The sequence below is a fragment of the Rhododendron vialii genome, chromosome 1a (assembly GCF_030253575.1).
Source record: "Rhododendron vialii isolate Sample 1 chromosome 1a, ASM3025357v1".
NCBI lineage: Eukaryota > Viridiplantae > Streptophyta > Magnoliopsida > Ericales > Ericaceae > Rhododendron > Rhododendron vialii.
Window position 1 is genome coordinate 14412908 of NC_080557.1, and position 72089 is coordinate 14484996.

The window sequence follows — 72089 nt, forward strand, 5'->3', positions numbered from 1 at the left end:
GAGCAAGTCTTGTTCCCTTTAGCCACCACAAGAGAACCCTTCGTGAGCTTCCATTTTCCATTACCAAAATGGTTGTTGTAGCCTTCATTGTCTAGCTTTTCGGTGGAGATCAAATTGAGACGAATGTTTAGTACATGTCTCACATCTTTAAGCACCAACTTGCATCCAACACCTGTTTCCAAGCAAATATTACCCATGCCAACAATTTTCGACAAACCTTCATTTCTCATACGAACACACACAAAATCTCCTTCATTGTTGGAAGTGAAGAAATCGGCTCTTGAAATGACATGGAATGAAGCATCGGAATCAATCACCCAATTAGTATCTTGGCTAACCAAATTGACACAACTCTCATCACATACAACCACAAGTTCACCATCGGAAGAGACCGCAGCTGTGTTTTCTTGCTTCTTATCACCATGCTTCGCACGATTTTCCTCCTTGAATTTGAGCTTTAGGCATTCCCGCTTCATGTGGCCTTTCTTTTTACAACAATGGCACTATATATCTTGCTTTGACGGTGATCTTCCCCTCGAACTCCCACGGCTTTGATCATGATTGTGAGGAGTGGTACTTCTACCTCTAGATCTCCCTCTTGATTTAACAACAAGTGCCCCCAAATGAGAAGAACTGGTGGACTTTCTTCTCGTCTCTTCATTCAACAAACTACTAGTAATTTGGCTCATAGAAACAACTCCATCCGGCGCCTAGTTACTAACCATCACAACCAAAGTTTCCCAATTCTCGGGTAGAGAACTAAGAAGCGTCAAAGCCTGCAACTCATCATCAAACACAAACTTCATAGAAGCAAGTTAATTAACAATGCTATTCATTTCATTCAAATGTTCCGCAATAGACTTGCCCTCTTTAAATTTAAAATTCACCAATTTTTTGAACAAGAATGCTTTGTTAGTGGCCGATTTTCTATCATAAAGACTTTCCAATTTCTTCCACAAATCGTAAGCTGAAGTTTCGATGGAGACATGATGAAAAACACTATCGTCAATCCATTGACGAATAAGCCCAATAGCTTTTTGATTCAATGTGGTCCAATCCTCATGTTTCATATCAATGGGTTTAGCTGTGTCACCTTCTACAGGCCCATGTAAATCTTTACAATACAAGAGGTCTTCCATTTTAATTTTCCAAGTCACCCAATTAGTTCCATTGAAACTAATCATCCTACCAACATTTTCTTCCATGATTTACACCAAAAATAATAAACCCCAGCCAACCTTCGGCTCTGATACCATTTGTTGGGAAAAATATGCGAAATTTCCCACAAGTAAATCCGTTGCCTGCATGCTCACTTTCTTCTTATTCTCCTTTTACTGCCTCTGCAGCCTCCTCTGCATCCAACCGTACATGGATTTCGGCACCCGGGAGTTCCTCCTCAACGCGACTCTGAATCTTTTCGGGCTCCGTTCATCATACACATGGCTCGTCATGGTTGCGTGCATTGGCATAGCGGGGCTCCCACACTGTCTAGAGCCGGTGCATCCCCCCGGAGGAGCAACTAGCGATGAAGCTGATCAACTCGAATCAGGGCAATTACTTCCCACGATTTGTAAAGAAGAACCCCCTCCTCTCGGGGCATAGTTGGCCAACAATGATCCCTCACAATTCGGTTGTATTTGAAAAATCCCTAGCTTGCCTAGGTTTAAAAATATTTGCTATGTTTTAAACGTTTTCAATATCAACCCAATCAATCACCAGAAGGCAATAAACAGAAGAACACCAAGATATACGTGGAAAACCCTAAACGGGAAAAAAAACCACCGGAAGGAATCAAACACTATAAAACATTGTGCGGTTACAAGTAATCTTACCCTGCGATTCTGAATCCTCACAAATCGCTCTAAGACCTACTTGCCGAATCTATGTTCACCACACCCAGTGCTTGACCGCCGCTACCTTGAATCCACAAGCCTTCCGTTTACCTTCCGAAATCCACCGAAGGACTTTCTAACTTTGTTGGAATAAAGTTGTAAAATGCTTCCATGTTCCACCAGTTAATTAGCCACTCCAAGATAGCACATCACGTTCTCGCAGTCAATTTGCAAACCCAAGATTAAAGGAGAACATGTTTTTGGATTCGTTTTCGACATCCACGCAATATTCCTTGACTGCCGTGTATCTCTCGTTTTTTTCCGGTCGGAGAAATAATAATAGGAAGCATGTATTTATAAACTCAGCCTATCAAATACAAAATGATTCATTACCTAAAGACTCATCCTATCAAATACAAAAGATTTGATTTCCTTTCACCCCTAAACAGACACTCCAGAATTAAAATAAATAATAAATTACAACTCGATAAATAGGAACACAATTAAATATGTGTTTTTGTCTTGGAATTTGCCAACACAGATAGACTGTGGCCGTGGTCTTAACAATCTCCCCCTTTAGAACTTCCATGACAAAACATACTCAACACTAAAAACTTATCCCCTAACAGATTGAGGTCACGACCTGAAGCTGCAAAAACACTAAAGGACATAATCTGTTATAAATGAAAAAATTTCTTACCCTTTTTGTCACGGAAGGACAAAGAAAGAGCAAGGATAAATGAACAACATATGCTAGGACAAGCATAGAAATCAATTAAGCGAATATAGAATAGGCATAAACACATATATATCTATAAAACCAAGATACTCCCACCCACCAAACAAAGATATGCTCCCATAGAGAGAGATTTCAAAGAGACAAAAGAATATACCATGAAACACTCAATCACCAAGATATATCACACACAAAAGAAACATCGCATGGTTCCCCAAGTAATGATTGCTTTCAAAGGAGCTACCCTAAGAAAATTTCAAAGAACGGCCATGGGTATAAAATCATGCAAGTGTACGTGTCATAGTGAGTGTGTGCAATGATAGCCTTAACAATAGAATCAACTCATCCCTATGAGGTCATATCAACCAAGAAGGGACCAATTTACATCATTCTCCACAAGGGCGGCAGACCAACTCCAACCCGCATGAAGTATGATCATATCAAGAACGGGGTTAAGAGAGTATATAACATGATATTCTCCCCCTCAAGAGATGCCAACCTTATACCAAATAATCACACAATATTTTTGCACCGTCATGGGCGGCTTTCACACAACTAAGACCGTAGCTTAAATCCATGACGCAAAAAGAGAATACATGATGTGCAAGTCAATGGTAGCTTACACGTGCACAAAGAGGTAGCCCTCTCCTCAAGTCTCTCAAATTTTATATATATATATATATATATATATATATATATTTTTTTTTTTTTTTTTAGCTCATCAAACCGAGTCAATCGACCTCACATGGGGTATGCAAGTCAAAGGTCAATACCCAAGGTGAATGACAAAAGGGTGTCCACCACAAGGACAAATACTCACCCAAAGAGATAAGGATCAACTTCTCAAGGCTATCAATGGGCGTGTACAAACACATGCAATGACTGCCATACACATGATTTTTCGATGAAATTCTCATAAAGTAGCTCTCGAGAAGGCATGCATGACAAGTACGAACCATGAGATGCACTATCATGAGATATAGCAAGGCATCAAGATGAAACATAGCATGCTCAAAGACATCCCAAACCATGTGGGTCATAGAAACAAATTTTTTTTTTGTTTTTAATAATTATATTTATTGAAAAACACAACCAAAAAAAATGCAAAAACAGCAACGAAACTCATAGAGCTAGGCAATAGATTATTAGTATAAAACATCCTAGTCTATTAATAGGGACCATGCCTTAAAAAGCAAGGTTAACCTTTCCGGATGACCCATTATCATCTAGAGAGATACATGTATGATTCACTTGAGGCCTCACATCCGAACTTCTCACCCAAAGTGTTCGGATTCTCACTTTCTCAACTTTTGCCTTAGCCTTGGGGAAAGGCTTAGATTGGTGAATCACATCGGTCTTACGTGTAGGCATGTGCTTGTGAGTACTACCCCAAAAACTTTTATCATAAATATTAGAGTGAGCATGGGGGTGTCCAATCAATTGATAGCAATGTGGCCTTATGTGACCATTGACACCGCAATGGTGACAAATGGGTATGAAAGCCCTTTGCATAGGGGGGCTAGGAGGAGTAGGCTTTCGAGGTGCATTATTATTTTTCTTGCCACAAATGAAAGATGAAGGATTAGAATGGTTACCTTTATGCTTACCAAATCCATGATTACCTCCGCCTTTAGAAGTTGATGCTTCCTTTTGAAACCCAAGACCGGTTTTATTCGACATTCTCCTTTGCACTCCAATGATCTCTTCTAAAGCCTTTGACCCTGCATTCATTTTCTTAAATGTAGCATTGGCCTTGTCAAGCTCAACTTGCAAATTAGCTACCTTCAAGTCAAGAAGCTTGTTAGTTTCATAAGCCGCATGCAAATCAATCCCAAGTTTACCATTCACACTCTTAACATCAACAAGTTCATTAATCAAAGAATCTGTATCATTCTCAACTTGACTCACCCGAGCTTGAGCTTTCAAAAGCTCTTGCTTGAGTTTTACATTGGACTCATCGCTCTTCTTCACTTCACTAGATAGCTCAATGTTGGTCAACCTCAGGCTTTCTTTGTAGAGTTCATTGTAGGCTTTCTGCTAACTCTCTTCCTCCTCACTCTCGCTGTTGCTCAAATACTCATCATTCACTCTCTCATCTCCTAACTTAGACTCACTCACATGGGGATGCATAGAAGCTCCTAAAGCCATGACTTTACAACTCCCCCCACAATTTTCTTCTTCATTAGAGTCACTATCATCCCAAGTTTTGACATTATAGGATTTGTTTTTCTGTTTGTTAGCACACTCTTGGGCAATATGACCAAACCCATGCACTCGTAACACTGGAGACCCGATGATTTGCTCTCTTTCCTCTCTTTACCCTTGGAAGACCTACCATTCTTATCTTTCGAATTAGGACCAAAGGTTTTATTCTTTTTAAAAAACTTTCCAAATTTTTTAACAAATAAAGCCATTTCCTCTTGGTCCAATTCATCGTCATCACTATCTAGGACCTTAAAACTATCTTTAAAACTAGAAAAAGCCAAGGAATTTTTCTCGTTTTTGTTCTTCTCTTTTTGAGGTCTGTATTGTGACAATTTAGTTTCAAAAGTTAAGAGGTGACCAACAATTTCCTCAACCTTCATGGAATCAAAATTAGGCATGCATTCAAGAACTTCAACTTTTGTAATCAACCTCTCAGGTAATGAACGCATGATTTTCTTAATAATTTTTTCCGAAGAGATAGGCTCACCTAGGTTAAAGCTTGAGTTCACCACTTCACTCAACCTGGCATAAAACTCACCAAACGTCTCATTATCTTTCATCCTGATCATCTCAAATTTAGTTATGATGCTTTGAAGTTTTTGTTGCCTCACCTAACTATTCCTCTCATGAGTAATGGCTAAAATATCCCATGCACCCTTAGCAATTTCACAAGTGAAAATACGTTGAAACTCAGGCAAAGACACACAACCAAAAATAGCATTAAGAGCACACGAATTATATGTTTCATTCTGATGATCACCGTTGGTCCATGACTCATAAGGCTTTCGAACATTTTTACCATCCACGATGGAGGTAGGCTCGGTATAACCATTAACCACTGAGAGCCAGACTTGATTATTTTGAGACTTCAAATAAGCCTTCATCCTAGCTTTCCAATATGCATAATTAGACCCATCTAAAATAGGAGGTTTTGCAACAGCAGAGTTATGAATATTAGGATTTTCCATAATAGCAAATTAGAAAAAACTAGGATCCGCTCTAGGAATAAACCCTAATATTACGAGCGACCCGCTTTGATACCAATTGAAAAATCCCTAGCTTGCCTAGGTTTAAAAATATTTGCTATGTTTTAAACGTTTTCAATATCAACCCACAATCAATATATCAACCCAATCAATCACAGGAAGGCAATAAACAGAAGAACACCAAGATATACGTGGAAAACCCTAAACAGAAAAAAAACCGCGGGAAGCAATCAAACACTATAAAACATTGTGCGGTTACAAGTAATCTTACCCTACGATTCTGAATCCTCACAAATCGCCCTAAGACTTACTTGCCGAATCCAAGTTCACCACACCCAGTGCTTGACTGCCGCTACCTTGAATCCACAATCCTTCTGTTTGCCTTCTGGAATCCACCGAAGGACTTTCTAACTTTGTTGGAATAAAGTTGTAAAATGCTTCCACGTTCCACCAGTTAATTAGCCACTCCAAGATAGCACATCACGTTCTCCCAGTCAATTTGCAAACCCAAGATTAAAGGAGAACAAATTTCTGGATTGGTTTTCGACACCCACGCAATATTCCTTGACTGCCGTATATCTCTCGTTTTTTTTGCGGTCGGAGAAATAATAATAGGAAGCATGTATTTATAAGCCCAGCCTATCAAATACAAAAAGATTCATAACCTAAAGACTCATCCTATCAAATACAAAAGATTTGATTTCCTTTCACCCCCTAAACAGACACTCCAGAATTAAAATAAAAAATAAATTACAACTCGATAAATAGGGACACAATTAAATATGTGTTTCTGTCTTGAAATTTGCCAACATAGAGAGACCGTGGCCTGTGGTCCTAACAGTATTCTCGAGCTAGCTCTAAGCAGAACGACGAATCCCGTTTTAGAAGGAGATTTCATTGGCCGTTTGAAAATTCCGCCAAAGAGAGGTCCGGTCAAGAAGAAGCTGATCCCAGAATCGTTTACAAGTAGGCTTGCTAGACTGAGAAGTACTAATTAACCTTTCTTGAGTCTAGTTAAGAAATCAAATGCTTGTGATCTTGGTTCCTTTTCTTTTGGGTTTTTTGTTCTATAGTTGATATTGTTTGACTAGCTTCTATGGTTGTGGGAGGGAGGATACGGAGTATTAGATTTGTGAAGTCGGATTGAATTTAACTTACGATTCGCTGGTGTGAGTCATGGATATACTTTTACACAATTTGAGAATCACTTAAAATCTATATGTGTCTTGCGTTCTTTGATTATTTTCTTTATTGTCTTTCAGGCTATGTGTGTTTGTTAATTTGGCCGATTTCTAAACAAGTAGTATTTATTCCATGCAAGCGGCCAGCTCAGCATGGGGCCCTACCTCGTGTTCACGCATCCGAGCTTGAGCGGTACTGTGACACCAGGTTAGCACATGCTGTGTCACGGTTATACAAATGCTAATTTATTCATACAGATTGTGATCAGTTCGAGTTTTTTCCAGCTAAATTATTCGAAAAACTGATTATACACAAGCCCGATATATCATCCCCCAAGTGAAGAAGTGCGTAGAAGTACGAATATGATGGGAGGGGGGTTGCAAATAGGGCTGTAAATGAACCGAGTAGTTCGCGAGCTCGGCTCGGCTCGACTCGTTTAGTAAACGAGTCCAGCGGGGCTCGGTTCGTTCGACAAAAATTCGGCACGATTAAAGAGGATCGTTTTCAGATCGTTAAGGCTCAAGCCGAGCTTGGCTTAAGTTTTTGACTCTTTTAGTAAACGAGTTGAGCTCGAGCTTGACAAAGCTTTACTCGGCTCGTTTGCAGCCTAAAGTCCTGCAAACTATAGAGGTGAGTTTATATGTGACCGGCCTAGTGAGTTTTCCTCTTTTGGGTTGACTTACGTCTTTTATTTTTGCCTAAATTTCATTGGACTGGTTTCTGTACCATACATAGTACATAAGCACTTGAATGAAGTACTCCCTCCGTTTCAATTTGTGAGTCCATTTTCGGGAATCCATCTATTTAAGAGACCCTAATAATTGCATTGACAGGTTTTTTAGTTTCTTATTTTGCCTCTTAGGCCTCAGTAGTTTTCAAACAATTCCACTCACTCACAACTCTCAAGGACAAGTCTGACTTCATTTTAAAATATGGGCGCCAATTTGCTGAAAACATACCCTATTTGATGGCCCCCTTCAGTAAATTGAACTTGACTAAAGTGTTGGCACCTCTTTGAGCTTGTCATTTCACTAAGGGAAATCATTATTTAAGGAGTATATATTTAAATTTGAATAAGAAAGGGCAAAATGGGAAAGTTGGGGCTTTTTTTCTTTGACTTTTGAAATGGGAGACTCATTTTGGAACGTCTAAAAAAGGAAAGATGGACTATCAAATTGGAACGGAGGGAGTAGTTCCGTTATTCCAATTAAGTTCATTGTTTGTGGGTGAGAGGAACTTGCCACGAAGCAGCCATGTTTTGGTTCTGTTGGGACTTTGGTGTGTGTTTATAAAACATTGTGTTTGCTTGACATTGTCTAGTTACAAAACTCCTTTCTATCTTAAATAACATTGCACACTAGTGGGTTTGTGAATGAGGAACCAAGGAGAGGTCTCGTGCGTTCGGAAAATGGGCCAAGGCCCAAGGCAATTTGAAAAACTGATTCGGAAACTAGTTAATCAGGTACGCGTCACGGGTTATTCACGCGTAGGAGGTGCAGATCCGGGATTTGAGCCTCGCGCACGTATTAGTTAAGCCCATGTTTTGCTAAAATTCTGAAACGTTTTGGGTTACAAAATTTTCAGTCAATCAAATCTTTTTCAAATGGAAAGTTCTTGCTGATTAAGAAAACGTGTATGATTTCGGTTTGATTAAAATCGTGTGCATGATTAGCGGGATTTGTTTTGTTTTTCCTTCCAAAACCGAGGCCACATCCCGCTCCTCCTGCACCTATGAATTCAGCATTTCATAATTGGTTTTAACGCAGAAAAAGATCATCTCTCTTCCTCCCCAAAAATGCTTTATGTTGAGTTCGAGTAATAGGTAGAATTGTGTTTTGTTTTCTGTTTTCTTCTATGCAATGAGGCCGAGCAGAGGTGGTGTATTCTATGCTGTTTTATCTTGGGGACGGCGTGGTATTCAATGAACTACTTGCACAATCTAGGCAGAGCTGCGAAACGTCTTAAAGAGAGCGACCTAGTCCTCGACTCAACCCAGACGTTGTTCTTCGATTGGTAATCTGTTTTCGATTACAGATTCTTGAGGTAACCCGTTTCTTATTTACAGCAATTATTCCAACAAGTTCGATAGTCAGGTGTGTTCTGGCCAACTTATGCTCACCTCTACAAATTCCTTCTCCAGTCCGGTTAAAGGTGGGTCATCCATGCCGAAACTTGGGGATTCACGTACAAAAAAAAAAATTCTTGCAGTCTAACCCCAGAAATTGAACCCTAGTAAATCGTATGGGGAGCAAGAAATCACTATTAAATTAAGCTGATTTATTCATATCTCCATTTGAATTCAGAGACTCCAAACTACAAGCCTCTACAGCTCTAGTGAACTATGGTGCGATTGACAAGTCGTAGAGTTGAAAACAGACAGTGATTTGAAAACCAAAAAAATTAAGTGATCAACGATATATTCATTCTTTGACACTTCAAGACGAATTTTCCTAGTACCGGCCCATGCCATTCCAAGATGCATCCTGCTAGCTACTTCATCCAACTGACCACCATCCCGTAACACCGTAAAAGAGAAGTCGGTCCGGGTTGTCTTTTAAGACAAAATTAACTTTCGATTGCTCTTGTCGAAATGTATCATTAATCTAATTAAAAAGTTTGACAGCAAATTATACAAAAGACTAGCGAAGGTAAATAATGCCGACCATCATTAAGAACGAAGACAAGTTGATTTATGCGACTCACCCTAACTAGAGCAATAATCAAATTTTATGGTCACATTGCACTTTCCTCCTTCGTTAGTTGACTGAGGGAAAATGATGATCGCTAGCGAAAGGATTTAGAAATCGGGATAGGCCCGATACGGGACAGTTTTTTGGCCTTGTGATACCATCACACCCCGACATACTAGTAGGAAGGAAAATGGCATGTGTGTCGGGCAGTTTCCATTACACATCGGTCCGTTTCCGATTCACAAACAAATTCTTGGCCGTTACGGCCAGTACTCGACCGTTATGGATGATTTCGGCAATTAATTCTTTTTTCCTTTCTCAAAAAAGATTTTTATAAATTCAAGACCACGACGGCCGATGCCTACTATGTATCCTTCGATACTCCTAACACCGTTACACCACGTTCGTAACAATTACGTGTCCCGATATTGTTATTTAAAATATTGCTTGTAATTGCAATCACCAGTGCCACTCCACCCAGGCGACTGCCCTCTCTTCATCCAACCCGGCAATTACCACTGCCTCTTCATCGTCTTTGTTGGAGGCAAGAGCACACACACACAACTCACAATATGAAGAAGATGATAATTTCAAAGAATGCTTAGAATACTTTTATTCACTCATACTTGAAAACAAGGATTAGATGCAAATTTATACTAAACACAACATGTAACCCACTACTCTCTTAATAGGAACGTTTCACAATCCTAACTCCATTGTTCTTGTAACTCTAATATAACTTTAACTATCAAAACATGGAACGACACAAGGGAAATATAACTCCCTATTTATTTATTAAAACAAGTTTATTTTCCAATACCCCCCTTAAACTTGCTTCTTCATTACTCCAAGCAAACTTCTCAATCTGCGAAAAACATCTTCTTTGAGAGGCTTGGTGAAAAATATCGGCAACTTGATGATCTTGTGACTTCACAAACTTGAGCTCCACCTCCTTCTTGGTCACGCATTCTCTAATAAAATGATACCTTGTATCGATGTGCTTGCTTCGATCATAAAACACTGGATTTTTTCCCAATACTAGTGCCGATTTGTTGTCAATGTAAATCTCTGTTGACTCCTCTTGAGACAATTGAAGTTCTTTCAAGAGACAATTGAAGTTCTTTCAACAAACATCTAAGCCAAATAGCTTGACAAACACAAGATGTTGCAGCAACATATTCGGCTTCATAAGTTGAAAGTGTGACAATAGGTTGCTTCTTTGAACTCCATGCAAATGCCGTTGCTACCATGAAAAAAACAATCCGGTAGTACTTTTTCTATCATTCACGTCTCCACACGGCCCAATCGCTATCATAATAACCTACTAGTTTGGAATCGTTAGAAAAAGAATACAACCCAAAATTAAGAGTACTTTTAAGATAACGTAGTATTCTCTTCACCGCTTTGAAATGGGTCATAGTAGGAGCTTCTATATAGCGACTTACAAGTCCAACACCAAAAAGAATATCCGGCCAGCTGCATGTAAGATATCTCAACTCCCAACAAGACTCTTGAATAGAGTAGAATCCACCTTTTCACCATCATCGAGTTTTGTTAATTTTATTCCAACTTCAACGGGTGTGATCACCGGCTTGCAATCTTCCATCTTGAACTTATTTAAAATTTTCTTAGCATAACCTTCTTGAGATATAAAAATACCTTCATCTGTTTGCTTCACCTCAATACCAAGATAATATGCCATGAACCCAATATCCGTCATCTCGAACTCCTTAGCCATTGCTTTCTTCAATTCCTCAAACATCTTGGGATTATTTCCTGTGAAAATCAAATCATCCACATATAAGCAAGCAAAGAGCACATCTCCATTTTCATTCACCTTTGCATAGAGAGCATGTTCATGGGGACACTTGGTGAAACCATGAGCTTGAAAATAGTAATCAAGTCTACTATTTCAAGCTCTTGGTGCTTGCTTCAAAGCATATAATTATAACGCCTTCTTCAACTTCAACACTTCATCTTCATGATTTTTCACAAAATATCCCATGGGTTGATCAATATATACCTCCTCTTCAAGAAAACCATTCAAAAAAGTTGATTTCACATCCATTTGATAAATTTTCCAACCAGTAACAGCGGCAAAAGAAATAATTAAACGAATTGTTTCCAAACGGGCAACCAGAGCAAATACCTCATCATAGTCAATACTTTGTCTTTGTTTGTAACCTTTTGGCGACCAACCTTGCTTTGTACCTTTCATTTTCTCCTTTTGCATTTCTCTTTATCTTATACACCCATTTGACTACAATTGCTTTTTGGCCTTTCGGAAGTGTGGTTAGCTCCCATGTACCGTTCTTTTCAATTGATCATTGTATCTCCTCATCCATTGCATCTCTCCACCTTTTATTTTGTGTCGCTTCCTCAAAATCTATAGGCTCACTATTGGAAAGGAGGCAAAAAAATGTCAAATCACTAATTATTGGAGTTACCTCTTTCGTAGTGTCGTAGATTTCTTGAAGGCCTCTCATGCGAGGCGGTCTTGCACTTGAACCTGATTCGGACGATGATGGACTGGCTTGTACATGAGTTGGACCTGGTGGTGAAGGTGGGCGAGAAATGGCTGGCTCCATGACATCATTACCTTGCTCTTCTTCCTCCAAGAATGGGAAAAACCATAGTCTTCTTCGGGATTACTCCAATCCCATTCACTTTCTTCATCAAACTTCACATCTCTACTAATGACAATTTTTCCACAACTTAGATTGTAAAGCTTGTAACCTTTGCTTCTTGAATCATACCCAATGAAAACAAATTTCTCACTCTTTTCATCTAGTTTGGTTCGTTTCTCATCTGGTACATGCGCATATGCAATACTCCAAAAAATGGGCAAATGAGAAACACTTGGCTTGAATTGTCCCCATTCTTCTTGTGGCGTTCTGTTGCCAACACTTCTAGTAGGACACTGATTCAACAAATAGATTGCACAGTCAATGGCTTCCGCCCAAAACTCTTTGGGCATTTTCTTGCTCTTTAACATACTCCCATCCATGTTGAGAATGGTTTGGTGGGCAACCCCATTTTGTTGTGGTGATCTCAGAACCGTTAGAGGATAGCAAATTCCATTTTCTTCGCAAAAAAATTGAATTCATTTGATGTAAATTCACCACCTCTATCGGATCATATTGCATTGACTTCATACCCACTTTGCTTTTCAACGAAGGCCTTAAATTTTTTAAAAACTCCAAGAACTTCAAATTTTTCCTTCAAAAAATACACCCATGTTTTCTTGCTAAAATCATCAATAAATAGCAGAAAATACTGGCTCATACTGAATGAGTGTGGATTGATAGGCCCGCAAACATCGGAGTGAATAAGTTAAAGGGGCTTGCTAACTATTGAAATTGCTTCTTTTGGAAAACTTCTTCTTGATTGTTTGCCAAAAAGACATCCTTCACAAAGTTGATGTGGATGGTTAAAGGAAGGTAGTCCATTTACTATCTTTTTCTGAGACAACGCCGTTAGTCCTCTGAAATTCAAGTGCCCAAAACGAAGATGCCACAACCAAGAAGGATCCTTGACTCAACTTTGCGAAGACATAGCCTCATCATTTTGAAGATTGAGCAAAAACATCCGGTTTCTTTTCGTGGGTACTTTTGCACCCAAAGTTCCAACTTCATCTCTTATTGAAAGACTATGGTCTCGCATAGAAATATAATAGCCTTTCTCCGAGAGTTGCCCCAAACTCAAAATATTACTTTTCATGTTGGGCACATAACAAACATTGAAAATTATTTGGTGTCTTCCATCCTTCAAACGAATCAAAATATTCTCTTTTCCTCCAACCGGAATTTGAGAAGAATCTCCAAAAGTGACTTTTCCGATAATGGATTCATCAAGCTCCATGAACATCTTTTCGCTCCCACACATATGGTTGCTTGCACCAATTTCTAGATACCACAAGTTCATGTCTCTCTTTTCTTCTTTCTTGTAAGCCAACAATAAAGTTGGCTCCACCTCTTCATGTTTGTCTTCAACAAAGTTCACTTGCTCTTCAAAAACTTCATTTCGACACTCGCCTGCATAGTGACCATATTGATTACAATTGTAACATTGAACTTGGGATTTATCATATCTTCTTTCTGAAAATCTATAATTATTTCCTCTTCCATGCCCTCTTGGATGAAATGTATTTTGACCTCTTTCATCCTTCTTGTTGGACAAATTTTTGAAATTACTTTCTCCTCTACTACGGCTTCATCCACCACGTCCACCGCGCCTCCACCTCGACCTCTTTGACTTTGCTCTTGCCTTCCTTCTTTTTCCTTAAAGGAAAATTTTGTTTGTAGCACTTGCGCCAACGACCCTTGTTTCTTCTTCTAAAGTCGTTCTTCATGGGTTTGCAACGATCCCATGAGTGTGTCAACTGCCAATGTGTCTAAATCTTTAGACTCTTCAATGGCTACAACAACATAGTAAAACTTCTTGTCTAAGGAACGGAGGATTTTTTCTTCCATGCAATTATCCTTCAAATCATCACCGTACCTTCGCAAATTATTCACAATAGTCAAAACTCTGGTGAAATAATCCGAAACCAATTCGGACTCCTTCATCTTCAAAGCTTCAAATTCACCTCTTAATGTTTGGAGGCGAACTTTCATCACCTTCTCAACTCCACCATGGGAAGTTTGGAGGATCACCCATGCTTCCCAGGAAGTTGTTGCATCGGCAATCTTTTGCAACAAAACATCATCCAAACATTGGTGGATGAGTGAAAGAGCTCTCTAATCCTTCTTCTTCATCACTGCCAAAGCATCCCTTTGGACTTGAGTCAAAGCAGCTACATCTTCTGGTTGTGTAAAGCCTGTATCAACAAGCTCCCATAAGTCTTGCGATCCAAGAATCGCTTTCATGCAAATACACCAATTCTCATAATTGTCTTTGGTGAACCGTGGCATTTGAAATGGAATCATTCCATTAGCAGCAGCCATCTCTCCTTCTCTCTTTGACTCTAAGAGCCTAGTTCTGATACCACTTTGTTAGAGGCAAGAGCACACACACACAACTCACAATATGAAGAAGATGATAATTCTAGAGAATGCTTGGAATACTTTTATTCACTCATACTTGAAAACAAGGATTACATGTAAATTTATACTAAACACAACATGTAACCCACTGCTCTCTTAATAGGAACGTTTCACAATCCTAACTCCATTACTCTTGTAACTCTAATATAACTTTCACTATCAAAACATGGAACGACACAAAGGAAATATTACTCCCTATTTATTTATTAAAACGAGTTTATTTTCCAACAGTCTCCCTCACCCATCACCAGAGTCGGCTTTGAAATAAAACTCAAGGTGCGGCTTGCTTTAAGCTCCTGAAAATTTATACAGGTCCCTCCTACTTTTGGATTCCTCATAATAGTAATCCAACAGAAACGGGCTCATATTTTAGTCCCAAAAAGGCAGGCCGGGCATTACCCATCACCCCACGCCACGCACAGCAGGTGTTGCCCTTGAAAACAATTCGCAATGGGAACTTCTTTCACATGGCAATTCAGTCTATTGAGGTAACATTTACATAATTAATCAGTCTAAATTATACTGTAGTTCTTTTATGGAGTATTTCGGAACTGATCCCACCAACCATAATCTTAGGTGGCATAACTACACCGTAAACTACAATCCCCTCTCATAGCTATTTTACACTTGAAGTTTTCACTTACAAAGAGGGTGACCCAAGTTAGTTTGCATGCCGTTAAGTTGCGTTTAATTTTAATTTGAGCTGCATAGGTGTTTACATCCTAAAATATACTACCCAATGAGAAAAATACACATGGCAATGAATAGGATATGAACCAATCAAAACATGTTATAATTGTACCAGAGATGCATGGAATTAAAGGTGGCAGTTATAATGTTATTTTAGTATTATACGGTATCGTTTAGATTGGAACGACCACGTTTTGCCATAAATCAAAAATCAAAGTAATTAATGACAGATGTCAAGCGGAGAACTAAGTATGGCAATTAATTAACTTCTTAATCATCGAACGATGTCATTTAATGACATCTCAGAGGAGTAATCAGTTATACTTGTTCATACATGTTGGAGCCTATTTTGAAGCACTAATTCTTGTTGCACAAGAATAGAAAACCCATGTTTTCCATAAATCAGTCACATCTTACAGCAACAATCGTGGGAAGTTGAAGAATCTGATGAGAAATCAAAGCTAGAAGTAGTTTGATGGCAATTACAACTGTTATTGGAGGGAAACAAGGCATTTCAAAGAAGATTTGAACACAGACTTGGGCGCCAAAATAGAAACATGAAGAACATGCAAGAAGAGTATACAAGCCCTTTGTCTATAAATTGAAGAAATGAAGGAAGAAAGAGGGATCTGACAAATTCGTCATCTGAAAACCCAAACAGAAATGGTTGCTTGGAGATCTAAAGTAGTTTAGGACTTAGGAATTAGTTCGAAATAGTTGTAGTTGTAGCAATAGTTGTAATTTCTTATCTTGCAAGTTGAAGATTTATTTGGATGTAAGTTTACTTTTGATTAAATTCAAATTATCTTACATTGATATGTCTCTTCTCTTGCTGAAATCTTAAGAGTAATCGTGTATAAGCTTGCTTTCGATTAGATTCAAGCTTACTTGTACTCAGTTATCTTTTCTGGTTTCTTGTTTAGAAGTATGTTGATTCAATTTTGGTTAATACCTTTTTAGAAAAATCCTCTTTATTGAGGTAATTGAACGGATAAAACAATTGCCTGATTAAGTTAGCTATTTCTAAGTTAATCTGAAAAAGATAGATTTATAATATTCTTTTCTAGCATGTCTACACACAATTATTTTGCCAAAGATTGTATTGATTTAGCAACAAACAATAGGAAAACCATTTTTCTGAATGGCAACACCAAACTAAAGAAATATGGTAACATTATTCTGAACAAACAAAAATATACGTAGTTCTTCAATGCTAACCTCAATTTAAACTCATCACACCATACCGGCCAGCATCAAAAAAAATAAAAGAAAAGAAACTAATTAATACAAGTACCATGAAAAAAAAAACCACATTACAAGGAATATTTAAACGGAACCAAATAATAGACCGAAAAATATAGCCACAGCCCATGCTTCTAAAACAACCGCAGCTTCTATATCAGCGTCACACAATTTCCTCTCGAAAATTATAGCCAACTGCCGACGAAAACAAAGATCAAACCTAGGATCACATGCAGTAATTCAATTAGATCGAGGCCGGTCACACACCATGCGTGTGCAAATTATTTTTGAACTCTTACTACAATTTGTTTGTGCGGTTTAATAATATATTCCTATATCTTCGAAATGGGTTTCCGTCACAAAAACGAAGTAAAATATCAAGAAAATAGAAGTAGTTTCAATTCAATTAGAAAAAAAACTACTCCATATGTCCCTTATTTAAAGTCCAGTATTTCATTTTGGGTTGTCTCTTAATAAGTGTCCATTTTGTAAAATTAGTAGGTAAAAGTTGGTGCATTGTCTATTTTGTCCCTAAAAGTAGATTCCATTTTGAAAAGTTAGTGAGTAAAAGTGTAATGATGATGGGTAAGTAGGGAAAGTGAAGGAAAAAATTGATGTGAAAGGTATAATGATGATGTCTTTTTAATAAGTTGGAGTTACGAAACAGAACACTTAAAAAGGGACGGATGTAGTAGTGATTAAATTCAACCCTCTCCTCCAAATTAAAAGGGGGGCAAATTAACAAAGAAAATAATAAAACTCACATGTTCCTGTGGGAAAATAGTGCGGAAAAATAGTAAACGATTTTACTAATTTCTGGAACTTACAACATGAACATGAATTCCAAAATCACAGAATATGAAATGTAGATATAAACTGTAAAAGAGTATTAGCAATTCTAAACCGAGACCCGTTTTGAACAACGGTGCCCTTAAGACAAATTCGTCGCCTCACCGATGCTGGAGGTTGTGTCGATGTTCGTCTTCCAAGGTTGACTCGGTTACCACTCAGCCGCCGGAGCACCGCCGTAGACTGCCCGTCGAACCAACTTGTGTCTGTACTCTTTCTCTCTCTCTCTCTCTCTCTCTCTCTCTCTCTCTCTCTCTCTCTCTCTCTCTCTCGAAAAGAACAATTGTATTGCAGAAGAATGCTTTGGATTGTTTCTGGCGTGGTTTTGTTGTGTTGAAACCAAAGGAAGAGATCTCCTTTTATAGCTAAAAGAGGAGCCTCTGCCATGAATGCTGCAATGATGGAAGAGCCTCTCAATCAATAGGGGAATTGATTCTGCAATTCAATTCTAAAATAAAACTGATACAGTTATTATTCCTGAAATTGAATACGCAATCATGGGTAATAACTATGGGTAATCAACCCAGCTTTGACCATCCAACCGTGCACTATTGTTGGTTTAAAACCCACTTTGAGAGACAATTTCTCATTCATCTCTCAATGGAATTTGTTCATTCTTTCACCGGTTTAAACTCCTTGGCAAGGAGTATCTAAAACCACATGGGCCCACCTCACGCGGTGTGGGTCCCACCAAATTCTCTTTGGTTAAAATTTAATTTTTTCAACAATCCCCCACATGAATGAAATTGGCTGAATCCAACTCGGGAGACAAAGTTGACACGAAAGAGAGTACAATGGAAAAATTCTGCATAGGATAGGTAGCTTTTAGCCTTGAACATTCCCTTGTGAATACCTATCAGATTTATTGGTTGACCAGTGAACATGTTGTCTTGAACTGTTGTACCGTTTGTGTAAACCGAGACAACAAGCATCACATGAAACTTCTCCCAACATAGTTCAATTCTCACTGTTGGGTTCGTTTTGGCCATGACACCCATTCCTGGTTTTGCAAGTATTTTCTTGAGAATTTCGCCTTCCTAAATTCTCAAAGAAGCGGCCCCACTTCATACTCACATAGGTGACCTTTTTATACAGGGTATCCTGTTATACCCCGTCTGGCATTCCAGCGCATAATAGTCATTAAAAGCCAACGTTTAACCTATTTCCATTTGCAGGTACCACTGTTTCGCACCATAGGAATGAGCAAGAGAGCATGTCTCTATAGTGATCGTTCTCCGTTACTCGCAAGGAGGTTGTCCCATTGAACCTAGATCTTGGGATCTCCAGTCAGCTAGGTTGGGTTTCCTTCACTGTAACACGAGCGTAGCAGGCTTTAGTCCCATTCCTTTCGATGCTTTCTCAACTAACTCTTTGTTTAACCATTTGGTTAACGGATCCGCAATGTTGTCCTTTGACTTCATATAGTCAACAGTAACAAACCCAGTTGAGAGTAATTGTCTAATAGTATTGTGTCTATCACGGATATGCCTAGACTTACCATTATACATATTACTTTTGTGCCCTTCCTATTGCTGATTGACTATCGCAATGGATGCAAATTGCTGGCATAGGTTTCGACCATCTTGGAATATCTTCTAGAAAATGGCGTAGCCATTCCGCCTCTTCAGTTGCTTTATCTAAAGCAATGAATTCAGATTCCATCATAGAACGTGCTATACACGTCTGTTTTGAAGATTTCCAAGAGACAACTGCACTGCCAAATGTAAAGACATATCCACTCGTGGATTTCGAGTCTTTCATATTTGATATCCAGTTTGCATCACATTACCCTTATAGTACTGCAGGATATCTGGTGTAATGCAATCCCAAATCACGAGTATGCCTTAAATAGCGTAGTACTCTCACTATCGCCTTCTAGTGGTCATGTCCTGGATTACTCGTGTATCTACTCAGTTTACTAACTGAATAGGCTATGTCGGGCCTTGTACAGCTCATCAAGTATATTAGACTCCCAATTATCCGAGAACACTCCAATTGGGATACTCCTACCCCCACATTCTTGGATAAGTAGAGATTCACATCCACAGGAGTCCTTTCTATACTCGTATCAGACTTACTGAACTTCTCAAGAATCTTATCGACATAATGAGACTGAGATAGTGCAAGTCCATAAGATGTTCTAGTGATTTTAACACCTAGTATTACATTTGCAAGACCTATATCTTTCATGTCAAACTTCGAGTTCAACATCTTCTTGGTAGATTTGATAATCTTGTCATTACTACCAACAATGAGCATGTCATCAACATAGAGACACAAAATGACATACCATTCGTCTGTGTCTTTGACATATACACATTTGTCACACTCGTTGATTGTGATACCACTTGACATCATAGCATTGTCAAATTTCTCATGCTATTGTTTCGATGCTTGTTTTAGACCATACAAAGATCTAACAAGTCTGCAGACTTTCCCTTTTTAACCTAGAGCAGAAAAACCCTCGAGTTGTTCCATGTATATTTCCTCATCGAAATCGCCGTTTAGGAAAGCTATCTTCATATCCATTTGAATGGATGTGATCCTAGTGACAAGAGAATAAGTATCAAAGTAGTCTAGGCCTTCTTTTTGTCTACACCCTTTAATGACAAGCCTAACTTTGTACTTATCTATTGATCCATCTGCCTTCATCTTCCTCTTGAAAATCCACTTGTAGCCCCAAAGGCTTACTACCAGGAGGAAGATCCACCAATTCCCACGTATGGTTTTACATAATGGAATCAATTTCATTCTTAATAGCCTCTCTCCACAAAGGACCCTCAGAAGAGCTCACAACTTTCTTGAATGTCCGAGGCTCACTTTCTAACAGATACGTTAGGAAGTCTGGACTAAAAGATGTTGATGTTCTAGCCCATTTGCTTCGTCTAGGCTCAACATCACTCTCTTCCTCTTGGTCTTGACCGCTTTCATATGCAGTCTCCAAAGTCCGCTTTACGGAACTTGACTCTTCTATGGATCTATATGGAAATACGTGTTCAAAGAACGTCGCATTCCTAGATTCCATGATAGTGTTCTTGTGAATATCCAGTATCTCAGATTACACAAGAAATCGATAGGCAGTACAGTTATGTGCGTAACCAATAAACACACAATCAACAGTCCTTGGCCCTATCTTTTTCTTTTTAGGTGGAGGTACAACTACCTTTACGAGACACCCCCACATTCGAAGGTAACTGTAGGTAGGTTTCCTACCTTTCTACGTCTCGTAAGGAGTCTTATTGACTTTCTTGCAAGGTACCTTGTTAAGTATATAATTTGCGGAGAGGATAGCATCCCCCCATAAGTTCCGTGGCAACCCAGAACTTATCAACATAGCATTCATCATATCTTTCAAGGTACGATTTTTCCGTTCAGCAATTCCGCTTTGCTAAGGGGAATAAGGTGCAGTGGTTTGGTAGATAATTCCGTGTTGTGCACAGAATTCTCCAAGTGGTGATTCATACTCATCACCTCGGTCACTTCTCACCACCTTAATCTTTTTGCTAAGTTGATTCTCAACTTCATTCTAAGAAAGAATGAATTTGTCCAACGCTTCATCCTAGCTATTAAGCAAGTATACATAGCCATATCTGGTGCTATCATCGATGGAAGTAATAAAATACTTTCCACCAATTTGCGTTTGGACATACTTTAGATCACACACATCAGTGTGAACTAAATCCAATGGGCTCAGTGCTTCTTTCAACCGTTTGAAAAGAAGACCTAATCAATTTGGCTTCAACACAAGTCTCACACTTGTGTTTTTTATCAATTTGGAAAGCTGGAATGCGGTCTAAGTTAATTAACCTTCGCAAAGCATCATAATTAACATGACCTAGTCTACCATGCCACAAATTGGAAGACTCAAGCAAGTAAGCAACTGGGGATTTCATTTTATTAATATGTGGAATTACAGTCATTCCATTGAGCTTAAAAGACCACCGATCATATAGCCCTTTCCCACATATACCCCAGCCTTGGTGACAGTCACCCTATCCGCTTCAAACACCATGCGGAAGCCATGCTTGCTTAGTAGAGAACCAGACACCAGGATCTTACGAATGTCCGGCACAAACAGGACATTATTGAGAGTCAGCTCCTTGCCAGATGTCATCTTCAAGATTACCTTGCCTTGACCCTCAACCTCAGAGGTTGCAAAGTTCCCCATGAACAGCTTCTCACCGTTTGTAACCGGCTCGAAGGAGGTGAACAGCTTCTTCTCACAGCAAATGTGGCGGGTAGCTCCAGTATCAACCCACCACTCTTGAGGGTTTGACCCCACCATGTTCACCTTAGAGACCACCGCTGACAGGTTGACATCAGAGCCATCCTCCAGTTCTGCCAAATGCGCTCACGCCCTTGAGTTCGGAGGCTTGGTGCACTTTGAAGCACGGTGCCCAACCTTGTCACAATTGAAGCACTTCCCTTAAAACTGAAACATTTTCTTAGCAACGCTTCCTTTAGGTCCCAGCTTGACCTTTTTGCCTTTCTACATGTCAGATCGCTTTCCATGCTGATGCTTTTTCATTCTCGAAGACTGACCATGTTCCACAACATTAGCCTTAGCGGCGTAGGTGCTCCCTACCCTCCTTTTAGCCATCTTATTGTCCTCCTCAATGCGGAGCCTAACAATAAGATCCTCCATCGTCATAGCCTTTCGCTTGTGCTTCAAGTACAACTTGAAGTTTTTCCAACCAGGGGGCAGCTTTTCTATCATGCATGCCACTTGGAAAGGCTCACACAACAACATTCCAACCAGGGGGTAGATTTTCTTTGATCCGACATCCTTGGTTTTGTACTTTTTGTCTAGGGACTCCCACAGTTCCCTAGCCGACTTCTTCACGCAGTACATGCTGTAAATTAAAGTGCATCGTGCAAGCAATTCAGAACATAGTTCTTGCACAAATAGTCGTTCTCTTTCCAAGTGATTTCGTCCCTCAGGACTTGCATGTCTTGCTCATCTTCAGCAACGACAAGTGCATCCTCACTCAAAAATCTCGCAATGCTCAGAGTCGAGAGGTAAAATAGCATTTTCTGCTGCCACCTCTTGAAATCCACACCAGTGAATTTCTCGGGTTTCTCCCTGTGGTTCACAGGAACCGCATGCACCGCCGTTGGGATTGGAGGATTCTGAGCCAAAGTCACGGGAGGTTGCCCATTGTTGCCATTGGGGGTCCCGTTGCCACTTCCATTTCCAGTTTCGGTCGACATCTTTTCTGAAATTAAGATAAAAAACACAAATAAGTGATAAAGATCTTATTAATCAACCAGAAACCGAAAATTGCTGTGACTAATCGACTAATTAATATAGAAATCAGGATAGTTCCACAAAATCAATAGATATCATTAGCTTCAGAATCTCGGTTTATAGCCCCGTACTGTGAGATACAAGTTAGTCCAGAAACATATACGTAGTAACAGAAATATCAATTAAGTCTGTTGGTCAAAACAATGAATGTGCACTGATGTATAAACAATAACGGAAAACCTTTTCCTGATACAGAGATAGGCATAACTTTGAAAGTCAAAAGTTTTATATCCATGTGCGTTCAATGCACTAAATAAATAGTAATAGTATTTGCCTTTACTCCTGGAAAAATCCAGTTTTGCAAGTTTGAAAAGTCAAATAAAGTATATCTCACCTAGCAAGTTTATAACAATGAATCTGCTGGGTTTTTTAAAGAAAAACAGGTAACAATTTTTTCCTTTAAACTAATCAAGTCCTACCGTTACAAAAATTGAAGCACCCAATCATGAACAAATCAAGGCCTTGTAACCCACTGTACCGAGAATCAGAATGTTAGAAAATCTAATTAACTATTCAAGTCAATAAGATTCAAAATATCAAAAACCATGTACTGATCAGTAGAAGACAAATGAGTGAATCAAAACTATGAACACATATAACGAGTCACAACAGCAGTACTAGCATGCAATACATAAGCATATAATAATTTCCCAAAGATGTCAGTAGGAAACAAGTAGTATAAGTCCAAATAAAGACTACTAACTTTTTTAGAATTACACTAGCAATGAAAAGTCAAACCAATTGAACAAAAAACTTTGCTATTAATGAAACTGTTCAAAACCCGTGAGCACAAATTTTTTATTTTATTTTATTTCTTCAAAAGTACTACACTGAGAATGTAAACCAGTTAGCTAGAAACCAAATAGCATGCACGAACTAATCAAACAGGAGCACGTCAAACAGACCCACTACTGTCATTATGCAACAAAACACATGCACTACAGTTCGTGAAGATATCTCGAAACTTTCCCAGAACAGAACACCACTAGGCCAAAAAAACTGTTATGAAAACCGTGGATAAAACAAAACTTGTTTTTTCTGTTTTCGAATCTGTTCGTAAAATTCCAGAAACTGGTTTTCCAAAATAGAACCGAAACTATTTTTCCAAATGAGAAAATTTGTGTTAAGATTGTAGGAAAATAGTACGGTAAAAACAGTAAACGATTTTAATAATTTATGGGACTTACAACATGAACATGAATTACAAAATTACAGAATATGAAGTGTAAACATAAACTGTAAAAAAGAGTATTGGCAATTCCAAACCGAGACCCGTTTTGTACAACGGTGCCCTTAAGACAAATTCGCCGCATCACCGGTGCTGGAGGTTGTGTCGGTGTTCGTCTCTCAGGGTTGACTCGGTTACCACTCAGCCGCAGGAGCACCGCCGTAGACTACCCGTCGAACCAACTTAATTGTGTCTATACTTTCTCTCTCTCGAAAAGAACAATTGTATTGCAGAAGAATGCTTTGGATTGTTTTCGGTGTAGTTTTGGTGTGTTGAAACAAAAGGAAGAAGTCTCCTTTTTTAGCTAAAGGAGGAGCCTCTGCCATGAATGCTGCAATGATGGAGGAGCCTCTCAATCAATAGGAGAATTGATTCTGCAATTCAATTCTGAAATAAAATTGATACAGTTATTATTCTTGAAATTGAATACTCAATCATGGATAATAACTATGGGTAATCAACCTAGCTTTGACCATTCAACTGTGCATTGTTGTTGGTCCGAAACCCACTTTGAGAGACAATTTCTCATTCATCTCCCAATGGAATTTGTTCATTCTTTCACCGGTTTAAACTCCTTGGCAAGGAGTATCTAAAACCCACTTGGGCCCACCTCACGCGGTGTGAGTCCCTCCAAATTCTCTTTGGTTAAAATTTTGTTTTTCCAACAGTTCCTTCTAAATATTATCTGTCCACAACCACGAAATGGACGCGAGTAGAAAGGGAGAGTTTTCAGTTAACATTTAGCCCAACAAACTGAAGCAGTTGGCGGAGATAACCAACTGGAGCTTGCTCAATTGGTCAGAATTCTTACATCTCACTAAGAGGTTAGGAGTTTGAGTATTTCCATTTGCGTGAGGGTGTTATTTTCTTTATATTTGTTGGGGTTATTTCTCTCCTTAATTGGGCTTATAGTTGAGTTGGGTTTATGTATCATGTTGGTTTAGTTGTTGGGATTGATTATCTCATAAACTCTCACACAATAGATATAATGTCCCGTGATTTGTACTTTACACTTCATATATGATATAATGATCTCTTCTACCAATTGGCAAACCAAAAAGTTCTGGAGGGGGGAAATTTAATATAGTAATTGTTCTTCCGCTAATGCCCTTACGCCTCGTTTGATTTGCGGATTAATTTCATCCTTAATTTTCTCGATTCTATGTTTAATCCGCGTGGAATTACTTATGGAATAAGGAACACTTTTTTAATAAAAAAGTATTTGAAAAGCGTCGAAAAAAGAAAGCTTTCAAAAATCAAAACATCTTGAACGACGCTTGAAAATTAACTAGAACTGCTTTGGACACCGATGGTGCGTGCACTGACGGTGCACATATCGGAACGCGGGGCCCACTCAAGTCGCAATTAATTGCTATCTTTTCTTAATACGTACCCATTTTGCTATCTTTCATACATACCGGCATGTAGGCCCCACTCCGGATTCCGTATGGAAATGAGTGAAAGTAAAATTACCAAGATAATCATTTGCTTTCATTCACTTCATTTGAATTTTACAAAAGGAACAATTCCATGCCCACTTGCTGATGAGTAACTACATGTATATATGGGTCACACCAGATGCATGACTCACAAGCAAAGCAGCTTCCTTTTATATATATATATATATATATATTCTATCAAATTAATTGTAACTATTTTTAGCTTCTTTCCTTCATCATGCAATAAATTAAGCACTTTGAAACTGAAATACTCCAAAGGTGGTAGAATTAAAGGAGTAGTTTTATGTGAATTATTCTGTCTAAGACTTGTAAGGGTAGAGGCGGATTGGGAGACCATTTTCAAGAGTAGACATGGGATCGACAATCATCTTCTCGTTAGGAATCATCTTTTCCCATTTGAACCTTCTCACCAAGTGATGCATGAACATGAGTATTTCCATGTCGGGCGTATTCTTTTCCGGGGCACATCCTTGCCCTCCACCAAAGGGCACGAATATCTACAGAGCCGGTCCAGACCCCTCAAATCTCGAGCGATCAAATTTCAATGGGTCTGGAAAGAATTCAGCATTCCTGTGGGTTGAATGCACACTTCCGTATATCTGAATATCAATAGAATAGGAAATATAAATATTTATAACAAAATAATTTTCAGCTTTTTAAGTAGACGACATGTTAATTAGTTGAACGAATAAAATTAAGTCAACAAGCCTAGAAATGTTCACATCAAAGTTCGTACCAATCAAAAAAAAAAAAGTTCGTACCAATCCTACTTAATTATCACAAAAAAACGAAAACAAAAAGTCTACATGCCAATAGTTCTTGGCTCATTAGAAAGCCAAGATCCCTTTACACAGCAATAACCAACTGGGTATGCCTTTTAATTCTTGTTGACGTATTGATTTCAAAATATACCAAAAATATGTTTTGTAATTCTTGTTGACGTATCAATTTCAAAATACCCCAAAATTGGGTATGCCTTTTAATTCTTCTTGATGTATTAATTTCAAAATATCCCAAAAATGTGCTTTTTAATTCTTGTTGACGTATCAATTTCAAAATACCCCAAAAATTGGGTATGCCTTTTAATTTTTGTTGACATATCAATTTCAAAATACCTCCAAACTGGTATGCCTTTTAAAGTTATGATTTAACAGCAAAAACACTTGCTAGCAAATTTTATCAATTTAACGGAATTTGACATAAATGGTATATTTAAATAACGGATGATAACTTCGAGAGTAAAAATGATTTTTTTGAAAGCTTTGGAGTCTATTGGTCATTGAGTGTAAAGTTTGGGGGTATTATGAAATTTTTTCTTGAAACTCTTTTTAATAGAATGAATAAATTTTATTAATTACACAGAGTTTTTTTGGGGTTTTGGTGGTATTATGTGGCAGTTTCGGGTTCTCCTTGTTGCAGTTTTTGCTATATCAGTGTTTGGTTTTGTTGGTCTCTTGCCAACTTCCTTTGACCCTTGGGCGGCATACGAATATCGGGATGCGTCCGTGTTTGTTCTCTCCTTGTTGTATTGTGCGCTAGGTCTCTTTTTGTTATCTCCATTTGAATTCACAGACTCCAACTACAACCCTCTATAGCTATAATGAACTATATATATATGGTACGATGGACAAGTCGTGGAGTTGAAAAACAAAGACAGATAACATTTATTTATTTATTTTGGTCATGCGGTATACACTTAGTATATTAGTTAATGGAGGGTTCAGAAGCTATCTATATCTCTGAAACCCAAATATGCTCCCCATGAGACTCGAACTTAGGTTACCACTGGGGAGAGAAATGAGACAACCAACGTGACAAACTTGGTTCCTCACAGATAACAAATTTGAAAACTCAAAAGAATAGAAAACTGAAGCAATTAGCGGAGGAAGGGATATAAAAAAAACTGCAGCAAAGTTCATGGGGTAGTTATAGTATTTGTTCTTCCGCCAATTCCCATAAGCCTGGTTTCATTCGCGGATTAAAACAGATGCCTGGTATTAACAGTCCTCAAAATAGTAGCCCCTGTACTGTTTAAAAGTGTTCTTTTGAAAGGCACTTCAAAACCAGAACTGCTATGGACATCGATGGTGTGTGCACGTACCGGCACGCGGGGCAATCCGGATTCCACACAGATAATATTCTGAGCCGTTCAATAATTTTAAAAAAAAAAAAACAAAAAGAAAAAGAAGAGAGGGCCCGTGAAAAATCAACTTGATTGGATATGTGTACGTGTCCGATCCAATCTTCCAATTTTTCATTCAGATTACATGCGGTTTATTCGTGACATCCGGAGTGGGCCCCATGTGCCGGTATGTGCACCGTCGGTGTCTTCAGTAGCACAAGGACTTGACCCAAAATAGGTATTAAGAAAAGATAGCAATTAATTAAATGCGTCATGCAAAAGAGTGAAAGTAAATTTCCCAAAGATAATCATTTGCTTAATTTCATTCACTTCATTTGAATTTTACAAAATAAAATACATTTCCACTTGCTGCCAGATGACTCACAAGCAAAACAGCTTCCCTTCCAATACTTAACAAACATATATATTCTCTATCAATTTATTCTAACTATTTTTAGCTTCTTTCCTTCATCATGGAATAAAGCACTTTAATTGAAACTGAAATACTACAATAGTGGTAGAATTAAAGGAGTAGTTTTAGCCTTCAAATATATCTGAGTTATTCTGTCTAAGCCTTGTGAGGGTAGAGGCGGATTGGAAGACCTTTTTCAGGAATAGACATGGGAGCGACAATCATCTTCTCGTTAGGAATTACCTTTTCCCACTTGAACCTTCGCACCAAGTGGTGCATGAACACAAGTATTTCCAATCGGGCGTATTCCTTTCCGGGGCACATCCTCGGCCCTCCGCCAAAGGACACAAATGTGTACGGAGCCGGTCCAGACCCCTCAAATCTCGAGGGATCGAATTTCAGAGGCTCTGGAAAAAATTCAGCATTCCTGTGCGTTGAATGCGCACTCCAATATATCTGCATATCAATATAGAATAGGAAATATATTTAGATATTAATAACAAAATAATTTTCAGCTTTTGAAGTAGACGACATTTTAATTGAGCGAATAATTAAGGCCCCGTTTCGTTAAGGGAAATAATTACTTATTTTTTAAAATAATAACTTGTGTCGTAAAACAAAAAATAAATAATTTAAAAATAAAAACCCTAGCACAACGGAACCTAAGTCAACATGCAGGCCTAGCTAGAATCTTCACATCAAAAGTTCATATCAACGGTCTAGCTCTCATACACAACCAACCAAAGACTTATTGCTCCTCCTATCCTATCAAAAAACGAAAACAAAAAATCAGCAGGCAAATAGTACTTGACTCATTAAAAAGCCAAGATCCCTTTCTAGACAGCAATAACAACCTGGGTATATGCCTCTGTACCGGATTTAAAAATAAGTACTTATTTTTTAAGAAGACAATTTTAATTTTCATCATTGTCGGGTGGGTGTACCACTTGTTGACGGATCAATTTTCAACTCTTTTTAATACTCCCTCTATCCCCCTTCTTTGGTCCCTTTTCAGGATTCTAACTTATTAAGGGAACATAATAATTTCATGTATGATCACTTGATTTTCCAATTTCATCCTTGAAACATTTAGGCAAAAGTGCTAATTGGGACAAAAGAATGAAGACAACATTTAGGAAGGGTAAAACAGGAAATTCTCTGACTTTTAGCCATTTAGTTCTAAAGTGAGACAAAAAATTTGGAATAGCCAAAAGTGCTAATTGGGACAAAAGAATGGAGACGGAGGGAGTAGATTTTATTATAAACAGAGTTTTTGGGGTTCTAGTGTTAGGATTTGGCAATTTTTCGGGTTCTCCTCGTTGCAGTTTTTGTTGTATGATCAGTGTTTTGGTTTCGTTGATCTCTTGCCAACTTTCTTTGGGCCTTAGGCGGCATAAGATTATCGGGATGTGTTCGTGTCCGTTCGTTCGCTCCTTGTTATGATGTTGTTGTGTCCTGGGTCCCTTATTCGTCTTCAACGATTCAATTTTGTTCATTAATATGCTTATAATAATAATAATTACCTTCCAACCCTTTGGAATTGAGAAACCATTGTACATGAAATCATTGATGGCATCTCTGAAAGCACCTTGGACTGGTGGAGCAAGCCTCATCACTTCACATGCCACGTTCCATGAATACTTCATCTTCTGAATATCATCCCAATTCAACAATTCTCCTGCTGATTTTGATGTTGCAATTTCCATTTGCTCTGTTCTCACAAAGTCAAAAATAATTCCTATTCTCAATTTCGTACAGAAAACCCACCATGCAAGTATAATAAGCTGTGAAAATCAGCTTTTAAATAAAAGTCGTTACATCTCTTATTGGTCGTTATGTTGCGGGATTTCAGACATCCAATATCGTGATTTACTTACATGTATCCAATGTATAGTTGTATCACCGTACCTATACGTCTCATGATACTGCGATTTAAAACCGCGGTGAAAACATAGGTAGACCGTAGACAAGCACAAATTCAAATAGAGGGCTTTGAGAGAAGACAGGAATGAGAATTACCTCTGTAGACTCCTTCGTAAACCTCAGGCAACTCAGCAAGAAACTTAACAATGGAAGCACAAGAGGAGCTAGCGGTGTCATGGCCACCAATCAACGGCCCCAAGATCTTATCAGCAATGTCGGCCTCGTGCATGAACTTTCCATTTTCGTCACTTGTCAAAAGCATGTGTGACAAAATGTCTTGCGTGGGCGACGCTTTTCCCTCGGCCAAATCCAACTTCCTCTGCTTGATAATGGCTACCAATTCGGTCCTAATGAAATTAGAGGCCTTGATTGCCCGATTAAACGGGGTTCCGGGCAAGTCTATGGGTACAGATAATATCCCCGCTACCAAACCACCAAAGGGGTCTTCGAACTTGGCCACATGGCTAGGATCTTCGACACTGACAAACAATCGACAGGCGATCCAGAACGTGTAGTGCTTCGTTAGAGGGAATACCACCACTTGGTCTTTGTTCTCCCAATCAGTGGCAAAGTGTCGCTGAGCGATCCCGTCCATGATTCCTATGTACCTCTGCAACGCCTCCGCCTTGAGGAAGTTGGGGAGCATTTTTCGCAACCGGATGGCCTCTTCTTTTGATGAGGTTTGGGTTGATGTCGGGAAAATTTTGTCGACGGAGCTAGGCCACCATGCCTGGACGAGCTTGTTCTCGTTAGAGAACAAGAATTTGTTACCGGCTGCCCCGCAGAACATAACTGTGGGAGAGCCCAAAAGGCTCGTCTTGAATACGGAAGACGAGTACCTGGCTATGCGATCGAACACGAATTTCTCAGGGTGACCTTTCCATCCGGTGGAGAGAAACTCGAGGCTCTCGCCCACCATTGGGAACCCGGTGCTACCGGGTGGGAGGTTACTGAGAAGGGAGCCGGATTTTTTGCCGTATAAAAGGAAGTAGAAAGATAGGGTGACAGAGAGAACAAAGAAGGCCAGGAGAGAGGCATAGAATAGCTCCATGATTGCTACTTCTTGTGTTCTCTGATTGTTGAGTGTGTGTATTTTGCAAGGGGAAGAAGCAAATTTATAGGCAAAAAGCAGCTTTCCAATCAGGGCCGGCCCTGAGCTGAAGCCCAAGATGTGGCCGCTTTAGACCTCCAAAATTCGATCGAAAATTAGGCCTCATTTTTCATATAAGACAGCAATATATTATATATTAGTTATTTCGAATTCTAGCTCAAGTAGAGTTCTAGTATCAAAGGTTTGTGCATAATGCTTAAACCAACGGGTACTTGTTTCGAGTCCCAGGAGGCCCATTTTGCAAATTATCTTTTCTAGATGTTTTTTGGTTGGATCTAGGTAAGACTGTAACTCCTTGCATCTCTTGTACTATATAATAGTTGTGCTTCAGTTGTTTTAAATGTTACTCAAGACTTTCAAATCTTTTGCACACTACTATAAATGTTTGGATAAATTTTCTTTTTTAATTTAGTTTATTTTATTTGAATTTTATTTTTAACTTTTAATATCTAATTCACAAAAAAAAAAAAAACACACTTTTGACTATATAAAAGTAATATAATTACTTTAAACTCAACAAAATTTGATTAAAAAAAAAGGTTAAAAATAATTAATTCTCTTAATATTAATAATGGCATTCTTGCAATTAAAGTTAATAATATAATTAGTCAAAGAAAACTCAATGTATGAGTGATACGTTTGATTCATTTTTTTCTAATGATATAAATTGTTTTAAAATTTTATTTTAGTTAAATTACGAAGCTAAAAGTTTAATCTTTTAACCTTATATGAGACACCTACATTAAATTTTTTCGTTAAAAATATAGGGCCTCATTTTAGAATTCACTTTAGGCCTCCAAAATCTCAGGGTCGGTCATGTTTCCAATGTGGACACAAGGGAGGTTTAAACGTACCTGCAGTTGCATTTATGCACCGAAAAAAGAACAAAAAAAAAAGTGGTTTAAGCTTGAAATGTTTAAAGTCTAAGTTTGCCGTAATTGAAAATTTGGGATACAAAATTAAAGGTGGAGTATGTACCGAGTGTCATGCTGTATTTCAGATTTAATTTTTCTTTTTTCAAATATGTATCTATGTGACATCGGTCACGTATGTGGAACTCTGTCCTTTCTATTTCTCTTGGTTAAAAATCCTAGTAGTAATTTTGTGAGACTTGATTAGAGAACTTGTATTTGGGGTTGGTGATCAAGTGTCTCTTTGTGAGAGCTTTGTTTTTTTGTCACCATTGTTGCTCTTCGGACAATAGCTCTCTTCACATTGTGGAATCGTCTCTCATTTTCTTACCCGTGGAGTAGGTTTACAGTCATAAGCCGAACTACGTATATCTTGGTCTCTCTAATTCGTTTTTGTTGTTTGGTTTTGGTTTGGTTTCTCCATTTGTTTTTTTGGAATTCACCCATGTGGGTGATGGTGATGGCTGGCCAAAGTCATGAACGGATTCGCTTGAGTAGCCACTGAGACTTTTGGCAACTATTGGACATCTTGGAAATCTCACGCATGAAAAGAGCATTAATTGCTCTTGGATGTTTCTCCCATGTTTTTTCCCAATAAATACAGGTTGTATTTGTGAGGTTGAGTGTGTGGTAGCACAAATGAGAGGGAGAGGGTTGTGGCTCCTTGGCGGTGAGCCAGAATGTGGCTCCCGGAGAGGTTTTTTCAAATTTGTATATATTGTATGAGTATATATATATAAATGGAGTTTTTCCTCTGAAATCTGTGTATTTGGTGTGTGTGAGTGTATGGACAAACCTGGGGCACAACATGTTTTTTGGATATGTTTTTTTTTGAAACCAAACCACTTAACATAGATTAACACGAAAGTGTAACTAGTCTTACCCCACACTGATCTTTACAGAAAGGCTTCAACACAAACTCAGGTGCACTACTATATAGCACAAAAAGCCCTTGAGTTGGTGCAACGTGCTTGGCTAATGAGTCAATTACTCCATCAGCCTCGCGATAACAAAACATAACCTGCAGCAAAGAAAAATGAGACGTGAGGACCAGAATCTCCTGCAATACCCTGCAAAGCCGTCCTGCTTGCACCTGCCTCCTACATAAAACATTGAACACAAATGTAGAATCAGTCTCAACAACAATATTAGCAAACCCAAACTGACGGACAACCCATAACCCATCTTGCACTGCCCACATTTCTGCCATGATATTGGAGTTGACATGAATCTCTCTTTCGAAACCCAAAACAAAGTGCCCCACACAATTTCGGAATGCACCTTCCAACCCTGCATATCCTGGATTTTGAATAGAGGAGCCGTCGACATTTAATTTTAAGCAACCAGAGCTTGGAGGAACCCAAGATATCCATAGCAAAAAATTTGGAGTGTTGGGTTGGGCCTTAGCCGGCACAGCTTCCAACCAAGATGTGGCAAATTGGTTAGCCGCGCACACAACATTTTGGGGGCACAGAGGTTCATTATTGAAGATGGCCTTATTTCTGGCTTGCCACATAAACCATAACATAGCAACAAGTTTGAGATAAACATTTTCATCCAACAAGTGTCGTACCTCTGCCAAAGAGACCAACAGATGTTTGCTTGGTTGCAAAAGGGCCAAATTTATACACTGCAGTAGAGAACTCCACGCCTAACATTCCCATACAATATGCAACCATGATGGTGGAATAAGAACTCATTGGTTGGCAAAGCATTGTGACAAACAAACCATAGAAAGAGATTTAATTTTGAGGGTAATTTCAGCCGCCATAGCAGCCGCCAAGGAAGGCTAGGCATGCCATTGGGGGGATTAGAGTCTGGATAAGGAGCCAATTATATGCTGACTTGAAAATAAAATCTCCCTGATTATTTGGTTCCCAAACAGGTGCGTCAATGGAAGGGGGCAAGGGGATAGGAATTGATTGAATTGACTCAAGAATTTGGGACGGGAGATAGTCTTTTAGCAGATCCATAAGCCAAGACAAAACTAATAGAGTCAAACAAGTCTTTAACTTTAAGATGTACAACGTTGGGTGCAAAATATAGTCACGCAATCTGTAAGGTCCTACCCAATGGTCCAACCAAATAGATAAATCACTATTAGCTCCAAGTTGTTTGGTTTGATCTTGGTATTCCTTTTTGTACTATCCTCTCTCATTTTAATAAAATTCTTCTTCGCTGTTCAAAAAAAAACAAAAAAAAACAAAAGATCTCCAAGTTGCCAAATTACACCTTGATTAAGATACGGTATGATAGAGTAAATTACACCCTGTTTTTCGGATATGTTTGGTTTGTTGTTTTCTCAATATCATGGCGATCATTGATCGTCGGGTTGTGGTTGAGTCCTTCAGGACCCACCACACAACATCTTTATAAGTTGCAATCTCCAAAAGAAAGCAATAAATTAGAACAAAGGAGTATTAGATGGAAGGAGTGGCGCAGTAAGGATTTCAATGCTAGAAGTTCCTGGTGCTGAGTTACTCCAGTACTCCTCCACTCTAAAAGGTCTCTAAATTGGCAATGAAACAATTTGATATGAAGAATGGTGGTGAGATTGGGAAGGTGAGAAGTGATAGAGCCATAGATTAACTTCTTTTTATTTTTCAATTTATTGTGGTGACTTCATGGCTTCATTTTATTGTGGTTGATCATCATGGCAAAGGATGGATGGGAGAGGGTGGAGCTAGAAGATGGTGGTAGTGGATAGCAGTTGTGTTCTAGTGGATGGAGTTATTAAAAAAAAAAAAATTAATGTATTATTGATTGTATCTAAAACATAATCCAAGAATACTTTTATATAGGGTATAAGACTTGACCATCATTGATTCACTGGCCTCTATGGAATAAAGCAAGCTCCCCGTGCGTGGTTTGACCGGCTCAGCTATTTCTTCTCAACTTAGGTTTTTGCTATAGTTCGGCTGATCCATCCTTGTTTATTTATCAGTCTAACAGAAGGATACTACTTCTAATATACGTACACGACATGATACTCACTGGAAGCAACTCAGAGTTGATTGATTGGTGTGTTCGATCAGCAGCTTCGTTCATGAATTTGCCATCAAGGACCTTGGCCAGCTCAACTACTTTTTGGGAGTTGAAGTGCATAACACAGATTTTGGGCTCGTCCTTTGTCAATCCAAGTATGCCTGTGAGTTACTTACTAAAGCTCAAATGGTTCGATGCAAGCCAATATCCCCTCCCATGGCAATCAATGTCCGGTCTAATCTAATTCAGCCCCTTACCTGGATCCTACTTATTATCGGAGCATTGTTGGAGCTTTACAATATCTTACATTTACCAGACTAGATATTGCTTATGCTGTTAATTATGTACGTGGCCCAATTTATGCATTGTCCCACATTGGGCACTATCAAGCTGTTAAACGCATCATTCGTTATGTGGGTGCGACCATGCGCATACTCCGCCACAGTTCTTTGGATCTATATGCCTTTTCTGATGCTGATTGGGCAGGTTGTTTTATTACACGAAGGTCCACAACTGGTTTTGTACGTTTTTAGGTAGCACATGTATCTCATGGTGTGCAAAGAAGCAAGCTACAGTGGCGTGATCAAGTGCAGAAGCTGAGTACCGTTCCATAGCCTCCACTGCCACAGCGGCTGAACTTACATGGATCACCTCACTTCTTCGCGATATTGGCATTCATCTTTTTCAGCCACCCATTCTCCATTGTGATAATTTAACTGCAGCAACGTAGTATCAAAGAACAAAAGTCTCCATCATCTACTACATATGCAAAAGCTGAGAATGAACCAATAAGTAAATGAACACTACCACCTCCAAACAGACAACCACTCAAGAAATACACCCAGAAAGACACCTCCATCATTATAAACACTCCCACTCCCACTCCCACACGCACCAAACCAAACCCAGGTACTCAGAAAGCAAATGAACTCGACAACCTAACAGAAACACTAAGAGGAAGTATTACTCCACAAGATTTCTCCTTACCTTCAGTTTCCTAATGCCTTGGATACATCTCTTGACATCTTCTACCGAGTAATCTTCATTCAGATTGTAGAAAGATTTAAGCCACACTGCAACCTTTGTCTTTATGTTCTCCACAAGTAGCCCCTCCTCAAAAGCTTTATTCCTAAAGATGATCTGATTTCTTTCCAACCAAATGGACCGGACACCTGCAAAAAAGCAAATTTCCCAGCAACCTTCCTCCACATATTTGAATCTATTAGAAAACCACCATCATAGAAGGTCAACTAAATTAGCAGGACACACCTAAACTATTCCCCACCATTCTAAAATTTCAGACCATACCTTCCAAATTTTTGAACAATGTAAAAATAAATGAGCCACAGTTTCCAATTCCAAGTTACAAAAGGGACACAGCCCCAATTGACCATTCTCAGGATCCGATTGAGGATATTCCTCCTCATCAATTCAGAACCAGTAGCTACTTTTCCCTGCTCAGCTTGCCACAAAACACCTCAACTTTGAATGGACATATGTTTTTCCCAATCCTTTTACATATCGGGCCAATGAAATTCTGAGAATTAAACTCCAACTCCCATTTCCCATAGCAAGATTTCACAGAGATTGCAATCGATTTACTATCCCACCTCCATCTCAGTGAGTCCTCCTCAATAGATTGCAAAGAAATAGAATTAAGTCTTAACCTTAATTCATTAACCTGTTCAACTTCCCAGTCATGTAGTTGTCTTCTGAAGGTGAGATCCCAAAACAAATTGGAGTGATTGAAAATTTCCCCAACCCTTGAATTCTTTTGGTTCCACTTAATAAAAAGTCTAGGGAAAACAAACTTAAGGGGTTGATTGCCAATCCAGATATCTTCCCAAAAAAGAAGTATTCATACCTGAACCAGCTTTAATCCAAAATACCTCATCAGTGATCATCTCAAAATTAGACCCTTCTCTACCAACATTACATATATCACCCCAAATTTTGGAGAACTTGGTTTGATTAGGGATTTGAGATGGAAGCCACTTCGAACCAGATACACCATACTTACCATTGATTGCTTTTACCCAAAGGGAGTCTTTTTCCACCCCATGCCTCCACCACCATTTGCATAATAGTGATGCATTCTGAATTAGTAACTTTTTAATCCCCAAACAACGCCCGCCCACCCACCCCCCATTTATTGCTTTTAGTCACCCTATCCCCCCACCATATGTAATCTTCTTTTCTCCTCAGTATCACCCCACAAAAATTGCCTTTGTAACTTTTCCAACTTCCTTGCAACTGAAATAGGCATCTTGAAGAGAGACATGTAGAACAGAGGTAAATTTCCTAAATTAGAGTTAATCATCGTTTGCTGGCCTCCAAGAGTTATATTCTTCCTATTCAAACTGGATAATTTCTTCTCAAATCTCTCAATTACTGAATTCCATGTAGACCACCTTCTAGGATTGGCACCCAAAGGTAATCCCAAATATTTAGTTGGAAGTTTAATCACTTTGCACCCCAGAATTTCAGCATATGATTCGACAATCTCTTCAGGGATGCCAATACCACAAAGCTGGCTCTTAGCAAAGTTGATTTTCAAACCTGATATTAGCTGAAAGGTGCATAAGATTCCCATGATAGATTGAACTTCTTGTCTGTCATTTTTGCAGAAAATTATAGTGTAATCAGCAAATTTAAGGTGAGAAATGACTGGACCATCATTTCCCATTTTAATCCCTGATATCACATTCTCAGATTTAGCTCTTTCAAATAGGATGTTGAGACCTTCAGCAACAGTGTTGAATAGCAAGGAGACAAGTGATGTAGGACAAATTTAGAACACTCAAAATATTGCCGCCTACAACAAGAATCATGGTGGTTTTGGGTGGAGAAATAAGAATGTTATTTGGATAAGTGCACTTAGAAGAAGAAAGGGAGGAATGAGAAGGAGAAGAGTATACGCAAAGAAGAGGGAGGTGTGTCCGTTGATCCGGGGAAGATATAGTCCGTTATGAATTGGCAACGACCGAAGAACGTATTTGAGATCTAAAGTTTTCTGGAGTTGGCCGGTTACTACCATCGTTTGGAATGACTTGTTTGAGGCGGCTTTTGAGGAATTGAAGAGGAGGTTGACTATTGCACTAGTTTTGACTGTACCCGAATGTGGAGTTGACTACTCCGTTTATTGCAATGCGTCTAAGGAGGGATTGGGGTGCGTGTTGATGCAATCCGGGTGAGTGGTCCCACTTTGGGTGCCATTTGCGGGGCGGGGCGTGACAGGTGGAGTATGGGTCGAGGCAATTAAAAACTCACGAACCAAACTATCCTACCCATGACTTAGAACTCGCGGATGTCGTCATTGCCTTGAAGAATTGGCGTCACTATCTTTATGGTGAAAAATTTGAAGTCTTTTCCAATCATAAGAACCTAAAGTACCTCTTCTCCCAAAAAGAGCTTAACCTACATCAACGTTGTTGGATGGAACACTTAGAAGATTATGACTTCGAATTGCAATGTCATCTGGGTAAGGCGAACGTTGTGGCGGACGCATTGAGTAGAAAACCAACACACCTAGCAAGTCTAGCTATTCACGAATGGAAAATGATGAATGATTTGAGCTTTTATGCTTTGCACTTTGAGGAAGTTCGGGAAAGGGTCACGTTATGCAACTTGACGGTGCAATCAAAATTATCGACTCGAATAATTGAAGCTCAACAACACGGTGAGGAAATGGAGGAACTTCGTGCTAAATTTCTCAGTCGAAACGCTCAAGAAGGGTGGATGATTCACGCCGATCAAAGCTTGCGTTATCATGGAAAGTTGTTCATACCCGTTTCGTGTCTGGAAGAAATCTTGCGAGAGTTCCACCATTCACCGTTAGCCATTCATCCAAGAGGAACGAAAATGTATCATGACTTACGTAGGCAATTTTGGTGGTCCTGAATGAAAAGGGTCGTCGTGATTTTCGTATCCAAGTGTCTTACATGTAAATAAGTGAAAGCCGAATATCAACGACCCGCAGGGGAGTTACAACCATTGCCTGTGGGCGAGTGGAAGTGGGAAAATGTGACCATGGATTTTGTTACAGGTTTACCAAGGTCGCCAAGGGGGCTTGACGCTATTTGAATAATCGTGGATCGTTTGACCAAAACTTCTCATTTCTTGCCTATTCAGGTTACCGATTCAGTAGATACGCTTAGCCGTTTGTATATTCGAGAGATTATCCGACTTCATGGGATTCCTGTATCTATCGTGTCTGATCGAGATCCAAGATTTACCGCGCATTTTTGGCAGAGTTTGCAAGTCGCTTTGGGCATGAATCTTTTGTTTAGTACCGTGTATCACCCTCAAACAGATGGGCAATCTGAGAGAACGATTTAGATTTTGGAAGACATGTTTCGGGCTTGCACGATGGATTTCCGGGGTAGTTGGGAGGACCATTTACAGTTGGTAGAATTCACGTACAACAATAGCTATCAATCTAGTATCGAAATGGCACCGTATGAGGCTTTGTATGGGAGACCATGTCGATCACCTGTGTGTTGGACAGAATTGGGAGAGGCTACATTAGTGGGGCTGGATATGATTAAGGAGACCTCCGAGAGTATGAAATTAATTCGTCAACGCCTTAAGGAAGCTCAAGAGAGGACACCTGAACAAGTTAAAGTGATTCACCAAAGATTGTTGACCGCGCAAAGTAGGCAAAAGAACTATGCTGATCGTCGTCATCGCTTGAAGAAGGGGATCACATATTCCTTAAAGTATCGCCGCATAGAGGTTTATCACGTTTTGGGAAAAAGGGGAAGCTTTCGCCGCATTATATTAGGTCGTTTGATATCATCGAGAAGATTGGGGAGGTTGCATAACGTTTGGCCTTGCCACCGAAGCTACCAGGTGTACATGACGTATTCCACATGTCAATGTTGAGAAAGTATGAACCGGATCCGTCTCACGTGCTAGAGTGGTCCGAACTTAAGTTGGATGCCGATGCGTCTTATGGGGAGGAACCGATACGTATCCTAAATTCGCATGATCAAGTGTTGAGGGGTAAGACGACACCATTGGTGCGAGTATTGTGGAAGAGTTAGGGTAGCAAGGAGTCGACATGGGAAAGGGAAGATAAAGTTAGAGAGAAGTATCCACATTTATTTTCGGAATGAACCAATGTGAGTGTTTCATATTTAAATATCATGATATATGACTTGTTGCATAATATTGATGGTTATAAGTGTTGCATGCATACGTGGTGTTCATGTTAGCTAGAATTGGCATGGAAAATTTCGAGCACAAAATTTCTTTAAGGATGGTAGAATGTAGAGACCCGTAATTTCGTTTAATAAAGTCAAATTGTCTCGTAAATGAAAATTGATGATATTATGTGGATATTTGTTCGAAGGGTTTGATGTGCAAGAGTTTGGAAGATTTGGGTGATAGTATAGTATGTATTTGTGTGAGTATATATAGGGAGGAGTGTGAGAAACACACTCACACCCCTCACTCCCTCTCTCCCGTCCATCTCTCTCCCCTCTCGGCATTCTCTCTCTTCTCTCTCTCAAAATTTCACCCAATAACCCACCAAAACAACCATAAATCCTTCATCTCTATGCGTATTGGAGCTTGTGCTTGGTGAGGCGTATTTGGCTCAGTGTAGACTTTGGAGTCTAAGGCTCGATCTCTCTTTCTTGGAAATCATGCTTCGGCCTCGAGGTAAGGATTCTACCTCTCAACATATGTAAAGGGAGTGTTTTTTTTTTTGCCTTGAAATTGTGCCTATAGTTGTTGTCGTTGTTGTTGTAGTTGAATCCTCGAAAATCTGCTCGTAACGTCACTAAATCAATACGGGCTTTTTGCCATATCGATACCATTTCAAAACCGTAACTTCAGAATTTCTGATTTGAATGTTGTATCGTACGTCCATTTTTGCTGTATCGTTACCAGAACCTTATGGACAAATTTCTTGCATTTGTTCTGTACTTCATCGTTTTGACCCCCACCCACTTTTAACTTGTTCTAAGCACCTCCAAACCACCCCATAGCATGATTAATCATATTCGTTGAGTACATGAAGTATCCTTGCATCTCTCGCCTTGGTTTGGTGGAAATTTTACATTGTTTACTTCTTGGACTTCGGTTGAATTGAAATGACACAATATGAGGTTATGTGACACTTGAACACCTTTGGACACATCGAGAACATTTTGGACCCATCGACAGGTGGGTGCCTGGCAGGGGATATCGGGATCCCTTAATTGGCTCGGCAGGAGCAAAGGCTCATAATTGTTACATTCAGGACCTATCGATGGGTATGGTGTCTGGCAGGGGGTATCGAGATCTCTTAATTGGCCCGGCAGGAGCTTCGCCTCATGACACATACTACGAAAAGACGTTAGACACATGAAAGATGGAAATGGTTCAAGTTTGAGTTGCACGATAAGCGTTAAATGGTTGTTGAGCTTATTGAACTAAGATTGTTGGTTAACCTGTGGTCTCGTTCATGTTCCTATCTTGAGATCATCCTAGCATTTCATTTGCATATAATGTTAGCGTAGAATTTCCTATTGGGCGAGTGCAGCTCAAATCTTACATCAATTTCAGGTAATAACTCAAGGCAGTAGCTAGCATGACTCAATGCTTGGATGTGGACACACTTTAAAAGCTAACGATGAGAAGTTACATGTCCATCTTTGTAAATCTCTTTTGGAAAATGTATTTGTAACTTTAATTTTGTAAATCTTTAAGTATGACATATTGTAACTCTTAACTCTTTCTATACCATGTACTTATGTTAATTTGGGCTGTTGATATAATCTTTTGGAAACTAATGGATGTTGAAGTGTGATTATGGAAATGGGAATGCTATATTATTTTGGGTATCGTACGAATTGTTGTGAGGTTTTAATTATGGAAATCCTTTATAATTATATTTAAAATCGAGGGCGTGAAATTTCAAGCTGTCCTCAAGGTCCTACTAGACTACCCCCGATTAAAATAGGGTCCTGTCAAGCCGCCCCTGAGATCCTGCTAAGCCCACAATCTTTCATCTGTTTTCCTTTTCCTTTAACCATAACATTAATTGCACGTACAATGTTATTCATCAAAAAAAACTAATTTAGAGCATAGTACATTTTTATTAGATAACAAGTAAATCAATTAATACTGTATGAATAAATCGCATAATATTTTATGATTGGTCGATGCCTTTACGTTATTAAAATGTGTGAATTAATATTTAAACACGTAAATTATCAATTTTGTAATCTTAGCAATATTTTTAACAACTCTAATCGTGACTTATTTTTTTATTGTTACACCAGCAATAATTACACTCATGTATATATTTAGCTATATCCAATTTTACAAATGAATATAATCATAATATTTTTTGTTAACCCTAATAATTAATTGAATGCCTACATTAAAATAATAATAGTAATATAAGATGATAGGCCGAAACATGATCGGTTAATAAACTAAGGACTAGTTGTAATAAGTCATTAGTTCTTTTGGGTCGAAATCATATGTTAAATAACCTCAGGGGTGTAACTGTAATAAAAGTATCTTTTTATCAAAATCGTAACCTTCATGTACAGTGGGCGGAAAAACAGGGGAGAAGACCTCCGCGACTCCGGGATCGTTTTGCTTCACTCCGGAACCTTCGAAACCAATATGTAAACATTTATTATACTTAGGAGAGAGTAGGGGAAACATTTTATCTACCTCAAATTCGGTCAGAAAGCGAGAAGCTGGTCCCGGATGGTTTCGGAAAAATTGGAGGAGATGACGGAGCACGAGACACCGGGGCTGACTTCGGGTGACTGGAACTAGGCTCTGTGATGCCGAGGCACGGGTTAGGAGAGGCGTAGGTCGAATTGGCGTTCGGAGTGTGGGACTGCGACCCTCTTTGTTTTGTTTCTTTAGATTTTCACCATGGACGAATTTCCTTTCATGTCCTTCTCTTCTACTGTTGGTAGTGGTGGTGTTTTTTTTTTTTTTAAGGAACGAAGCAGTGTATTTATTTTTTTTTTAGGAACGAAGCAGTGTATTTATAAGGGGAAGTGGAGAGAAGAGTGGGGTGCAAGAAATGGGGTTGGGGAGGTGGCTGCCGAAAATGGGAAAGGGGGATGGTTCGGCTTGGTGTGGGGAACAGGTAAAGAGAAAGAGAGGGAGAGAGACGGCAAAGAGAGATGAGATATGGCTGGAGCACATTTTGGTGGTGGAAAAGTTTTATAGTACATTATGGCACAAGGTATTAATACATATATCCACATTTACACAATTACACAATTAAAGGATTAATTTAATACAAAACAAATACTAATCACAATTACCAATAAAATATATTTTGAAATCACATGAATAGTTAGTAGAATAATTAGTTAATAAAATTTGGAACAATAATAAAAAAAATTTTTGAACTGTAATTTTTCTTTATTGGAAAAAAAATAGGGCCAAAAATCCGGATCGTTACAAATATAGCAATTGTTCTTCTGCTAATGCCCTTAGACCTTATTTGATTCACGGATTATTTTCATCCTTAATTTTCCCAATTCCATGTTTAAGTCGCTTGGAATTACTGATGGGATAAGGAACACTTTTTTAATAAAAAAGTAATTGAAAAGCTTTGGTCAAAAAAGGAGAGCTTTCAAGAATCAAAACAGCTTGAACGACACTTCAAAACCAGAACTTCTATGGACATTGATGGTGCGTGCACCGACGGTGCACATACCAACACGTGGGGCCACTCCGATCGCATTTAATCAATTACCATATTTTCTTAATACCCATTTTGCTATCTTTGCATACATACCGGCATGTAGAACACTTTTTTAATAAAAAAGTATTTAATATTGTAATTGTTCTTCCGCTAATGCCCTTAGGCCTCGTTTGATTCGCGGATTAATTTCATTCTTAATTTTTCCGATCCCATATTTAATTCGCGTGGAATTACTTATGGGATAAGAACACTTTTTTAATAAAAAAGTATTTGAAAAGCTTTGGTCGAAAAAAGAAAGCTTTCAGGAATCAAAACAGCTTGAACGACACTTCAAAACCAGAACTGCTATAGACACCGATGGTGCACATACCGGCATGCGGGGCCCACTCCGGTCGCATTTAATTAATTGCTATTTTTTCTTAATACCCATTTTGCTATCTTTACATACATACCGGCATGTAGGGTCCGCTCTGAGTTCCGCATGGAAATGATTGAAAGTAAAATTACCAAAGATATACATAATCATTTGTTTTCATTCACTTCATTTGAATTTTACAAAAGGAACAATTCCATTTCCACTTGCTGATGAGTTACTACATGTATATATGGGTCACACCAGATGCATGACGCACAAGCAAAACAGTTTCCTTTTATATATATACTAGTTTTTGCTCGTACCTACGGCACTACGCGTCTTAGTTGGAATTGTCTGTGCCTAAGGCTCTTGCTAGCTAGTGGCTTAAACACTAAATCGATTCATTAGTATGTAGTATGTGATCATCTTCTTAGTGGCACGAAAGAGAATAACTTGTGCTTACACCACTCTCCAACTAAACTTTTAAGCTAGCTACAAAAAACTACTCCTTCCGTTCATTTTTTAGAGTCCAGTATTCCATTTTGGGCCGTCCCTTAATAAGTGTCCATTTTGTAAAGTTAGTGGGTAAAAGTTGGTGAATTTTCCATTTTACCCCTAAAAGTAGATTCCATTTTGAAAAGTTAGTGAGTAAAAATGTAATTATGATATTTCCATAGAAGGTAATGAGGGAAAATTGAGGTAAAAATTGATGTGAAAGATGTAACGATAACGCCTTTTTAATAAGTTGGAATTACAAAGCAGGACACTATAAAAAGGGATGGAGGGAGTATTAATTTGCGTATACGGTTTTGGAATTGGAAGATCGGTGGTATTTGTGCAATTACTACAAAGAATGTGGGCACTTACATTACACTTGCAAAGTTCCTTTGCACAATTACTACAAAAAATGTGGGGACTTACATTACATTTGCAAAGTTCATTGTCAATCCTTGGATCAAATGAACTAGCCCTTCTTTCAACTTGTAATTGTGTGATCCCCACACTCTTGTGTTTTATTAGGTAGAGATATATATTCTATCAAATTAATTGTAGCTATTTTTAGCTTCTTTCCTTCATCATGGAATAAATCACTACAAGAAAAATTGCATTGGGTGACGAATGAATATCGTCACAAATTGCTTGTTTTTCGTCACAAATAATATAGGTGACGAAAAAAAATTTGTCGACTAAAGGTTGTCGAGGATTCCTACCTGGTGACGAAATCTATTTTTCGTCACCTATAGTGTCTTTTGATGACGAAATATTTCGTCATCAAAAAGTGAATAATTGGTGACGAAATTTTTTTCCTCACTTATTGTGTTTTTTGACGACGAAATTTTTTGTCATAAATTATTCCTTTTGGCAACGAAAAAATTTGTCACTGATAAGTCTCATCGGTGACGAAAATTTTCGTTGCAAAAGACATTTTCATATGGGAAAAAAATCCTTTTTTTTTACTCTCACTGGGTTTCGAACCCGAGTCACTTGAGTTTTTCGCGCAAGCTCTAACCAACAGCACCACACATACTTTTCAATAAATATTTGAAATATCTAATATATAACATATATGTTTAACATAAAAATATATTTCAAATGTAATTTTGAACCTTTAAACATTAAAATTAGTAATTTTGATAAACATAAAAGTTGTAGGCAATTGAGTTATTGTTCAAACCCAATTTGAATTATCTCAATCGGAGTTTTTAGTAAAGAGTTATGTTCGAAATACATATAGTGACAAAGCGCAATTCATAAATTTCGTCACGAAAGGTACCCATTTGATGACGAAATATATTTTTCGTCGCTGAAAACGTTAAAATGGTGACGAAATTATTTTTCGTCACCAAAGTTAAGCATTTGGTGACAAAAAAAATATTTCGTTACTAAATTGGTCTGATTTAGCGACGAAATATTTTTTTGTCACCAAATGATTATCTTTGGCGACAAAAAATAATTTCGTCACCTTTTTTTAAGCTTTTGGTGACGAAAAATGTATTTCGTCTCCAAATGGGTACTTTTGGTGACGAAAATATTTTTTTCGTCGCTAAACAGGTATAATTGGTGACAAAATTATTTCGTCACGGAAGTTGTCAAAACGGTGACGAATTTATTTTTTCGTCGCCAAATATACTCATTTAGTGACAAAATAAAATTTCGTCGCCACTTTTTCGTCACCAATTTTCATTTTTCTTGTAGTGAATTAAGCACTTTGAAACTGAAATACACCAAAGGTGGTTGAATTAAAGGAGTAGTTTTAGCCTTAAATTATATGTGAATTATTCTGTCTAAGACTTGTGTGTGAGGGTAGAGGCGGATTGGGAGACCATTTTCAGGAGTAGACATGGGATCGACAATCATCTTCTCGTTAGGAATCGTCTTTTCCCATTTTTTTGTCAAGCAGAAAATCATGCATTAACTTAGACGATCAAAGTCTACAAGCCAGATAAACGACATTCATAAAGGTTCAAAAAAACTACGATAGTCGTAGACTAGATCCTAAGATGGCCAAAACCCATAGCATCGGCCAAGGCGATTTCCCTAGCTGCAAAAGGAATGGAGCTAGAGACTACTAAATTTTGATTCTGCTGCGATCCAAGTCTGGCCAGGTTATCGGCAATTTGGTTGGCTTGATGATAGATGTGGATGACGGATGAATTTGTCTGGGCAGCAATTCTTCGAGCTCTTCAACTATGTGACGGTGAGGGTGATCAACAGGTGGTCCTTCATTGTAAAAACCAACTGCCATGCTCGAATCAGACTATATGGTAACATTTGACATGCCCTTTTCCAAAATGATCGTGAGACCTCTGTAAATAGCCCATATCTCTACTTCCAAGCTGCTGGTGCAGGTTGCTTTGCCATAATAACCTAGGATCCAGTTCCCCGAGCTATCTCTGATCACTCCTCCAAAGCCAGCCGTATTGGTGGACTCGTAGAAGCAGCCATCCGTGTTCAACTTTAGATGTCTTGGTGAGGGTAAAACCCAAAATATCAGAGTCCCATGATGTTTATCATTAGCATGCGAAGCCTTAAAAGCAATAAAAATTTCCTTAGCGTAGATATATATTAACTTGCCTTAAGCACATAATTGATGTTGTTTCAACATTGTCAAAGCTCATCTTGTTGCGAGCTTTCCACAGTTGCCAAAGTGGAACCACAAAAACCATGGCCCAGGGCATGTTAACATCCAAACGAAAAGGAGTTTTTTTAACATCCAAACGAAAAGGAGTTTTCTTTTTGGCGTTGAAAATAATCCAATCTTTGACTGGTAAATTAAGGCTCACACTTAACCAATGATGATGCCGGAGGCACTTCCAAAAACTCACCAAGTGCTGCATGAACACGAGTATTTCCATGTCGGCCGGGCATATTCCTTTCTGGGGCACATCCTTGCCCTCCACCAAAGGGCACGAACGTCTACGGAATCAGTCCAGACCCCTCAAATCTCGAGCGATCAAATTTCAGTGGGTCTGAAAAGAATTCAGCATTCTTGTGTGTTGAATGCACACTCCAGTATAGCTGAATATCAATAGAATAGGAAATATAAATATTTATAACAAAATAATTTTCAACTTTTTAAGTAGACGACATGTTAATTAGTTGAACGAATAAAATTATGTCAACAGGCCTAGAAATCTTCACATCAAAGTTCGTATCAACTGTCTAGCTAGCTCTCGTATATATCAATCCTACTTAATCTATACTACTTCTTTAAAATGTATGAAGGTGTTTCCTACTTTTTGTTTTCCAAAATTGCCCCAAGCACTTACAATTATTAACACACTTGCCCCAAGTTTATTCACGCCAGTTCAGACTTCAGAGCATACACGACTATTGGAGGCAACCTTCCCATCCTAAACCGAAAAGACACAACCCTTCCAATCTATCTACAGATTATAAAAGACTCCAAGTCCACCGATAAAACACAACCCTTCCAATCTATCTACTGATTATAAAAGACTCCAAGTCCACCGACAAAACACAACCCTTCCAATCTATTGATTATTAAAGACTCCAAGCCTGCCGCCGCTTCGCCACCAGACTTCGAGTTCCAAACCACCATTATAGGCGCCTGACTCCTCAAGCCCTAGCAATCAGACTTCGAGTTCCAAACCACCATTATAGGCGCCTGACTCTCAAGCCGACCATTATAGGCGCCTAACTCTCAAACCGTAGCGATAATTGCTCAAGTAATCCATCCGAATTTCTAGAGTTGGCTATGATTGGAAGTTTTGTTCATGTCAAAAAGAGTCAGTTGGCTTGGTGCCGCCATGGAGGATGGAGTTCGTGGTGCGTGCTATGAATCCTAACAATGGTGTTGAAGGAAGGAAGTAAGTTTTGTTTCATGGGTCTGGAAGAAATGAATTCAATTTATGTTATATTTTGGAGCAATTAATTAAACACCCTGCTTGGGTATCACTTATGACTGATTACCCATATATGCAATAGTTTGTTTCTCCGTTGCTGTAGGAATAAACATACAGGAAGAATACTTCTCACAACAATGTTTGAAGACGAACAAGTGTACGATCAGTTAATACCAATGTTTATATGTCCTTAAAGGGATTATCTCACGAATTAACCTTGTTTCGAAACTATTTTGTCCAAACACTTTACGAATATGCTTGAACCTGTTTTGAATTCCAAAAGGATTGGCAAATTATGTACTACTCACTGTGAAGAGATATGCATGTTTAGAAAAAGGTGGATCATCTTTATGTGATAAAGCCAGATTGAAGTATTGGCTACATTAACAATCTCTTAAAATCTACGCCTTGTTTCTAAATACATGAAACATTGTCACTGGTCTCACAAGATTTAAGAGAGGCCTGCCGAATCCAGTTTTAAAATCCTATGAACCTGATCCTAAAGTTGTGTTCTCTCAAGTTTAGCCTATTTGAGGCAGCAATGCCCATCTCTTCTAAAAAATAGTACGGAGTAATTAACTATTGGATCATATCCCATGTGTGGAAGTGTATTCTCACAATCCCTTGCGCCTGTATTAATCATAACATCACTTGTGAAACCATATTCCATTGTGAAATCAGGTTATCAATTGGTTAGGAAGCGCTAGAAGAGAACCCGAGAAAGTTGGTATGGGAGGAGTATTACGATCCTGCTGGATAGTATTGGTAGCAAAGTATTTTGCCTGAGAAAGTTGTACTATGTAATAGTACGTCAACATTGCTTTTTGGACCAAGTTGTGTGGTTGGCAAGCAAGAAAAGAGTATCAAAGATGCTACTCACACAACAATTTACACAACCTCTCACATGCATGTGGACTCCACGCACACTACTATGTGTGGGCCCCATATATATGTGAGAGATTGTGTAAGTTGTTGTATTTGAATTGTTGTGTGAGTATCATTTTTGAAAGAATATATTTGCAGTTGTGGAGAGGAGGAAACAATGGAACATGCTTTGATGAAATATTGGTGGATTGAGGCACTGTTGAGATTGGGCAAAAAGTAAAATATCTCCCTAGACCATGAGCGCGTTCTATTTCGGGTATCATTTGCACACCGGACACCAGAATTGGTTACTCCCATTAATTTTAAGCTTGAATCAAGCCTTGTTGATTTGGTAACTTCGGGTATTTTAGTTTTAGTAGTGGCCGGAAAGAAAAATAGGATAATGATTGAAGAGAGGGATAATGAATGTAGAGAGATAGTGAGATAAATGAAATTAATAATTGAAGAAATAAGGTAATAGTTGGAGAAAGATATATATAGGGTAATGGTTGAAAAACAAATTTAAAACAAAGTAAAATTTGGAAACGAACAAGGCCAATATTTTTGTTTCTTTTTTCTAATTCCGAGAACATAATGTGCAAGCTATAACCAATGGTGAGAGGTAAAAGCTGGGTTGAACTCTTGCCTAATTAACATCCTTCAAAATGTCTCGTGCTCTATATTGGTTCAACTCATTTGGGTATTTTGAACATTTATGTACAAGATCTTTTTCTTTTATACCTAGGTGTCTAGGTCAACTTAAACTCACATCGACTGATGCTGTAGTCCCGAACACACTATTCATTAGCAGGAGGTCTAATTTAAGTCAAGGCAAACTCAATACAATGTCGTAGTAAATTATCACGTGCACGCACGTGCACTTTTGCTAGTCATCACAAAAAAACGAAAACAAAAAGTCCACAAGCCAATAGTACTTTACTCATTAGAAAGCCAAGATCCCTTTGTACACAGCAATAACCAACTGGGTATGCCTTTTAATTCTTGTTGACGTATCAATTTCAAAAAACTCTCCAAAACTGTGTATGCCTTTAAATTCTTCTTGATGTATTAATTTCAAAATATACCAAAAATATGCTTTTTAATTCTTGTTGACGTATCAATTTCAAAATACCCAAAAATTGGATACGCCTTTTAATTCTTGTTTTTTTTTTTCTAAGTAAAAGAATTATTAATCTTTATAAAGGATTACAAAGATTAAAAGGATTAAAGGCACACCGACAAATTAAAAGCCACCCGAGACCTAAAACAAGGCAAGACGCCAACTAAAGCCCAGAAATAACCACCGAAATCCAAATGAAAAGCAACCAAGGACCCAAACGAGCCTCAACCCCAAAACCTAAAACTCCACCAACAACAACAAAAACACAAAGAAAAAGCCACAACCAAAACCAAATAGCCGCCAAGCAAAACCAAAAAAGAAGCAAGACACCTCAAACCTACCCAAACTCGAGATCCAAAAGCCATAGAAAGGGATGCATCCTCCACGAAATTAACATCGTCCTCTGAGATATCCTCTTCCTCAAAATCATCTAAAGCATGTATCATTTCTTTTAATTCTTCCTCTTCCATTTCAACAAATCTCCTCAAATTATAATTCCTCCCTCCTTTAATTTCAATACCCAAAGTTTTACCAATGTCCAACATCTTGCGAGCTTCCTTAAAGAACATTGAGGAATAAGGGCCTTTCTTATTTCTATGATCCACTTTATCGAATTTAGCCTCAATCTTTGTGAGATGCTTTTTTTTTTTTTTTTTTAATTTTCCTTCTTCTCACTCCCCTTCTCATTTTAATTATGGCATCAACGGACGAACTAATGCCGGGAAAGTTACTCCCATCTTTAGAGTACCGCCTAGGTAACCCTTCAACTGCTTCTACTCCCCCACTGGAAATAACATAATCCTCTCCATGAAAGGCCTCTCTTCTTTGGCGGTACTCCTCAAAAGACTGAGTAATACAACGTGAAGCACCTTCCTTTTGGTTCAAATCTACAAGTAAGTTAATTCCCTCCACTTGAGCAGCGAGCTTTGAGATTAATCCTGAATATTTTCCACTATCTCTAACCCTTTATCCGAAGCCTCCAGAGGACTCTCAGTCTCAGCATATGCTATTCCAGTTAGCTGATTATTGAGATTCTCATGAGCTTCAAAAAAGCAATCTGTACCCCTTTTAATTCTCGTTGACGTATCAATTTCAAAATACTCCCAAAACAGGTATGCCTTTTAAAGTCATGATTTAACAAAAATAACACCTGCTAGCAAATTTTGTTATCAATTTAACAGAATTTCAAAATACTCCCAAAACAGGTATGCCTTTTAAAGTCATGATTTAACAAAAATAACACCTGCTAACAAATTTTGTTATCAATTTAACAGAATTTGATGTAAATGGTCTATTTAAATAACGGAAGATAACTTCGAAAGTAAAATTGATTTTTTTTTGAAAGTTTGAGAGTCTATTAGTCGTTGAGTGGAGGTATTATGAATTTTTTTCTTCAAACTATATTTAATAGAATAAATAAAATTTACTACACAGTTTTTTGGGGTTCTGGTGGTAGGATGTGGCAATTTTGGGTTCTCCTTGTTGCTATATCAGTGTTTGGTTTTGTTGGTTTCTTGCCAACTTCCTTCGACCCTTGGGCGGCATATGATTATCGGGATGTGTTCGTATTTGTTTGCTCCTTATTGTGTTGTGCGCTCCATCCCTTTTTCATATCTCCATTTGAATTCACAGACTCCAACTACAAGCCTCTACTGCTCTTGTACATGAACTATATATGGCACGATTGACAAGTTGTGGAGTTGAAAAACCACAGACAGATAACAGTTTTTATTTTTTTTGGTCATACAGTATACATCAGCGGGGGTTAACGGGGTGTTAGTATGTTAGTAAACGGGGGGTTCAGAAGCTATCCGTATCTCTGAAATCTAAACCTGCTCCCCGTGAGTCTCGAACTCAGGTCACCATTGAAGAGAGAAATGAGACAACTAACTTGACAAACTTGGTTTCTCACAAATAGCAGATTTGAAAACTCAAAAGAGTGATCAACTATATATTCATCCAACTGACCACCCTCTCCTCCAAATTAAAATGGGCGATGGTGTGTGCACGTGCTGGCATGCGGGGCAATCCGGATTCCGCACAGATAATCTGAACTGTTCAATAATTTAAAAAAAGAAAAGAAAAAGAAGAGAGGGCCCGTGAAAAATCAGCTGGATTGGATATGTGTACGTGCTCGATCCAATCTTCTAATTTTTCATTCAGATTACATGCGGATTATTCGTGTGACATCCGGAGTGGGCCCCACGTACTGGTATGTGCACCGTTGGTGTCTTTAGTAGCACAAGGACTTGACCCAAAATGGGTATTAAGAAAAGATAGCAATTAATTAAATGTGTCACGGAAAAGAGTGAAAGTAAATTTCCCAATGATTATCATTTGCTTAATTTCATTCACTTCATTTGAATTTTACAAAATAAAATACATTTCCACTTGCTGCCAGATGACTCACAAGCAAAACAGCTTATTCTGTATCAATTTATTGTAACTATTTTTAGCTTTCTTTCCTTCATCATGGAATAAAGCACTTTAATTGAAACTGAAATACTCCAAAAGTGGTGGAATTAGAGTAGTTTTAGCCTTCAAATATATCTGAGTTATTCTGTCTAAGCCTTGTGAGGGTACAGGCGGATTGGAAGACCTTTTTCAGGAATAGACATGGGATCGACAATCATCTTCTCGTTAGGAATCACCTTTTCCCACTTGAACCTTCTCACCAAGTTGTGCATGAACACAAGTATTTCCAATTGGGCGTATTCTTGTCCGGGGCACATCCTCGGCCCTCCTCCAAAGGGCACAAATGTGTACGGAGCCGGTCCAGACCCCTCAAATCTCGAGGGATTGAATTTCAGTAGCTCTGGAAAGAATTCAGCGTTCCTGTGCGTTGAATGCGCACTCCAATATATTTGCATATCAATATAGAATAGGAAATATATTTAGATATTAACAACAAAATAATTTTCAGCTTTTGAAGTAGACATGTTAATTGAGGGAATAATTATGGCCCCGTTTCGTTAAGGGAAATAATTACTTATTTTTTGAATTAAATGTGATGCCTTGTAAAAGAATGACCTATCTCGTAAAACGAAAAATAAATAATTTAAAAATAAGAACCTTAGCACACCAGAGCCTAAGTGAACAGGCCTGGGGGGAATCTTCACATCAAAGTTGATATCAACTGTCTAGCTCTCAAATACAACCATCCAAGACTTATTGCTCCTCCTATCGAAGAATTTTTCATTGCTGAGTGGGTATCAATCTGAGAGAGAGTGGTGGGATGAGAGGAGAGAGAAGGTTTCAATCTGAGCCGTCCAAAAGTGCATTGGACGGCCCAGATGTACCGCGCGGACACCACGTGCGATATACCCACCAGCACCGAAAAATTTCTCCCTCCTATCAGATCTTCACGTCAATTACATATCACAAAAAACGAAAACAAAAAGTCTGCAGGCCAATAGTTGACTCATTAAAAAGCCAAGATCCCTCGCTAGACAGCAAAAACAACCTGGGTATGCCTTTTAATTCTTGTTGACGGATTAATTTTCATCAACTTTTATTGATAGAATTAATAGATTTTAGTGTTAGGATTTGGCAATTTTTCGGGTTCTCCTCGTTGCAGTTTTTGCTATATGATCAGTGTTTTGGTTTCGTTGGTCTCTTGCCGACTTCCTTTGGGCCTTAGGCGGCATATGATTATCGGGATGCGTTCGTGTTTTGGTTTCGGTTGTCTCTTGCCGACTTTCTTTGGGCGTTAGGCGGCATACGATTATCGGGATGTGTTCGTGTCCGTTCATTCACTCCTTATTATGATGCCATTGTGTCCTGGGTCCCTTATTCGTCTTCAACGATTCAATTTTATGCATTAATAATAATTACCTTCCAACCCTTTGGAATTGAGACACCATTGTACATGAAATCATTGATGGCATCTCTGAAAGAACCTTGGACTGGTGGAGCAAGCCTCATCACTTCACATGCCACGTTCCACGAATACTTCATCTTCTGAATATCATCCCAATTCAACATTTCACCTGCTGCTTTTGAGTTTGCAATTTCCATTTGCTCTGTTCTCACGAAGTAAAAAAAGTACCTCAAATCACAATAAGCTACTTTCCCTTGATTATTCTTCAAACAAAATACTGCTATATGTTAATAATTTTTTTTCATAGTCTCCAGGTCTTGTATATGACAAAATTCATGTGATACCAAAAAAAAAAAAAAATCCTATTCTCAATTTCGTACAGAAAACCCACCATGCAAGTATAATAAGCTGTGAAAATCAGCTTTTAAATAAAAGTCGTTACATCTCTTATTGGTCGTTATGTTGCGAGATTTTATACATCCGATATTGTTATATACTTACATGTATCCGATATATGGCTGTAACACCGATACCTATATGTCTCCTGATACTGCAATTTAAAACCGCGGTGAAAACTTAGGTAGACTGTAGGCAAGCACAAATTAAAAAAAGAGAACTTTGAGAGAAGACAGGAAATGAGAATTACCTCTGTAGACGCCTTCGTAAACCTCAGGCAACTCAGCAAGAAACTTAACAACGGAAGCACAAGAGGAGCTAGCGGTGTCATGGCCACCGATCAACAGCCCCAAGATCTTATCAGCAATGTCGGCCTCGTGCATGAACTTTCCATTTTCGTCGCTCGTCGAAAGCATGTGCGACAAGATATCCTGCGCGGGCGACGCCTTTCCCTCTGCAAAATCCAGCTTCCTCTGCTTGATAATCGCCACCAGTTCCGTCCTGATGAGATGAGCCGCCTTGATCGCCCTGTTAAACGGGGTTCCGGGCAAGTCTATGGGGACAGATAATATCCCCGCTGCAAAAGCGGTGAAGGGGTCTTCGAACCTGGCCACATGGCCGGGATCCTCGACGCTGACGAACAATCGACAGGCGATCCAGAACGTGTAGTGCTTGGTGAGAGGGTACACCTCCACCTGGTCTTTATTCTTCCAGTCAGCCGCAAAGTGTCGCTGGGCGATCCCGTCCATGATTCCCACGTACCTCTGCAATGCCTCCGCCTTGAGGAAGTTGGGGAGCATTTTTTGCAACCGGATGGCCTCTTCCTTCGACGAGGTTTGAGTCGAGGCCGGGAAAATCTCGTCGACGGAGCTGGGCCACAAGGCCTGGACGAGCTTGTTCTCGTTGGAGAACAGGAACTTGTTGCCGGCCGCCCCGCAGAACACGACCGTGGGAGAGCCCAAGAGTCTCGCAGAACGAGTACTTGGCTATGCGATCGAAGACGAATTTCTCGGGGTGACCTTTCCATCCGGCGGAGAGAAACTCGTGACTCTCGCCCACTATCGGGAACCCGGCACTGCCGGGTGGGAGGTTACTGAGACCGGAGCCGGTTTTTTTGCCGTAGAAAAGGAAGTGGAGAGATAGGGTGACAGAGAGAACAAAGAAGGCCAGGAGAGAGGCATAGAATAGCTCCATGATTGCTATTTCTTGTGTTCTCTGATTGGTGTGTGTGTGTGTGTTTTGTAAGGGGAAGAAGCAAATTTATAGGCAAAAAGCAGCTTTCCAATGTGGTTGCATTTATGCACTGAAAAAAGAAGAAAAAAAAAGTGGTTTAAGCTTGAAATGTTTAAAGTCTAAGTTTGCCGTAATTGAAAATTTGGGATACAAAATTAAAGGTGGAGTATACAAAATTAAAGGTGGAGTATGTACCGGGTGTGATGCTGTATTTCAGATTTTTTTTTTCCATTTTTCGAATCTGTATCTGTGTGATATCGGTCATGTATGTGGAACTCTGTTCTTTCTGTGTCTCTTGTTTAAAAATCCTATTAGTAGTTTTGTGAGATTTAGTTTTGTGAGACTTGATTAGAGATAAAGTGTTTCTTTGTGAGAGCTTTGTTTGTTTGTCACCATTGTTACTCTTCGGACAATAGTTCTCTTCACATAGTGGAATCGTTTCTCATTTTCTTGCCCATGGAGTAGGTTTACAGCTGTAACTTGAACTTCGTATATCTCGGTCTCTCTAATTCGTTTTTGTTGTTTGGTTTTGGTTTGGTTTCTCCGTTTGTTTTGTTGGAATTCACCCATGTGGGTGACGGTGATGTCTGGCCCAAAGTCAAGAACGGATTTGCTTGAGCAGCCACTGATAACTTTTGGCAGCTATTGGAGATCCGGAAAATCTCATGCATGAAAATAGCATTAATTGTTCTTGGATGTTTTGTCATGACCTGCGCGCCAGCTGACCTGCTAACTACTCGCCTAACCATGTGGCTCAAAAGGTTAACCTCAAGTTATACAGTAGGTCGTCCCACATCGGTAGTGTACGGAAAGTTGATTCCGTATATTATGAAATGAGACGAGCTACTGTATAACTTGAGGTCAACCTTTTGAGCCAGGTGGTGAGGTGAATGGTAAGTAGGTCAGCTGGCGTGAGTCTTGACAAGTGGTATCAGAGCTTGCACCAACCAGATGTTTGCTTGGTTGCAAAAGGGCCAAATTTATATAGAGAACTCCACGCCGAACATTCCCATACAATATGCGACCATGATTCAGTGGAGTGTCCACACAATATACATTGTGCCGTGTTGAGGATGTGACGGTGAAATAAGAACTCATGGTTGGCAAAGCATTGTTACAAACAAACCATAGAAAGATTTTTAATTTGGAGGGTAATTTCAGCCGCCATAGCAGCCGCCAAGGAAGGCTATGCATGCAATTGGGGGGATGAGAGTCTGGATAAGGAGCCAATTATATGCTGACTTGAAGGTAAAATCTCCCTGATTATTTGGTTCCCAAACAGGTGTGTCAATGGAAGGGGGCAAGGGGAGAGGAATTGATTGAATTGACTCAAGAATTTGGGACGGGAGATAGTCTTTTAGCCGATCCATACGCCAAGACAAAACTACTAGAGTCAAACAAGTCTCTAACTTTAAGATGTACAACGTTGGGTGCAAAATATAGTCAAACAAGTCTCTAACCAAATAGATAAATCACTATTAGCTCCAAGTTGTTTGGTTTGTTCTTGGTATTCCTTCTTGTACTATTCTCTCTCTTTTTTAATAAAATTCTTCTTCACTGTTCAAAAAAAAACAAAAACAAAAGAGCTCCAAGTTTCCAAATTACACCATGATTAAGATACGGTATGATAGAGTAAATTACGCCCTGTTTTTCGGATATGTTTGGTTTGTTGTTTTCTCAATACCATGGCGATCAATGATCGTCAGGTTGTGGTTGGGTCCTTCAGGACCCGTCGCACAACATCTTTATAAGTTGGCATCTCCAAAAGAAAGCAATAAATTAGAACAGCGGGAGTATTCGATGGAAGGAGTGTCGCAGTAAGGATTTCAATGCTAGAAGTTCCGGTGCTGAGTTACTCCAGTACTCCACTCTAAAAGGTCTCTAGATTGCCAATGAAACAATTTGATATGAAGAATGGTGGTGAGATTGGGAAGGTGAGAAGTGATAGAGCCATAGATTAACTTCTTTTTATTTTTCAATTTATTGCGGTGACTTCATGGCTTCATTTCATTTTATTGTGGTTGATCATCATGGCAAAGGATGGATGGGAGAGGGTGGAGCTAGAAAATGGTGGTGGTGGATAGCAGTTGTGTTCTAGTGGATGGTGGTGTTAAAAAAAAAAAATTAATGTATTATTGATTGTATCTAAAACATAACCCTAGAATACTTTTATATAGGCTATAAGACTTGACCATCATTGATTGTATAAACAGATTGATTGTATATAAGCAAAATTGATGTGGGATTTTGTTGTAAGCCTAGCATTTCTCTTTCCCATGGCCCTCAACACAAAAAACCTGACACATCACTGCTTTACGTGTTCAATTTGATGGAATTAAACAGGAGGAGCCCAATTGATTGAGGTATGTAAATTAAGTTCAGACGTCGCGTTAACATTGAAAAAATTAGGGTTTTCTAACAATCCGTAAAAGCCCTAAAAGTATGAAAACGAATCACTATCAGCAAAAACTATATGCAAGCAATCAATGGCACAATGCAAAGAAATATGTAGAGAACCCCAGAATGAGTAAAAATCATGAGAATGAATCAAATCAGCATAATTATTGTGTAGTTACAGATATACTTATCCAAATGAAGTAAATTCTCAAAACATTCTAAGTATCACCTGTGGAGTCGCACAAATACCGCACCCAATGATCTTGATCGCGAACGGCTTTGAGTCCATAAGCCCTCCAAAATCTAACAGAAAACCCCTTTGGAAAATTGCTCTCACAACAAGAAAGCCACCTATTTGTTTTCTTCTTCTACCGCTATGTCTTCTTTTTCTTATCACTATATTAGTAATTGCTCGTGCTTGAAGGCACGATGCAACACCTTCGAAGCACAACTTAATGGAACTACCCTCTCTTTTGACCAACCCAACAACAAACCCGGATGTCAATCACGATCTTATTGTTATCTTAAATAAGCTTCAAACAATATCCATCTAATTAGATTCAATTAAGCAGATATAAGAAGAAGAAAATCAATCTACAACAACCAATAAAAAGAAACTTGTCTAAATTTCAGGACAAAGTATAGTCACAACTTAGGCGAATTAAACTACTGCATAATGACATGCTCTTTCCAACTGCCCTAACTTCCGCCAAAACATATATGCAAAGGGTCAGGACAATGACTACCTACTGTGTTTTTTTTTTTTTTTGCTTCAACATACAATGCCACAAAATCAGTTAATCACCGATCTGAAACCAAGAAAAATTAAAAGAAAGATGAATATGGGAAAATAGAGTCGAACTAATATGATTACAATAGCTCATATGTTTGGGCGCGGATATCAATTCCCTTCCTTGAGGGTCTTCTTAATGGTGATCATAGAAATAGAGGCACAATTTTTCAATTTGAAGGAGGCACCTCCCTCGAAGCCCCAAGTTATATATCTAAAGATGACATGGCACAACACAACCGTGCAACAAAAGAAAAATATGTTGAGCACATTATGAGAGTTCAAAAGGCTGAACACTTACAACTCCATCTCAATTTTCCTCTATCTATAAAACTTTCTAGACCAATTAAAATTTTCAGCATACATTAAAAGTACCTACCCGTGTTCGATCCAAATACTTCCAACTTCAAACTTTCTACTTACACTTTTTCATTGCACATACTTCCGACATCAAACTTCTCACTTAACGTATTTACTTAACAAATGATCTAATTGAAATCATCCAAAAAACAAATAGAATTTTAGACGTAAAATATGAACCAACAGCTTTGAGCTATAACTTATGATCACAAAGGAATATTTCAACAACCTTGAAATACTAACTTTGAACATTGTCTTATATGCCTTCAATTTCAATCCTGGCTCATTTACGTTCCTTTTAATATTGCATATCTAACCATAAATAAAGAATTACCCCGAGTATTTAGTTTAAACTTTAAAATTTTGAGAGAGGAATATTTGTCTTCACCAAGGTTATAAACAAATCTAATTTGATTGAACTATACATAAGCAAGAGAGAGATACATTAATTATGCTTGAAAAATGAGATGTGAAATTGGTTGTTTTTTTCCTACCAAAATTTGTGTTTTAAAATAAGCTTCAGATATCCAAATGGTCAATTCAATGCAAAGAATATGAGTAGCAACATATCGAAGACGAATCCAATGCTACCCATTTTGCTCTCTTTTTAATCACATGCAAAAGTCAATCAATGATTCAAATTTTCTTTCCATTAGTCGGATTTCTTCAACATTGATATCAAAACTTTAATAGAAACATACAACAATTTTTTTTAATCCTAAAACAAACATCAATTGAATTGATCAGAACTCAAGAACAAAAACTAACGAAAAACTCGTAAAATAGAGATTCTTAACGTTAATGATGGATTAGTGAGAAGTTGATTGCTATTGTGTGAAGTTCTCGATTCAAGCTTCACTTTGCCAATTAAATCCCAGGGTACAATAAAAATGAAAGTCAGGGCCTTATCAAAGACATTGAATGCAATGAGAAAGTTAGTTTGGTTTTTTAAATATAACTTACAGTGTCATTCCCATCCGATTAAACGTCATCATACGAACCTGCAAAGTAGGAAATAACATACATTCAGTATTCAAGCAATTATCACATATTGTGTAAATGCACAAAGATTCTCATTACTAAATGGTGTTTCAATGTAGTACACTACGACTAAAGGAGAAATAATAATTGGACACAGATAAAATGGCCATAATCAATTTGCAAAGAAAAAGAGAAATTATAAAGTAAACTTTGATAATGGAATTTAACGTTAATATATGAATATATTAATTCTAATCGTGGTAAGATTTGACCTGATTAGTGGTTTTTTTTTTTTTTGCAAATTTATTTACGGGGTGATATATTTTCCGTTGAAAATGCATAAATAATGGTTGCGATACATTACTTTTCTAGAACATTTCCAAATTATAAGCATGATTTAAGAAAAAAGTATACCAAATGTGTGCCCAAACACCTTTGACCTGAAAATCCATTCATCGTATGCTAGGTGTTCATGGCACATGCCATGATGTCATGTCTAACCGCTCTAGCTTGGTGACATCATGGTGACGTTCGGCCCATGCTAGCCTAGCTCATGGAACATTCTAGAAGCTCCTAAAACCAAGTGGAAGGATCTTGATGCAGACCCTCACTTGGGCCGCCTAACAGGTAGGCCATTCGGCTCAGCCCACCATGTTACAGCCCATCTCATCAGCCCCGTGGATTGATCATTCTGGGGTTAGTCCCAAACCGAATAGGGTCGGCTTGGCCTACCCCGCTTGTCTCAACCCGTTTGCGTGGCCTACTCGATCCGCTGTGCCCATTCGGACCCAGTCCAAGTGGATGGTCGGGTTCAGCCCTCCACACATACAATCCGGCATCCAAACTCGAACTGTGCTGACAAAAGTGTTTGATACATAATAAATCTCGATGAAGAGGCCAAGAGCCCTTCCACGCATTGGCATCAGAAGGTGCACTATGGTGCTAGGAGTAAGAAAGTTGGCATACTTCAAGTCTTGTAAGATGCTAATCTAACTACTCTAACCATACTAACATTCGTTGAGAAAAAAATTCAATGTAACTTAGCTCGAACCCATTAGACTCATATCTTAGCACGTCATTGGCTATCACTCATATCTTAGCTCAATGTAAAATTCAATTTTTAATGGGTCGGCTATATGTCAAGGGTTACTTGTTTACTCAAACCCATTAGACTCATATCTTTGTGCACAATAACATCTAAATATTTATGATTTATCAATATTTTTAACTTTTTTGTTGGGTTTTGTTTTCACCTCTAGATTTCTGTAGCTCTGAATTTCATGTAGATGTAGTATACCTTACTCATTCTGGGGTGCAAAGAAATTCCAATATGAAACTCCAAATTTGTGTTGCTATGGTGGTAAAGTAGTATTCGGAAGTCCTTGCCTTCCAGAGTTTTTACGCAAATTATATATGTCCTAATGCGAACAAGGAAAAGAATTTCGTAGAAACACCCGAGCATATAATTGTGTCTTCTCTTTTACATCATTTGGGGTGAGATTGGATAAGGGGCTGGTGTCCTCACAACAAGGTGTTTACATATTCTGTACACAAAGTTTGATAAGCAGACTCAATTCTTTATGCCATCGAAATAGGCTTTAGTTTATGCAATTTCCTATTGTTTATTTTTTTGGTCTCTTAAAACTTTTGGTGCATGTTTTGTAGTCTTTTTATGCTTTGTATATGAATTTGCGACTTTTTGGTTTCTTGATTGAGGTTTGAACAAAGAAAATTGAAGGTGAATATGAAATTAGGAAGTCAAGATTCATTGAACTGTTGGTGTGCGTTTTCCCTTGGAAAAATATTGCTATGGTTTTTTTTTTTTTTTCCCTTGAACAACAATGAATTTTTGTTTACTAAATTGCATTTCTGCATTTATGCCATGGAATGTTGTGGGTATCATTTTCAATTATGGAACTACTGTGATATATATTTTCAGTTATAAAACTGTTGTGGTTTTCTTCTCATTCCTTTTCGACTTCATTGTTCATTCACATGATTGCGCACACGTTTTATTACATTTTATGTTTATATATCTGTTGCAGCTCGAGTTAGCTTTTTCCTTGAGACTTGTGATCATATGAAAGGAAGTTCTGGAGCGATCAATTACATGATTTTGTTGATTTTAGGCATTCTCATTTGAATTTTATCACGCATGTATAGAGATATTTTTCATGAGATGAAGAGCAAACGAGAAAAGGAAAAAGAGGAGCGTTGATTTGAAAACTGCATCTAATCTCAGACTTGAGTTGTCGGATAGTTGTCTCTCCTTGCATTTTGTAAAAACCATATCATGGTTATATGGAAATATTAATGGAGCAAATGAAAGCCACGACAACAAGTACAAGAGAAGATGCTAAAGTGTAGATCATTCAACTGTCCTACGTAGGTTGTCAAAATGGAATTGAAAGTTAGTTCTTCTTAGGTGAATTTCAAATATTTGAATTTTATTTTAATTAATTGAATTACTTTTAAAAATTCCTTTTAATTTCTAATAATCTGTCATAATTAGATTTGAGACTTACGAAAATTAAATTTTTTAACCCCGGACAATATGGTCATTTTCTAAAGACAAGTATGCTTGTAAAAGCACTTGTGTATTTTCCTAGGTGAGTAAATAAAATCCTTAAATCATATTTCTTGGCTAGAAACCCTACTTAGCAAGCCTAGTTAGCTTCTAACCGAATAGTTGAGTAACCTAACTACCAATTCATCTAGTTACTTTCTCCTAACTCTAGATGAGCCCTTTCGAACCTCCTTGAACCTTTTGAACCCTTCAAACCCTAATGAAACCTTTTGGACTTAGGTTATTATTATATACATACATACATACATATATACATACATACATATATATATATATATATATATATATATATATATATATATGACTAGTCAATCAAGTCATACTTGTCATCTTGGACCTTTACCCATTGGACAATAAAAGTTTGGAAAACTTTCATCCATTGGACAATAGACTTTCCATTAAAAGATATCTATGCTAGATTGTCAAGTACAAATATATGGTTATATATAGGTATATATACACATGCCTAAAAGGACATATAGGCATTATTTAAATGGATATTACCTCACCCTTTTATCCATTGGTCAATAACTACTAGGGAAATTATTACCCATTGGATAATAGAGTTAATCTTACCAACAAGTACTAGGGTTTATTAAGTAAATCCTTTTTCTAGATTCCCCATGTGATGATATACTATTATATATGTGTATGTACTTATTAGATTTAATACCTTAGATTTCCTAGGTACACTAGTACAATATTTTAATGAGAACATGTGCCAATTTGGACTATTTTAATAAAGGATTTTGATCTTATAATTTTTTATTAGATTCTTGGAATGTACCTAGATTGCATGGTACACACTTATATATATATATATATATATATATATATATATATATATATATACACACACACACACACACTTATATTATTACAAAGTACACATGTGTCAAATTGGAATACTTTATTTTGATTTGGAAATCTTGTACGTTGCTTCCAAGAAGTCAATCTTGTCATTTCAACCTTTCATGACAACCTTACTTTTTTCTTTACCTATTGGGTAACAAATGTTAGGAGAATTATTATCCCTTGGTTAATAGAGATTAGACTTGCCAAGTGTTTATACATATACAATTTGATAAGACAAGTCATGCCTAGAGTTATAGCCTTAAGCCTATTTATACTAGAGTTACTTTCCTAGATATATATATATATATATATATATATATATATATATATGCATGGGAGAAAGGAGAGAGAGAGAAGGAGAGAGAGGCCGAGAGAGGAGAGAGGAGAGAGAGGCCAAGAGAGAGGGATGAGAGAGAGAGGGAGAGAAAGGTGCATGTGTGTGCTTTGAGGTTTGTACGCTTGCACAAGCTACATCTTTAGCCCTATTTTAGCCTAATCAAACCCTACCCTAGACTTGTAAGACTTGCCAACCTAGACTATGATCACCTAGATTTACCTAGAAAACCTAAGATCCTACTTGATCTTATAGCCTTATGCCTAAAGATTGGATTTGACAAGTCATGGAAGGCTTTCAATCATGATTTGCCCTTTTAACCATTAGACAATATTTGCTAGGGAAAATTTTATTCATTGGGTAATAGAAGTTGGTTTGGCTATAAATAGCACCTCATCTTTGCCATTCAACTCACACCTTCACCCATTCAACTTCTTTCTCTAGAATCCTTGTGTTCTTACTTAGTTTTTCCTTATTCTTGAGTTCTTCCTAAGTTCTTCAAGAAACTCATCCTAGGCCGCCACTAAGCCGTCACTAAACCGCCACTCAACCACCCTTCGATCCATAAAGTTTAAGTAGTTTAGTCAAGATCTAGTTTCGAGAGAAACTTTTCTCTTTCGAAGCTACCGGAGGCCAACCGTAGGAAGTTACTCCGCCTGACTTACACATTCTCTCTGTAGTCGCCACTACCGCCAAGAAGAAAGGTAGAATCCCATATACACTATTTTTAAGTATATGTAGAGTCCAATACACGCTAACTCTAAGTATACGTAGATTATTCTTATCCCCCATCACTAAGTATATGTAAATTTTTCCTTACTCATTAATTCTAAGTATAAAAGTTGTATGATCATGTAGAATCCCATATACGCTAACTCTAAGTATATGTAAAGTCCCTCGCACACTAACTCAACGTATAACGTAGAACCCTATGTTGGAAAGTATAAGGTAGATTATCTTTGCACTCTAACTCTAAGTATATGTAGATTATTCTTATCCTATATCTTTAAGTATATGTAGAATACCTCTACTTACCTACTCTACGTATATTGTATGTTGTTTGTATATCGAAATGCATGGAAGTATTCGTATTTTGATCTTAAGGATGGTTATGAGCATGTATATATGATTACTTGGATTACCTGTTTGATGTGTGATAAAGCATAAGTGGTATCTACTCCAAAGACGTCCGTACATGTGGCGTTATGCTTTAAGTTGTGATATGAGCATGATAGAATAATATAGAGTTGGATGATCTTGCTAGTTTAGTTTCAAGATTTCAATGAATGATTTATGATCACGTATGAGAAAAGTCCTGCCGCGGAGTTTTTGCATGAAAACGAGACACGAATTTTGAGAAAGTAGAAATATGACAATGTATGTTTTGAAACTGCAATGTGGCCGGACGTGGTAGCTCATTGTGTATAAGAAAACCCGTAATGTGGCCCACTGCGTGGATTGTGAAAACCATTATGTGGCCGAATTTGGTAGCCCATTGTGAAGATTGCCAATGGAGCCGGACGTGGTAACCTCATTGGTAATGTGGCTTGGTTATCCACAGAGAGGAGTCAATGCAAATTTTGTGTGCCAATGGGAATCCGGTGCGGCGAAACCATTGTGAGGATACTCGGGAGACCGGAACGGCGGAACCGAGATTGGGTAGGATACTCGGGAGACCGGAACGGCGGAACCGAGGTTGGGTGTGTAAAATGACGATTTTGAAAATGTTGATTTGGCATATGAAAATGGTGACACGGTCTACGACAGGTCGCGTAGGAGAAACTCAGATATCACAGACACCAACATTAGTTGAATAGTAAATGTGGATGTGTCATTGTTAACTGTTTTATTAAAAATGCTTGTAATATTTGAAAGTCATGAATTAGTATAATATTTCTATGACCTGTTGTTTGTAAGTTAAGGGTTAGTGGGTATTGAATTATTCTGTGCTGAGCTCTCGTAGCTCACGGTGTTACCTTTGGTGACCCTGACATATTATATTGGCGGCAACGCCGGTATAATGTGTCAGATCTTATAGATGAACAGGGTGAACACTACACCTTGAAAACTTTTGGAGCTAAAGAGCTGGCTAGGATGGAGGAGCAAACGGAGCTGTAATTAGGAACCCTAGTTTTCCCTCCCTTTTGTAATAAAAGTACTCGTATGGAGATTATGATGTAATAATGAGTCAGACTCCATTTATTTTTCAATGAAATTTTCTATTTAACGTACCCGGAAATTGGGGGCTTTACAATATATATATATATCGGGGCGATTCTAGATATCCTTTAAAAAAACCCTCCAAATCTTAATCTCATAGTTTCCGATCAAATTTTGATGATTCGAGCCGCTCAATGTGCTCAGAACGTGATTTTAAGGGTGCCCGCGAGAAATTAGCAAAAAAATAACCGGGAAGGGCTTTATTTGAGCAGTTTTTTATTGAACTGTTTAATAAAATTCAATAAAAAACTGTCTGGATAAAGCCCTTCCCGGTCATTTTTTTTGCTGATTTCTCGCGAGTACCCTTAAAATCACGTTCTGATTACATTGAGCAACTCGGATCATCAAATTCGATCGGAAACTTGGGGGGTTTTTTTAGAGGGTTTTTTTATGGGTCCCCGGAATCGCCCCGTGTGTGTGTGTATATATATACACACATATATACACACACGGGGCGGTTTCGGGGATATCCAAAAAAATACCTAAAAAAACACCTAAAATCTCAATCTCATAGTTCCCAATCAAATTTTTATGATCTGAACCGTTCAATATGTGCAGAATGTGATTTTCAAGGTGCACGCGAGAAATTAGCAAAAAAAATGACCGGAAAAGGCTTGTTTGAGCAATTTTTATTTGAATCGTTCAATAAAAAACTGTTCGAAACTGTTCGGATCATGCCTTTCCCGGTCTTTTTTTTTGCTGATTTCTCGCGAGTACCTTTAAAATCCTGTTCTGATCACATTGAGCGGCTCGGATCATCAAAATTTAATCGGGAACTATGAGATTTTTTTTAGTGTCTCCGGAACCGCCCCAATATATATATATATATATAAGGCGTTTTCTCTTCTATATTATTTCAGAATGAAAGTTCTAATCTACATATATTGTTTAAGCAAGTGATCAAGAAAGATAGATTGGCCGACCTTAAAAATGGGACAAATAAAATAGGCAACAATGATTTTATATGACGAGGCAAAGAAGATCATGCTTACTTAGAGCATGTACATGAGACCAGCAAAACCCACCTCTGTAGCTGTTTTACCGAATCAAAGGCCCAAAAACAGCTTGCAGCAGTCTCTGCAAACCTGAAGCTATTTTTCCTTTTTGAAAAATCCTCTCCACATCTACCGAGCAACTATTCATGAGCAAAAGAGTAAAATATTATTCTTTCTCTCTCTCTCCTGTCCCACACCCACTCTGCCCGAGTACCTAACCACGGGTGGAGTATTTTTTTATATTGTTTAATGGGAATAGAGAGGAATAGTAGAGAGGTTGGTGTGGTGGGATAGAAAATAATGGATAGGTAAAGTAAAAAAGGTGCTTTTTTTATTAGGTATTTAAGCTATTGTTGATGTACATGCTCTAACCCATAAAAAAAAAAGATCTTGGCAGCTCATTTATATACCCACAATGTAATATTATTATTTTTTTGTGCTAAGCCCCACGATGTTATATGCTTACGGGAAATGGTAGAAATGTTTTCTCAATTAACCTACTGTGTGCATATTTAGGAATGTAAGTCTAACATGAGAGAGAGAGAGAGAGAGAGAGCCGGTTCAACTAACAAAGACCCATTTTATTCCATCTCCTTTATCTGCTTCATTTCCATTCAAAAGATACAAAAAAGCGGACATAATAACAGTGAACAATAGCACAAAAATACCACGTGCATTGCACTTGCACTTCCACTAGTTATCACAAAAAAACGAAAAAACAAAAAGTCTAAAAGTCAATAGTACTTGACTCATTAGAAAGCCAAGATCCCTTTTTACACCGCAATAACCAACTGGGTATGCCTTTTAATTCTAGTTGACGTATCGATTTCAAAATATTCCAAAAATATGCTTTTTAATTCTTGCTGACGTGTCAATTTTCAAAATACCCCCAAAACTGGGTATGCCTTCTAATTCTTCTTGATGTATTAATTTAAAAATATCCCAAAAATATGCTTTTTAATTCTTGTTGACGTATGAATTTCAAAATACCCCAAAAATTGGATACGCCTTTTAATTCTTGTTGACGTATCAATTTCAAAATACCCCCACAATTGGTATGCCTTTTAAAGTCATGATTTAACAGAAATAACACCCGCTAGCAAATTTTGTTATCAATTTAATAGAATTTGCCGTAAATGGTCTATTTAAATAACGGAAGATAACTTTGAGAGTAAAATTGATTTTTTTTGAAAGTTTGGGTGTCCATTAGTCGTTGAGTGTAAAGTTTGGAGATATTATGAATTTTTTTCTTCAAACTCTGTTTAATAGAATAAATAAATTTTACTACACAGAATTTTTGGGGTTCTGGTGGTAGGATGTGGCAGTTTTTGCTATATTAGTGTTTGGTTTTGTTGGTCTCTTGCCAACTTCCTTCGACCCTTGGGCGGCATACGATTATCAGGATGTGGTTGCGTTTTTTCGCTCCTTATTGTGTTGTGCGCTAGGTCCTTTTTTCATATCTCCATTTGAATTCATAGACTCCAACTACAAGCCTTTACAGCTCTAGTGAACTATATATGGTACGATTGACAAGTCGTGGAGTTGAAAAACAGAGACAGATAACAGTTTTTATTTTTTTTGGTCATACGGTATACACCAGCCGGAGGGGTGTAGCGGAGTGTTAGTATGTTAGTCAACAGGGGGTTCAGAACCTATCCATATCTCTAAAATCCAAACTTGGTTCCCGTGAGACGCGAACTCAGGTCACCACTGAGGAGAGAAATGAGACAACCAATATGACAAGCTTGGTTTCTAGCAGATAACAGATTTGAAAACTCAAAAGAGTGATCAACTATATATTCATCCAACTGACCACCCTCTCCTCCAAATTAAAATGGGGACAAACAAAGAATAGAAAACTGGAGCAGTTAGCGGAGGAAGGGATATAAAAAAAACTGCAGCAAAGTTCATGGGGTAGTTATAGTATTTGTTCTTCCGCCAATTTCCATAGGCCTCGTTTCATTCGTGGATTAAAACAAGTGCATGGTGTTGACAGTTCTCGAAATAATAGCCCCTGTACTGTTTAAAACTGTTCTTTTGAAAGGCACTTCAAAACCAGAACTGCTATTGACATCGATGGTGTGTGCACGTACCGGCACGCGGGGCAATTCGGATTCCGCACAGATAGTCTGAGCCGTTCAATAATTTAAAAAAATAAAAAGAAAAAGAAGAGAGGGCCCATGAAAAATCAGCTTGATTGGATATGTGTTCGTGCTCAATCCAATCTTCCAATTTTTCATTCAGATTACATGCGGATTATTCGTGTGACATCCGAGGTGGGCCCCACGTGCCGGTATGTGCAACGTCGGTCTCTTTAGTAGCACAAGGACTTGATCCAAAATGAGTATTAAGAAAAGATAGCAATTAATTAAATGCGTCATGAAAAAGAGTGAAAGTAAATTTCCCAAAGATCGACAATCATTTGCTTAATTTCATTCACTTCATTTGAATTTTACAAAATAAAATACATTTCCACATGCTGCCAGATGACTCACAAGCAAAACAGCTTCCCTTACAATACTTGACAAAGATATAATATATTCTCTATCAATTTATTCTAACTATGTTTAGCTTCTTTCCTTCATCATGGAATAAAGCACTTTAATTGAAACTGAAATACTCCAAAAGTGGTAGAATTAAAGGAGTAGTTTTAGCCTTCAAATATATCTGAGTTATTCTGTCTAAGCCTTGTGAGGGTAGAGGCGGATTGGAAGACCTTTTCCAGGAAAAGACATGGGATCGACAATCGTCTTCTCGTTAGGAATCACCTTTTCCCCCTTGAACCTTCTCACCAAGTGGTGCATGAACACAAGTATTTCCAATCGGGCGTATTCCTTTCCGGGGCACATCCTTGGCCCTCTGCCAAAGGGCACAAATGTGTACGGAGCCGGTCCAGACTCCTCAAATCTCGAGGGATCGAATTTCAGCGGCTCTGGAAAGAATTCAACGTTCCTGTGCGTTGAATGCACACTCCAATATATCTGCATATCAATATATAGAATAGGAAATATATTTAGATATTAATAACAAAATAATTTTCAGCTTTTGAAGTAGATGACATGTTAATTGAGTGAATAATTAAGGCCCCGTTTCGTTAAGAGAAATAATTACTTAATTTTTAATATAATGACTTGTCTCATAAAATAAAAAATAAATAATTTAAAAATAAAAACCTTTGCACAACGAAGCCTAAGTCAACATCCAGGCCTAGCTAGAATCTTCACATCAAAAGTTCATATCAACTGTCTAGCTCTCATACACAACCAACCTGGGTATATGCCTCCGTTCCGGATTTAAAAATAAATATTTATTTTTTAAGAAGACAATTTCAATTTTCATCATTGTTGGGTGGGTACCACTTGTTGATGGATCAATTTTCATCAACTCTTTTAATACTCCCTCTGTCCCCCTTCTTTGGTTCCTTTTCGGAATTCTAACTTATTAAGGAAACATAATAATTCCATGTATGATCACATGATTTTCTAATTTTACCCTTGAAACATTTAGGCAAAAGTGCTAATTGGGACAAAAGAATGAGGGACAACATTTAGGAAGGGTAAAATGGAAAATTCTCTTACTTTTAGCCAATTCAGTTCTAAAGTGGGACAAAAAATTTGAGACAGCTAAAAGTGCTAATTGGGACAAAAGAATGGAGACGGGGAGAGTAGATTTCATTATAAACATAGTTTTTGGGGTTCTAGTGTTAGGATTTGGCAATTTTTTAGGTTCTCCTCGTTGGAGTTTTTGCTGTATGACCAGTATTTTGGTTTTGTTGGTCTCTTGCCGACTTCCTTTGGCCCTTAGGCGGCATATGATTATCGGGATTCGTTCGTGTTTTGGTTTCAGTTGTCTCTTGCCGACTTCCTTTGGGCCTTAGGCGGCATAGGATTATCGGTATTTGTTCATGTCTGTTCGTTTGCTCCTTGTTATGATGCCCTTGTGTCCTGGGTCCCTTATTCGTCTTCAACGATTCAATTTTATGCATTAATATGCTTATAATAATTACCTTCCAACCCTTTGGAATTGAGAAACCATTGTACATGAAATCATTGATGGCATCTCTGAAAGAACCTTGGACTGGTGGTGCAAGCCTCATCACTTCACATGCCACGTTCCATGAATACTTCATCTTCTGAATATCATCCCAATTCAACAAATCTCCTGCTGCTTTTGATTTTGCAATTTCCATTTGCTCTGTTCTCACAAAGTAAAAAATGTACCTCAAACAAAATACTGCTCTATGTTAATAATTTTTTTTCATAGTCTCCAGGTCTTGTAAATGAGAAAATTCATGTGATACAGGAAAAAAAAAAAATCCTATTCTCAATTTCGTACAGAAAACCCACCATGCAAGTATAATAAGCTGTGAAAATCAGCTTTTAAATAAAAGTCGTTACATCTCTTATTGGTCATTATGTTGCGGGATTTCAAACATCTAATATCGTGATTTACTTACACGTATCCGATGTATAGCTGTATCACCCATATTTATACGTCTCATGATAACTGCGTTATAAAACCGCGGTGAAAACATAGGTAGACCGTAGACAAGCACAAATTCAAATAGAGAGCTTTGAGAGAAGACAGGAATGAGAATTACCTCTGTAGATTCCTTCGTAGACCTCAGGCAACTCAGCAAGAAACTTAACAATGGAAGCACAAGAGGAGCTAGCGGTGTCATGGCCACCGATCAACAGCCCCAAGATCTTATCAGCAATGTCGGCCTCGTGCATGAACTTTCCATTTTCGTTGCTTGTCGAAACTCGAAAGCATGTGTGACAAAATGTCTTGCGGGGGCGACGCTTTTCCCTCAGCCAAATCCAACTT

General features: G+C 38.3%; 3 protein-coding genes and 2 pseudogenes across 3 annotated transcripts; 1 reads left to right on the forward strand and 4 right to left on the reverse strand.

Moving 5' to 3' along the window:
* Positions 1 to 21373: 21373 nt before the first annotated feature.
* LOC131328560 (uncharacterized) lies at positions 21374 to 22309 on the reverse strand. The gene is made up of 2 exons (XM_058361496.1): positions 22000 to 22309; positions 21374 to 21795 (listed from the first exon to the last, which is right to left on the reverse strand). Exons 1-2 carry the CDS (start codon positions 22307 to 22309, stop codon positions 21374 to 21376), a joined length of 732 nt encoding a protein of 243 aa, XP_058217479.1.
* A 5560-nt stretch (positions 22310 to 27869) lies between these two features.
* LOC131323755 (beta-amyrin 28-monooxygenase-like) lies at positions 27870 to 30995 on the reverse strand. Its single transcript, XM_058355602.1, has 3 exons — positions 30007 to 30995; positions 29511 to 29698; positions 27870 to 28443 (listed from the first exon to the last, which is right to left on the reverse strand). The coding sequence occupies exons 1-3, from the start codon at positions 30959 to 30961 to the stop codon at positions 28144 to 28146; spliced, it is 1443 nt and encodes a 480-aa protein (XP_058211585.1). The 5' UTR covers positions 30962 to 30995; the 3' UTR covers positions 27870 to 28143.
* A 3457-nt stretch (positions 30996 to 34452) lies between these two features.
* LOC131328575 (uncharacterized mitochondrial protein AtMg00810-like) lies at positions 34453 to 35450 on the forward strand. Its single transcript, XM_058361508.1, has 3 exons — positions 34453 to 34494; positions 34877 to 35072; positions 35167 to 35450. Exons 1-3 carry the CDS (start codon positions 34453 to 34455, stop codon positions 35448 to 35450), a joined length of 522 nt encoding a protein of 173 aa, XP_058217491.1.
* A 17153-nt stretch (positions 35451 to 52603) lies between these two features.
* Positions 52604 to 55749, reverse strand: LOC131336453 (beta-amyrin 28-monooxygenase-like; annotated as a pseudogene).
* Positions 55750 to 69943: 14194 nt separating this feature from the next.
* The window catches only part of LOC131328584 (beta-amyrin 28-monooxygenase-like), a 2467-nt pseudogene continuing 321 nt past the window's right edge, over positions 69944 to 72089 (reverse strand).

Excerpts from the sequence above, each read along its gene's own strand:
- LOC131328560 (XM_058361496.1), bottom strand. The coding sequence starts at position 22,309 with ATGTACTGCGTGAAGAAGTCGGCTAGGGAACTGTGGGAGTCCCTAGAC. Across the intron at positions 21,796-21,999 it reads GGCTAATGTTGTGGAACATG|AACTGGAGGATGGCTCTGAT; the intron begins GTCAGTCTTCGA and ends CGCATTTGGCAG.
- LOC131323755 (XM_058355602.1), bottom strand. The coding sequence starts at position 30,961 with ATGGAGCTATTCTATGCCTCTCTCCTGGCCTTCTTTGTTCTCTCTGTC. Across the intron at positions 29,699-30,006 it reads TTACGAAGGAGTCTACAGAG|AGCAAATGGAAATTGCAACA; the intron begins GTAATTCTCATT and ends TTGTGAGAACAG. Across the intron at positions 28,444-29,510 it reads CAATTCCAAAGGGTTGGAAG|ATATATTGGAGTGCGCATTC; the intron begins GTAATTATTATT and ends ATTGATATGCAG.
- LOC131328575 (XM_058361508.1), top strand. The coding sequence starts at position 34,453 with ATGAAACAATTTGATATGAAGAATGGTGGTGAGATTGGGAAG. Across the intron at positions 34,495-34,876 it reads ATGGTGGTGAGATTGGGAAG|TCTAACAGAAGGATACTACT; the intron begins GTGAGAAGTGAT and ends TTTATTTATCAG. Across the intron at positions 35,073-35,166 it reads CTCGTCCTTTGTCAATCCAA|CCCCTTACCTGGATCCTACT; the intron begins GTATGCCTGTGA and ends AATCTAATTCAG.